The sequence below is a fragment of the Catharus ustulatus genome, chromosome 22 (genome assembly GCF_009819885.2).
Source record: "Catharus ustulatus isolate bCatUst1 chromosome 22, bCatUst1.pri.v2, whole genome shotgun sequence".
NCBI lineage: Eukaryota > Metazoa > Chordata > Aves > Passeriformes > Turdidae > Catharus > Catharus ustulatus.
In genome coordinates this window covers 10,438,470-10,503,058 of record NC_046242.1, presented here as the reverse complement: position 1 = coordinate 10,503,058, position 64,589 = coordinate 10,438,470, and the positions used below count along the sequence as shown (strand labels likewise).

The following is a 64,589-nucleotide window of genomic DNA, read 5'->3' as shown; positions in this document are numbered from 1 at the left end:
TCCCTCTGGCAGCTGCCTGCAATATGTCTCCAGGCTGCCCTATAATGAGCACAGTACCTTGGATGCTGGGAGCTACCAGCTCCCTGAGGAACACTCAGTGGTATGAGTCAGCCACAGGCACCAGAAAGGACGTGACCAATTCTTCAGGCCAAAGCAGGCCTGTTCATTCAGATCTTCTAATCATGTATTGTCTCAAAATCCTGCAGAGGTTTCCCTGCAGCCCCTGCTCCTCCCTACATCCATCAAATCTCAGCCTGAGGCAGCTCCACTAATTACCCCTTCCTGCACCAAAACTCATCCCTCACCTTCAGCAAGCAGCAAAGCTCCTCTCCAACACGGTTCTTTGTGCTCCCAACCAGCTGTGGGACACAAACAAAGGATCTGCTGTTCCAGGGCGATAATCCCCAGTATCACCACATCACACAGAAACAGCAAGCATCCCTGTAGAACGTTTATGGCAGAGATGAACTGTGCCCAGGTCACCCCTCTGAAAGATGCTTCCCCCAAACACCCCTCTGTGTTCTCACCAGGCATAGCAAACACCCACTCCAAGGACCCCAAGTGCCAGGAGAAGCAGAAATGGAACTGCCACAAAGCAAAGCTGCTGCAGCAACAGCTTTGCTGAAGGGACCATTTCCCCCACAGGAGGATCCGTTGACACAGCTCTGAGGGATGGTGCAATCCAGCAAAGCTGCAAGGAACGTCTGGGACGTGCTCTTGGGTCCCCTCAGGGATTTCTGCACTCGCTCCACTGCCTGGGAATCTCCCACCACAGCCCCTTCACTCACCACAGCAGTTCTAAAGAAAAGATCCTCTACTCTTGCCATTATGTGCCCTTTAGGATGTACCACAGGTTCAACATCCCCCAGAAAACAGGGACTTCACAGCACAAACAAGCTGTTCTCCTTGGAAATCATGAGACTTTCTCTTCCCACAGGCAGCTATATCCAAATATGAAAGCTCAGGGCACAGCAATAACATTCAGAGGCCAATACAATTTCATCTGAGGCAGCAAGGCCCTGAGCAGGGCAGCAGTATGGGAGCTGGAGTGGGAACAGGAAGGATATGGTTATCCTGGGTATGATAAAATTCCCTCAATGGAGTAACAAAATTACTTTATAAAGGCATTGTACCCTGTGAGCTGGCAACCAAGAGCTGGCATCAGTACCAAAAGTCCCAATCAGCTGCTTACCAATCAGATGCTCAGCTAGGCTACAACTTCTTTAGGAAGTGCACTGCTGACCTCAGCTCTTGTCCCTCTCTCTGGACATGGTGTTACTCCCTCTTTCTGCAGAATGGAAAGGGGCAGCAGGCAGAGCCCCTGGCACTTCACAGAAACCAGTTCTAGAAGAGATATTTCCTTGCTGCAAGCAAGATGAGAATTCTCATTGCCCAGACTCCCTGTCACTGTATCCACTTCTCCTGGCTGGGTTTGCACACCCATCCATGGCCTCAAGATATCACCTGGTTGTCAAAGGAGGTGTGCAGACACAACAAACCTTCTTTTCCTAGAGAAGTTACCTCTTGTGAATGGGTGGATATGAAAAGCACAAGCCAGGACTTCCTGACAGCGAAATAGTAAGCACTGGCACTTTCCAGGAGCAGCAGTTCTCCCCTCCACAGGAAGCAGGTGATGAAGAGCCCAGTGCAGGTGAGACAGACATCTGCAGAGGACTGAGAAGAACCAGGCATATTGTTTAGGAGCACAAAGGATCCAAACACACAGAAGGAAAACCTGATACCCCAGAAAGAGGAGTCAGAGTTAATCCCTCTGCAAGGCTCCCAGCTATCCCACTGTCCACTGAGATTGGAGGGAAATGGCTGTCCTGGAGCACAGAGACAGACACTCATCACACCAGAAGTCAGCAGCAGCTCCTCAAGTCACAAGGGCCACAGCTTTTAAAAAATAAAGCAGCACTGAACTATAGCATCAAAGGAAATAAATCCCACATACAGAGGACGTAAGACTCAGGCTGTAAGAAACCCTGAAGCAGCACTGGAGAGGGAATGTATGGCTGACAAGAGTCCAGACCTACTCAAGGGCACAGGAAAGTTGACAAGAGGACACAAACCATGAACTGTACTTCAGCACAGCCAGAGGAAAGTTTAACACCCCAGGTCACTGGGAATGTACTGCAGACACAGCATCCTCAGTGTTAGATAAAGCAGCTTGAAAAACATCTCTGGTGTTTCCAGAGGAGCTCACCAATTCCCACTTTGCTGTGTTTCTTCCCACCAAACCCCCCAATACCTCACAGCTGTTCTTACCCCATCCAAACACAGACTCTGTCCTGGCACATACAGGCTACTCCATCCCACATCCAACTTCAGCCTCCCTGGGCCTTGTGCCTGAAGAGACTCATTTCCACTGCCCCAAGCCTGAACTCCAGGGCAGCACAGGCTTTTGGGCCTTTGTCCAGATGCCATGGGCTTGCTCCAAAGTTTTCAGCAAGAATAGAACATTTTAGCCTTTGGGAAGTTCAGTCAGCCATTTGGGAAGGAAAGCAGAAGGCAGCTGCAACCCTGACCTGGGGGAGGCAGAAAGGGGGTGCTGTCTGGCTGGAAAGTAGAAGTGAGTATAAGCCCAAATGATGCTGACTGGGGTGAGAAGCAACAATTTCAGGGCTCCTCACATCCTCCTAAAGCTCCTGAGCACCCCAGGTCACGAGGCATCTGCAGGGTGATGAAGCTGCCAGGTGGTGCTGGCAGCCAAGCTGAGCTGCAGGAAGCACAGGCACAACCCAGGCTGCAGGCTGGCAGCCAGCCACGCTCTCCCAGGGTACCCTCGGTGAGAGGTTCTCCAAACTGGGTGTAGGTGCTTCACAAACGAGAGTCTAAACAGGACAACGGCTGCTCTCGTTCCCATTGAAACAGTGAAACAGATCCCACCTGGCTGTCACACACTGGCCCTGAGCGCTACATGCTAGTCATGCTCCTGCAATAAGGAGACTTCTGCTGAGTCCTCTGAAAGATTTTTTAAAAAATAAATTATTGTGAATCCTGGCAGCACAGTTGAAACAACAGAGACAACTGAATAGATTCATGCTGGATTGCCACAAGGCACTCTTCCACTCAGGGGAAGCTGTCTACTTCAACAAGTTTCTAGTATAAAACAAACCAACAAAACCCTTTGAAACTTCCAGAAGGAACAAGGCAAACTGCAGCCCTCAATGGCTCAGAGTGGTACTCAGCTTCAGCAGGGACCATCAGGGAAAGGCTGGCAGAGCCCAAGCAATTGAACTGACTGTACAGTAGAAATGCTTTGAGGGTCCTTACCATAAAGCTGTCACTCACAGGCAATGCCATGTCCAAGCACGTTCTGACAACAATTCCACAATTTCATTTTGCAGTGAAGAACTGGTCGGGTTGGAAAAGGAACAAAGACTCCACTTCCCAGCCAGTGCTGTTCTGACAGCATGAAACGGCAGAAAGCTGAGCTCCAGAGAATACCCCACTGCAATTCTGGGCTTAAGTTCAGCTACAAGACTTTGCCCCTGAGCAGATAAGTTGTGAGCCGTGTCTACCTCTGTCCCAAGCTCCTCTGAAGTGGGGAGGAGCTGACAGTGGTCAGCAGCCTCAGCAAGAGTCACCAGATTTGGCTCTTGCACCATCTCAGGCAGATGTACCCAATATGTCGCCTATATTTTGCTAGCAGAATATTCCCACCTATCTTATTTCTAGCAAATCCCATTCCCAAAGCTTAGGAAAACCTCAATTCTAAATGCCATCCTTGCTGTGAACACTGTGCCTATCTCTGCACAGATAGTCTGATGGTGGGATCAGACCTGCACTCTTACAAGAGGCAGCACAGTCTGTCCCCCAGGAAAATAAATGTTGGCAAAAGCAGAACGACCTCCCATCATGCGTGGCCGGGCCAGCCAACCTTCCCGGGTGTGCAGTGCCTGAGATCAGCTGTATCACACACACTGCTGAGCAAACACTCCACCTAGAAGTGAAGCAATAGGATCTATGAGGGAAGGCAGATCAGGAATGCTTTCCATCAGACACTAAAAGCGAATAAAGCGCCTACAAATGCTCACAACATAAAAGGAAACCTCAGAGGCCAGAAATTTGATACATGTTGAAACAGAATATACTGACACATAACTCTCCTTTCTTGGGATAAGCCCTGGGCAGGCTTCTCCCACTCGAAGAAATTTGAGGGTATCTCTCAACTGAGAAAGAATAACACAAATTAGTAAGTAACAACAAAGGCCTTACCGCTGTTAAGAGTGGGAACTGCCAGTTTAGTCTGTCCCGCTGGTTACCTCTGTCTGGAAAGGCCAAGGCTGCTCCCAGACCCCCCCACACAGAGATCACTGCAAAATGACATTGCAAAACGCACTCCATGAAAAAACTATCCCCACAATTTGATTCCCACCCCTCTGGGAAGGGGTTCCTCCAGCTCTAAGGCAAATCCAGGTGTGTCAGAGTGACCAGAGGTTGCACATCAAATCTCAGCAGCCCAGGAATGACCAAACTAGGGAGAAATTAAGTAAAGTTGGAAGGAAATAGGTTATGGGGAATGTGTGTAACTCAAAGAGGATTCCAAGAGTCCAGACTTTGAGACAAGGGTGCCCCATTACCAGCACAGGTTTCCTGGCAGGAACACAGGGTCATTTCAAACACAATTCAGTCACTGAACAAGTTTCAGTATCATTTCAGCTCACATTCCCAGAAACGAGCTGGTTTCCCAGTGCTGCACCGACATATCCAGCAGCACAGTACACAGCTGCTGACAGAGCCTCCCAGTCAATCCCCTCTGAGGCTCTGGCTGCAAAGCCAAAGCATCTCACATCAGGGCAGTTTCCTTCCGGGCAGAAATTCACCATCTCAAAGGAAAGCATCCCCTTTTGCTTGGATTCGGCTGCCGGCCACGAGGTGTGGATGCAGTTGTACTCATTGCTTTGAACAGGACAGGGACCAAATCACCCTGGAAAGTAGGCCCGAGCAGGCGTTTGCTATTTATAAGCTAATCATCTGATCCCTCCGGAGGGAAATCCTATCCTTTGGGGCTGTTGGGAATGCGTGGAACTGCAGGAGCATCAGGGAGGAACAGAAGGGAAGTGATTACATCGAACAGGAGCGTGCTCCAAGTGATCAGACAAAATTCCTCCCTGCTCTGTTGCAGCCCCAGCATCCTCCTGAAGAACAGGCCAGGGATTACAAGCAGGGATTAATCTGTTATGCTAATTTGCTAAGAGCAAAGTAATTTTTTTAATAGCTCTCATCTCCATTCATCATTATCTAAAAAGGGCCCTGATCTAGTTCTGCAAAGAGCGACAAGTCTCACAATAAGAGCCCACTTGAAATCCAAAAACACACGGGAAACTGGTTGGCTGGAGCTGCCTCAGAAAGGGAAAGGCATGAGCTTTCATAACTCTTTGATAATTATTGATTCCTTGGGGGAGCATGCCTGTCTTGGGAAGTTGAGTGTGATGTGCAAGTATGCAATACTGATTTCTTTCCTTCTGTTCACATTTCTCTCTGATAAAAATAACCTGGGTTAGATGACACTGCAGGATTTTCCTGTGAAACAACGCTCAGTCATTTCCAACACCACTGCACACAGTGCACACACTCAGTGCAACCACACATACCCAAAAACAATCTCAGTTCTCTCTACCCTCCTTTTTCCTCACCCACCAAAGTACTACTGAAAACAACCTCTCCCTCCACTGACAGCAGCCTCTGAAACAAACTGGAGACAGCAAGGAGGAATGGAAATAGCTCTGTCTCAAACAGCACAGACTAAAACCATATCTCTTGGAGAAGAACGCCCAATTCCCAGAGGAATGCTCACATATAGGGCAGACTAGAGTCATCCAGGCCTGACACCTCCCTCCAGGTGAGCAAAGCTCAGCGAGACACATTCACCAAGCCAAGGAAAGGCGTCTCACATCATCCCTGCGCTCCCCCAGCACTGGCACAAGGAAGACTTTGAGAAGCCCCATGTAAACAAAAAACAAAAGCAGGCCAGTGCATATTTGGCAGATTGAGATCACAATAAAAGCTGGCACAGCAGCATTCTCCAAGTCTCTGTGGCAAAATCTGCCCATAAAGCTTCCATTGATTTGGGTTTTGAGTTTGGGTTTTTTTCCTTTTAGCTTGTTATAGCCAAACCTGACAGGTAAGTTACACTGTTGTTGAGACAGGTGGGCTGGAAGGACCCTGCCACAAAACTCACAGCAGCGACACCTCTGAGGAAATGTCCCAGTCAAGGCTCTCTCAGAAAAATTAAATCACTCTCACAGATTCCTGAGAATGTAGCAAAGAAAAAGGGGAGCCCAGATGTTCCTAGAAATTCATAAGTGAATTTTTTGCATTTATTTCCCAGTTTACTTAGATGTCCATCTTCCAGCAAACTCCCTGAAAGATACCACAACCACCTCACAGACCCCCAAGCAGATCAGACCCCAAACTCCTGGGCCTGTGAGCTCAGCTGCTTTTATTTAAAACAAAGAAAAATATGGAACCTCCATGTAAAAGTTGGCAGTCAATACACTGACTTTGGGAAGTTTGTTCTCATGCTTGCAATTCTCTGTCATCTAAAGATATAGATTTTGGATTCCATGTACACATACCCTGACCAGCCACACTGAATTCCCAGTGTCCAGCCTCTGCTCTCCACAAGCAGAGTTCTCTCAGCACCACATGGCAGCTTTTTTCACCTTTAATCCCACCTCACACATCTCCAAACTCTGCCCAGCTTTCCACCAGCTTTGAATCACACCCAAGCACCAAATCTGGACACAGCAGCTTTTGCACCAGTATGGGAGCTGAGTTAACATTCCTCCTCCTCAGTGAGGTACCAAAGACCACTTCCAGCGCAGCTTCCTGTGTTCGATACATTCATGAACCCAGGCAAAAATTCCTGCTTCCCAGGACAGATCCCACTTCTCCCTCCCTTGTTTCTCTTTTCCCGTTTCGGACTCTTCCTGAAGCTTGCTTTCTCTGGTAAAACAGGCATGGTCTTCCCAAAGTCCTGTGCCAAACTAACCAGGCCACAATGTTGGATTCTCATTTCCCATTTTCTACTCAGCACTCTGAGTTGCTCATGCAGTTCCTCAGCTTTTAGCTGTCAGCTTCCCTCAAGTGATTGCCAAAATCACTGTCAGGATCCTTATGAGACAGTTAACATAACATGCCCAATAACGTTCTAGGAACCCTCAGTTTAACATGGATTATTTTGAGTTCATCCCATTTCAGTTAATTCAGCAGGAAACCCCCAAGGCATCGCATCAGCTGCTTTTGGGAAGCCAGTGTTCACACAGTTAGCTGGGGGGGGTGTATCACCATCTCCACACCAAACTTCAGCCACCCGCAGTTCCAAACCAGCACAGAACCAGCTCCTACCCAACACGGAGGAGAGGCACCTGCTCCAAACACAGCCGTGTGTGGCCTCTAAGGGGGCACCTGCCAAACTCCAACGCATGCGACCATGAACCAGGTTCGTGCCGCTACTCCGGATCTCTGCGGCACAAGAATCTCCAACCCACCAGGCACTTCCAGGAGGGATCTGCACGGCATCAGCGCGGCTGGACGGGAGAGGGAGGCGAGCCGCGCCCGCAGCCTCGACCCGGGGAAGGGCTCAGGCCCCGCGGCAGGGCCGGAGCAGCTCTGCGCCGCTGCTCGGCCTGACTGCGACCCCGCCTCTGCCCGCCGATGACACCACGGAACCTCCGGAGCAGCCCGGCCCGGGACCGGCCCACAGGGCCGCCGCCGCCTCAGCGCTGCTGCCACCGGGCGGTGCCGCCCCTCACGGACAGGCCCCGGGGAGGCCGCGCTCACGGGGCGGCGGGGAGAAGGAGCGGGGCCGCGGCGGGCGGTAGCCCGAGGAGCAGCACTGGCTGCCGGAGCGGCGGGGGAGAGCGGGGAGAGGAGAGTCCCGGGCAGCCCCAGCCTCACCTGTCCCGGCGGGTCCCGCCCGGCTCCGGCCGCGCCGCTCCCGCCTCTGCCGCGTGCAGCTCCCGCCTGGCCCGCGCGTCCCGACCAATCAATGCCCGGCACGGCCGGCCCCACCGACCAATCAGCGGAGAGAACGCGTCCCCGCCCAGCGCCACCGGCCGCCAGGCCACGCCCACCCAGCCTCCCGCCAGGCCTATCCCGTGACACGAGGGGGGGTGGTGCCTGGCGCCCAACGGCCAATGAGAAATCACAGCGCGTCCTGCCTCAGCCAATGGGCGGCCGCACAGCGCCGCCCCTCAGAAAGGGCGGGCGGGCGGCGGGAACGGGGAGTGGCTGGGCTGTCTCGTCACGTGACCTCCCGGTGACAGTGCCCCCTCCCCGCCTCCGGCCCGCGGGCCGCCGGAGCCTGCCGAGCCTCGGTCCCCGGCAGTGCCCAGGTCAACAACCCCTGGGCATCGGCCGGGGCAGGGTGGCGCGGCGTCGCTGCCTCTGTCATTGTCTACGGAAGCCACCTGAATGGTCAGGAGATCCTGAGGCCTGCCCGTTCTATCGCCCCGCTCAGCTTCGGGCAGGAGCTGCTGCTTCTCTCTGCCTGCATGTGCCTTCCCCGGGGCTGGATGGCCTCTGCCCCTCGCCTCCTCCCCGCGTTTCCCGATCCTTGGCTTTACTTCTGCCTTTCACATCCTCCTTTCTGCCCTGCGGAACAGCCCTGCTAGTGTAGTTAGGGGCAATCTCAGGCTTTCCCATAGCCCGGGTTTTACGTTCCAGGATCCTGCGGGCTGCATCACAAAATAGTTGAAACTGGAAGGGACATGTGAAGATGGCCTAGTCCAACCCCCCTGCGAAGGCAGGGTCACCCAGAGCGAGTGACAGGAACGCGTCCGAGTGTGTTTGGAATGCCTCCAGAGAAGGAGACCCCGCGCCCTCCCCGGGCAGCTGTTTCAGCGCTCCCAGCATGAGGTGCTGCTGCCCGAGGCGGTGTCTCTCTGCAGCCCCTGGAAAGGATGAGCTGAGCCCAGCTCCAGACAGGTCTGAAAGGTTTGAGGGTGTACACAAAGGGATGTTGGTCCTCGACAGAGGACAACCATTCCTGCCTGATGCCAGCTGTGAGTGGAGCTGTCACGGGCCTGGCTCTGAGCAGTGCAGGAGGGAGCTTTGTCCTGCAGATGCTGAATCTTGGCAGATGCATTGCTTCGGGTGATTTCCCTGGGAAAAATGTCTGAGAAAAGGGGGAAGTGGGTGATAGCAGGAAAAGCCTCTGGGCTGGAAAATGAAGGTGGGAGCAGCACCCTGGGTTGGCAGTAGGGCAGAGGGAGCAGGTAGAGAGGTGATGGGGACAGGGCAGCACCTGGAGGGAGTGGTGGGGCAGATGGTGCCATCCTGGAAAGCAGCTGCTCCAGAATGTGCAGAAAGAGTTTGTGGAGCATGTGAGCAATCCACTGATCTCTGGGATGCTGGACAACTTGCTGATCCCAAGAGTTCTGAGCCTTGGTTAGGTGGAAGAGATGCAGGATCAATGCAGGATGCACATGGATAAGGCTTGGCTCCTCAAACGTGCTCCAGAAAGGGCATCAAGGCCAGACAGATCTTCACTGACAGCCTCAGGATGATGAAGCAGCTGGGTATGATGAGAGATGAAGGGATGTGGTCTGCTCCTGGCCAGAACCTCCAGTGGAGCAGGGTCCAGCCCTGGAGAGTGTCCGAGGCTCAAAGGCAAGGGGCAGCTGGGTATCACTGCACTGAGACCCCCTTGCTACCCTGTGATGACAGAGCTCTCAGGGGTGGTTGCCCCCCGTGGGGGGCCCTGCCCTGCAACAGCCCCTCTTGCTGCCGGCACTTCCCAGTGTAACTGAGGGGCTTTCTGCTTGCAGGGCCCTCTGCTGTGCCACTGGCCTTTCCTGACATTGACGTGCCCCCTTAGTCCCTGTTGGCATTCAGGGCGTGCAGTGGATCCAGCAGTGCTCCCTGAGTGATTACTGAGACATCAGGGACAGAGAAGGAGTCCATGTGCTGTGGGCAGAGGAGATCAGAGGAGGGCTGGAGCATAGCTCAGTCATCCTGATGAAGCAGGCAAGGGGTGAAGGGAGCCAGGGGCCTGTCGACCAAGGAGCAGGGCAGCAGATCATGGAATCATAGAATCAGTTTGATTGGAAAAGACCTTTGAGGTCACTGAGTCCAGCCTTTACTGCAGGGAACCCCAGTGCTGGGGTACATGGCTGCTCAGGATACCTGCAGGTCTCCCTTAGCAGCAGCAGGGCCATAGCTTTCTGACTGCCTTCCCTGGCACCTCCCTGCAGACGGGGCTCCCACACCACCCCTCGCCCCCACCACAGCTCTGCCTTCACTCCTCCTGCCGATTTTATCTCTCCCGCCAACCACTGCGGTGGAAATTGGCTTCTCCTGCTGGATCTCACATGGCTCCAAGCCATGCCAGCATGGCATCTGGGAGAACAGGAGAGCAGAGGCTTGAGAAAATATTTACAACACTTGTGTCTTCCCTAGGCTGCCTTGTCCTTTTTCTATGCTGTTGGTCAGATGTGCCAAACAGAATGATCTTAGAGAAGGTACCCCAGGCTCCTGATCTGGCACCAGCATTAATCACTATCGCAGTGAGGGATACTTGACATCTTCTGTCATCCCAGATACCATGTCCTGCAGGTCATCAACAGGCTCTATTCCTACCCAGTGCCTCATAGAGCAGTTTTTAAACCATGCCTGCAACAACCACATAGAGGTCTAGGTTCCTAAAGGTGGGCTTTGTGGTTAACTGCGGTTAACTGTGGTTAACTGCAGCTGTGCCAAGGATCAGACATCCTGCTTGGAGCAGGCCAGCTCAGGTAATTTCTTGACAGGCCCCTTGGGAGCAGGCTGTCAAAAAGGATCTGGTTTTGCCTAGGGAGTCAGCTGGATCTCTGGAAGCATCAGCACCCTGACATTTGATGGGCATAGGGCCCAGTGAGTTGATGCCAGCACATGGCATCACTCGTGCCACCAGACACATCCCTGGACATGCCTCTGGGATGTCTCTTGATTCCCTGTACCCTTCCCATGCAGGAAACAGAGTTGTTCTCATTTCTCACTGCTGTCTCGCTCACCTGAGGTCTGACAATGCTTCCCTACGCTCCCTCAGCAGATGCCATCACAAGAATGGACTACAATGTTCTGGAAGCTTTACCTCTTCTCAGGCCACTGATTTCCTGCCATGGTGAGACTCTTCACCTCACACCTTGTAGCTGCCTTTTGTCTGTGCTCCAAACCTGGTACCTGGAAGGAATGGGAAGAAATCCCCCACTGATCCTGGGCTCCAGAGGTCATGGCTCAGTCCAAAGGTCTTGTGTGCTGATAGCTGGGGCCAGACCCCACCCCCAGCTGGCTGGTGGCACCCAAGGAACTCATTTCAGTAGCTTGTTACTCTGGAGCTTATTGGTCTGATGTTCTTCATGGGAAAAAAAGAACACACAGACAGCAAAAATGTTTGAATTTGAGGGTGATATAGTGGAAAACTCAAGGCCAATGCAGCCCAGCTCCTGAGAGGAGGAAAGATGGAAGGGAAGGGAAGGGAAGGGAAGGGAAGGGAAGGGAAGGGAAGGGAAGGGAAGGGAAGGGAAGGGAAGGGAAGGGAAGGGAAGGGAAGGGAAGGGAAGGGAAGGGAAGGGAAGGGAAGGGAAGGGAAGGGAAGGGAAGGGAAGGGAAGGGAAGGGAAGGGAAGGGAAGGGAAGGGAAGGGAAGGGAAGGGAAGGGAAGGGAAGGGAAGGGAAGGGAAGGGAAGGGAAGGGAAGGGAAGGGAAGGGAAGGGAAGGGAAGGGAAGGGAAGGGAAGGGAAGGGAAGGGAAGGGAGGGGAAGGGAAGGGAAGGGAAGGGAAGGGAAGGGAAGGGAAGGGAAGGGAAGGGAAGGGAAGGGAAGGGAAAAGAGGAAAGGAGAAAGAGGAAAGAGGAAAATAGAAAATAATAGAAAATAATAGAAAATAGAAAAGAACAGCTCTGCAGAAACACAGCAAATCTCCAAAGCAGTCCCTGGTGCCCGCTCTGCTAGGCAACTACAGCCAGACCTTGAATAAAACATCCTCAGTCTTCTTCTCTACCTCCCTTTTGGGGCCTCCAAACAACCCCAAATTAAGCAAATTCATCCCAAGGAGCAGCAGACACCTGGCTCTGGAGCAGCAAAGGCAGAGATGGTTAGTGTCTCCTCTATTGTCCACACACAGAGTGTGTCCGGGTTGTGACAGAGATGATCTGTCAGCCCCATAGTCACTCTTGCCCTGTCCCCAGCTTTACCAGTTGTCCAATAAAGGGATTTTTGCAGCAGACCTCTGCTCCTCTGCCTCCAGCCCACGGTGGGTGGGCATTATGCTGCATTGGGAGGATGCAGAGCAGGTAGGAGGGAAGAAATTGTCAAGAGCTCAGGGACGAAGTGACACCTGCCTTTGGGACAGTCTGGGCAGACACGCTCCTGGCTCAGGAGGCAGATTCCCCTGCTCTCCAATTCTTACACTGCCCCAGGCATAGAGCAAAGATGCAAATTCCCCTGGGAGCCAAGAAAGATCCTCAGACCTGTCTCACATGCACTGCTCCCACAGCTTGTCACATTAGGGCCCAGTCCAGCTGCCACTTCCCACCAGCATCCCTGCTGCCAACCAAGAATCCCCTCCTATGCTCCCTACACATGCCCTGCCCTCCATGGCCACATCCAACCCCAGTTCTGCCTTGACACAGGTTCAGTTTATTGTACGTTCTGCAAAGTCACAGCCAGATCTGTGGAAGGGTCTGGCAACAGGAAAACAAGAGGGCTCTCCTGCCCCTGCATGACACCCCAGTGCAGGCAGGACAGTGTCCTGAGTCAGTGCCATGCCACGACCCTGCGAGGTGGCAGGAGATCTCAGGAGGATGCAGGGGTCTCTCTGCTCTAGCTGCAAGAGAATCAGGATGGGAGAAGGTCTTGCAGGAAAGATCAGACTGCAGTGAGGACAGCCAGTCCCAGCTGACACCATCCTCAGAGCGTCACTGCCCAGAGCTCCTCAGGACCCACATGCTCCTTGCAGAAACCCTGGTCCCCAGTGCTCTGGCTATGGCAGGAAATTGAGGACAGCAGTGATGAATTCTTCAAATTTATCCTGATGGACTATGTGGCCTGCACCTTTAATGTACTGGATCTCTGCCTTGGGGAAGAGGCGTTGGATCTCTGGGTGGTCTCTGGAGCTGCAGGACAAGAGAACATGCCATGATCAAAGTTCTCTCCTGGTGTCTTCCCTCACCCTTCCCAAGCAGAGGATGATCCAAGGTATGACTTCTTCCCTGTTGGGAAAGCCCAAGGGGCCCCTAAATTCCCCCTCGCTCCAGCGTGTCGGTGTCACTGGCTGCTGGAGGAACAGCCCTTGCTCAGGATCTTCTCCATCCCGGGGGCTCCTCCCACCCTCAGCAGCTGCAAAGAGCACAAAAGGTCAAATCACAGACCTGGAACTGCTTCTCTCCTGTCTCACCTGATATAGGGTGAGTCGGACCCTCCCAAAAAGAGTGCAGGACCGGGATATGGCTTGTGGAAGAGAGGGAAGTTCATGATATCTGCCAGGTGCCGGGAAATAGCCTCCAGGTTCACCCGCCACACGTAGCGGCCTTCCACCTCCACCAGGTTGGTCAGGAGGAACTGTCTCAGCTGTGGGAGCTGCCGTGGAAGGGCATCATGCTCTTCAGTAAGAGCAACAAAGGAAGATGTCCTGGTACTCTCCATCCTCCCCCATCTCCTTTGGGATTTCCTACCTTGACCACGGGCTGCAGCTGGTCATCTGCCAGCTGGCGTGCTGCGGAGCGGGACAGCCCCATCGGGACCTTCACCTCCTTCATGGCCGAGATGTAGGCAGAGAATTCGGACACAGGGGCGGTTGAGCCAGGACCAATGTCTACAGAGATGAGGCGCTCCACCAGGTCTGGCTGGAGACACAAGCAGAACAGATCATATCAGATGCCAGGATCTCCCAACATCTCCCCAGTGGAGTGGGCAAAGGGCTCCACTCCCAGTCAGATTCCCTGGAGGGTCTTAGCTCCCTCCTGTTTCAGCAGAGACCTCCATGTGCCCTTCCCAGAGTCCTTGTGCTTGGCACAGATCTCCAAGCTCCCTCACAGTCGGTGCTGGAGGAGCAGAGCATGGGCTGGTGGACATAGATTTGCTCCTGCTCCCATAGCCTGGCTTACAATTCTGTGTGGCACAGCACCCACCCTGATACAGACAAGTCTCTGTGAAGCTGGGGGCAAGGCTGGCATCGGTGAACCATCTCAGAAGGTGCCATCCCCTTCCTACAGCCCCCACTGGAACTTCCTCAGCCTGTGAGCCCACTCCCAACCCCGTGCCTGCTGACCTGCTGCAAGGCCAGTGTCATGGCTGTCTTGCCCCCCATGCTGTGTCCCACAACGATGCACTTGGTGATGCCCAGGCGGCTCAGGAGGTGCTGCACGTCCAGGCTCATCACTTCATATGTCATCACAGGGCTGTGGGGGCTGCTGCCATGGTTCCGGGCATCCACTGTCAGCACCTGCCTGGGCAGGGGTAGTATGTCACCCCAGGCACTGCCCACCATGACCCCGGACCCCTCCCTGTGTGCTGCACCTCCCTCTAGCCCCTGGGTCTCACCTTGCCACTGCCACGGCGCACCAGCGTCTTGGCCACCGTCTTGAAGTTGCCCTGGCTGCCAAAGAGCCCGTGGAGCAAGACGAGGGGTGTCCGATCCCTGCGACCCTCCACCTCCTCATAGGCCACGGGCACTGCACTGCAGGGAGACAGGCATGGGGTATGGCCAGAGGTGCAGGGAAGAAGTGAGTCCTGCCTTGTGCCCAGCCCTGGGGGCACCTCTGGAGTGCTGTGTCCAGCTCTGGATCCTCAGCACAGCAGGGACAGGGAGCTTCTGGAGCGGGGCCAGCACAGGCTGTGAGGATGAGGAGGGCCTGGAGCATCTCCGTGCCCAGGAAAGGCTGAGGGAGCTGGGGCTGTCCAGCCTGGAGAGGAGCCCCAGCTGAGAGGGACCCTCAGCCCTGGGTGTCCCTGTGTGCAGGGAGGGGCAGAGCAGGGCCCAGGCTCTGCTCCAGGGCCCAGCAGTGGCACCAGAGGAACGGGCAGGGACTGAGCCCAGCAATTGCCCCTGCACAGGAGGCAGAACTTCTGCCCTGGGCAGTGCCCAGCCCTGAACAGGCTGCCCAGGGAGGGGCTGGAGTGTCCCTCAGCAGGGATATTCCAGAGCCACATGGACACATCCCGTGCCTCTGTGGTCCCTTCCAGCCGGACCCAGCCTGCGATTCCCTGAGAGCGCGGCCAGGGCTGGGCCAAGGGCAGGCGGGGGAGAGGGCGTGGCTGAGGCTCGGTCAAACCCGCTCACCGCCCGTGGGGAAACATCCCGCGCAAGGGGCGTGGCTTGACGGAGGTGTGGCCAGTTCCCTCGTGACAGTCCCGCCCCTGCTCGCGGGATTTCCCCCCTGGGTCCTTCCCGGGACCGCTCCCATCGCCCCCTCCCCGTGCGCGGCCGGGCCCTTACGTGGCCACGGAGCGGGCGGCGGCGGCAGCGGGCTGCGGGAGGGAGCGCGGGAGGAGCGGCGGGGCCGGGGTGCGGGGCAGCCGGCGGAGCACCATGGCGGCGGCGGCCGGCGGGCCGTGACGCGACGTTCGTGGGCGGCTCCGCCGTTGCCCCGCCCCAACGGCGGCGGGCGCCTCCGTGCGGCTGGACGGCGGCAGCGCACGCACGGAAGGGTCACGGCGGGGCCCGTCCCGCTGCTGCTCCCGCGGGCACCGGAGCGAGCAGCGGGGTTGCGGCCTGGGAGGAGTGAGCCGGGCGGGGCGGCTCCCTGCGGGTGGGGGTTGTTCCGCAGCGCCCTTCCTCCCGCTGCCGCCTGCAGGCACAGCGGAACCGGCCGGCTCAGCCCCGCACTCGCCGCCCCCGGCTGTGCTTCCCCCAGGATCGGCTCCGCGCTCCTGCGGCGGCTCTTGCCCCTTTGTCCCTGCCCGCTGGAGCGTGGCGGCGGGCGGGAGGGTGCGGCCGAGCAGGGTGGCCTCACCCCTGAGCGGCTCCGGGGCGGGGGAAGCGCCTCGCGGCCCCCCCGGCGGCCCTAGACTTTGGACTGCGGGCAGGGAGTGTCCCTGCGGCATCCAGCGGCTCCTCCGCTGCTTCCCGCCCCGACCGTTCCCGGAAAGCTGTCCCTGGAATGCAGGGGGACAACGGGTCCCCACCCCGAGCAAGGACGCCCGGCGCGGGAGGGAGAAGGGCTGCGGCTGAGCCTGTGTCCCCGGCCCGGTGCCACTCGGGTGCTGCCGTATCAGGGTGTGCAGGGTGCCATGGGGGGCTGGGCCGCAGTGTCTCCCCTCCTTGTGACCACCTCGATTGTGCGCACATCGCAAGGACACGCGGGTACCAAAACAGGACACGTTTATTGACAAATGTAACCGGTACAGACCACGCGTAACAGGGACAGACGGTGCCGGGCCAGCAGCGATGGGGGGGACACAGCAGGGGGGCACCGTCCCCATCCCGTCCTCATCCTGCCCCATCGGCGTGGCAGGACCTCCCCGGGCGCCGCTTCTCCCGCCGACCCGAAACTGCCTCGTGTTTAACCGAAACTGTCTCTATTTACACAGCCCGGCCCTGACCCCGCGGCCGTCCCCGTCCCCTCCTTCGCGCCCTCCCCCGCCCCGGCGCTGCCGCCCCCAGGCCCCACGGAGGGCAATGAGGGGTCCCAGGGTGGGTGGGTGGGGTGGGGGATATCGAGGGGTGCCGGGGGACCCTGGGGAGCTCAGACATAGTTCCTCTTGTCGTAGCTGGTGACGGCGGAGCGTGGCGCGGAGTAGGCCACCTTGCCCGTGGGGTACCTGTCGTCTTTGGGGGGGCAGGAGCAGCAGAGCAGGCCCCCCCCCAGCATCAGGAGTGCGGAGGCCGCCCAGCCCACGTAGAGCGAGGTGCCTAGCTCCCGCTTCTGTGCTTCGATCACCAGCGGATTGTAGAAATCCCGGATGATGGTGTTGGCCGACCAGCAGACAGGGATGAGGGTCATGACACCAGAGAGGAGGAAGATGACGCCGGAGACAATGGTGATCTTGGCTTTGGTGGTCTCGTCCTCCACGCAGCGAGTGCACTGAGCGCCCACAATGGCCACCATTAAGCCCAGGACGGCCAAGATGATGGATACCACCAGCAGGGCGCGGGCAGCTTGCAGGTCCTGCGGCAGCGCCAACATGGAGTCGTAGACCTTGCACTGCATCTGCCCAGTGCTCTGCACCACGCAGTTCATCCACAGCCCTTCCCAGAGGATCTGGGCCGTCACGATGTTGTTACCGATGAAGGCCGACACCTTCCACATGGGCAACGCACAGCAGATGATGCTGCACAACCAACCCAGCACGGACAAGGCCACGCCGCCAATCTCCAGCCCCATCGACATGGTGGACGGTTCAGTGACGCGCTCCAGGCGATGGCGGAGAAGAACCCACGGACCGAGACCGTCGCTGCCACCCGCCGCCGCTTGCAGCCGGGGGATCAGCTTACACCTGTGCGCAGTGCTATTTATATGGGCTGGCCCCGGGGTGGGGTTTCAGTGCTGGCTGCTGGACGCTCCTCTCTGCTCCTCCGTCACCATCACCTGCGTCCCACACCCTCCCCTTTGTTTGCAGAGATGGCGCCGGGTAACCAGAGAAGGGCGGGAGGAGGAGAAATGCCACCTGCCACAGCCATCCCCTGGTTTCGGCTGATGGGTATCAGGAAGCACTACCAGCATACTCATTCCAACCAAACCCCTTCTGTGGACCTGGAAGTCCCAAGGGTTCACCTTTCCCCCATGGAGCTGCTGGCAGGTCAGGGTTTGTTGGTTTCTGTAGTGTTGTCAGTGCTCACGTTTAACTGGGGTTCGGTGACCGTTGGGCACCTTTGCATCACCGTGCAAAGTGCAACCCCTTCGCCATGCTGTGAGGTTTGTGTCACTATTCCTGGGTACCTGCAGGTGCTCCCGGTGCAGCAGGAACCCCTCCAGCCTGGCCCCTCCTGCTCCCACCGTGCTGGGCCGAGAGCACTGTCAGAGATCCTCTGACTGACTGATAAATATCTTTACTCATCCTGCACAAGTCTTGTGACCTTGAAGGAAGCAGATAATGCACGTAACCACCCCGACAGCATTACCCTGACAAACTGAGCTGGCACCCGGCAAAGGGAAAAATATCCCAAGGCATGAGCAATCCCTTGAAACCTGGCAGCAACAGCCCCCTGGCTGTGGGGTGCATGTTTCCCTCCCCAGCCTTGCATGGCAGGGATAGTGCCAGTGTTTTCAGTCCCCCTCCCCCAGGAATGCGGTTGCTGGACACAGGCTTGCTCCTACCTGTTCCCTGCCTGCTCCAAAAATCTCCTCTACAACTTATTAACTACTCAAGAGCGCATTGGGATGCTGGCAGCTGGCGTTGTGCAGCTGGGATGGGGGTGGAGCCTGCAATTGCCTGGCTGTACCCCACAGTACCCTGACACCCCACAGCCAGAGGGGTTGGAGCTGGGTGCTCTCACAGTATTTCAACAGCCAATAAACAGTGGAGTTGGATTTGGGTGCCCCGCAGTATCCCAACACTCCATAGCCAGGGGGACTGTATTTGGGTGCCCCATACTGCCCTGATACTCTGTATCTGATGGGTCACCTTCTGTTGCTTTGCAGCACCCTGAACCCCCATAGCCAGTGGGGTCAGTCCACAGCACCCTGATACCCCGTATGTGGCTGGATCAGCTGTTGTCACCCCCATGTCACCCAGCACCTCATATCCACCCAGCTTGACCTCCTGCCCCCTGCAGCACCCCGTGTCTGACCACCACGCTATGACACCCCAATACCCCCATATCCAGCCTCTGCCAACCAACAGCATCCCCAGAATACCCTGTACTTGATTAGGTGAGCTCCTGCCACCCCACTGTAGCATGATCATCCAGCTGAGGGCACCCAAAATCCCCACAGAGAGGGGGTACCCGGGGGTGACACCATGCAAGCAGTCTCCAGGGTTCTGTGTCCTTGTTGCTGGAAGCTCTGGGGGTCCCAGCCCTCAGGGGCACCTCGGGGTGGGTGTCCACAGTCCAGTGCTGTCACAGTGACAGTGGGCACAGGGCCAGGCCCGCTCTCAGCAAACAGAGGGGAGGCCAGGCTGCCAAGGGTCCCCATGTGTGCAGGCAGGGGAGTGCCTGTGGCCTGGGGGTGCGGGACTGCACAGGCGCACAGATGAACACACACACACAAGCCACAAACAGACAGGTACAGGTACACACACAGAAACAGACACCACAGACACACAGACAGGTACAGGTACAGGCACAGGGACACACACAGACACCACAGACACACAGAGAGGTGCAGGCACACACACATCACAGACACAGAGACACCACAAACACATGGACAGGTACAGGCACACACACACACACATCCCTGCCAGCAGCAACGCACTGGCATGCAGCCACACAGACAAACACATGGACACATAGACACACGGACAGACACACAGACACGGAGTGCCAGACTCAGACACACAGACTCACAGAGACAGACACAGAAACAGACAGACATATGGACATAAAGACTGACAGACACACACAGAGACTCACAGACAGATTCACAGACACACAGAGACTCACAGACAGATTCACAGACACAGAGGCACACACAGACTCACGGATACATAGATTCAGACAGACACACACACTCACAGGCTCAGAGACGCTCAGACTCACAGGTACACACAGAGACTCAGACCCACACATACAGATACTTACACAGAGGCAGAGGTGAACAAGCACATTCTGGTGGTAGAGGTGCACACATACACACCCTCCCCCAGTGCGCATGTTGCTGTGAGGCTGTGGGCAGGGGCTCCCCTGGCAGGGCTGTGGGGCAGAAGGAGACCCCAGGTAGGGCTGTAGGGTGTGGGACAGGGCTTTGGGGCAGGGTTATACCCCAGACAGGGCTCTGGGGAAGGGGGTTTACACCCCAGACAGCACTGTGGGGCACAGGAGTAGGGGTCTGTGGAAGAATGAAAATACTCAATACCAGGGCATGGTGCAGGGGAAATAACCCACGTAGGAGTGGGAGGTAGGAGGGAGGGATACCTCTGGGTAGGGATATGGGACAGGGAGGATACTCCAAGTAGGGCTGTGGGGCAGGGGAAGAGTGGGATACTTGAGGCAGGTATATGGGATAGGAGCTGTTGGGGCAGGGCTGGGGTGGGACAGGGCAGCGAAACACCGCAGACCCCGACCCTGCAATCAGAGCCCCACACACGGCGTCCTCACTTTGTCATCCCAAATTGCCCAAAGTACAGGCTGTGTCCAGTGTCGTGCCGGCCTGGGGCAGCTGCTGCCGCCTGACTCACGATGGAGGAAGGGGCAAATCACTGGGGTTTCAGGGTGCCAGCCACCCCCGGCAGGACACATTCTTGTGGTGAGCAAACCAGCTCACTGGTGTTTACTGAGGAGCTGAGCAGGGCCAGCGTCCCTGGGAGATTCCTGGGAGCATCCCCATCCCAACTGCTGCATGTCCCTCCCCGGTGCAGTCCCTCTGCACTGCCGCACAGCTGGGGGGGGGGATGAGGAGTACCCACATCTCTCGGGATGGGGACAAAGTGTGGTGGCTGCAAGAACTCCGTGGTGACACAGGGACAGGTTTGCTCCACTGTGATGCTGAGACCCCAAACGAATGTCAGACCCAAAGGTCACAGTAGCATCACCAGTTTGGTGGCCCCAAATGAAGGACACCTGCGCTGACCGGGGTGACACCCAATGTCACCACAGTGATGGGCAGCATCCCCCATCCATGCACCTGGCACCCGGCAGCACCCCGGGGTGCGCAGGAGGTGACGGCAGATACCGCCCCGGGCGCCGCAGGGCCGCGTCCCACTCACGTGCGCGCCGGGGCTGGGGTGTTCCCCGCCGCTGCGGTCGGGAGTGCCGGCGCTTTTTCCCTCGGGGAAGCGGGGCCAGGGCGGTAAATGCCTCCTCGGCTGCTTATATTTCAGGCGCGGGGCTGCTGGCTCTGCCCCGGCCAGGGCACACAGGCAGCCCATTGTTGGAGCCCCTTCGGCGCAGCGGGAGCAGGTGAGGCAGCTCCGAGCATCAATGGCAGCTCTGTCTACCAGCGGGGCGGGGATGGGGCTGCGGCACATAGGGACTGGGGACGGCAGGGGACCTGTGGGATGTGACAGGGGGCTAGTGGCTCGCTAGGGGATAGTGGACCATGCCTGGGGTGTTCCCACCCCGAGAGTTCTGATCGCCTTCCCCAGGGCTTTGCCTTGGCATCTCGCGTCCTCCGAGCATCGCTGGTGGGGACACCCCCATTGCACCGCCCGTAACCCCCTTCCTGATCCATCATCTCCCCCATCTCTTCGCCAACCACCTTGGCAGCGCTTAGGGGTGTTTCCCGCTTTGGGAGCCATTTGTTACTCAGAAACTGCACAGAGTTTTGACTTTCAGAGCGACTTCAGGCCGAAGGTCCCTTCTCTTCCCGCAGGGACCCCGCAGGTCCCGGTGCGCGGCTTTCCTCCCGATAAGACTTTGCCTTCCTATAGCGAGAAACAACCTGACTGTGCATATTTGAGTCAGTTCCGAGGGGTTTATGTTGGGCAAGGATGTTTTTTGGGAACATTCAGTCTCTGGGCTGTCGGTAACTAATCCTCGGCCTCCGGCAGGGAGAGGCTACCCCACTCCACAGGCTGAGCGGGAGGGCTGCTGGCAGTGCCTCGCCCGGCAGATGTGAAGTCAGTGATACCAGTGGATCATCGTTTGCTGGCAAGTCTCACCTGCCTTTTCGGGACCTTGAGGCAGCCGGGTAGCTGGGTCCATGTGTGGGTCCTGGGGGATGAGGGGCTCTTGGCTCAGTGATGTGGGGTATGTGAGGTGGAACTGTCACCCATGTCCTGGGTGGGGATACCCCCGAGCCCTTTTTGGCAGGAGATTCATGCCACAAGCCTTCTCTCTGTGGGGTGTCCTCCACCCTAAACAAGGTCAGAGTGACACAACCTGTGCTGTGCACCCAGCAGCACCTAGCATTGTGGTGATACTGCATGTAATATCACCTCCCTGCCTGGAATGGCCTCACTGCCCAGCTGAGGGGCTGCAGTGTGTTCCCATGCTGGTGAACACAGGAAAAGTGTCAGAAAGTGTTTCCTGATGGATGTGCCAGGACGGGAACTCTGCCCTCACCAACCCTCTTAGTACAGAGTAACAGGGATGGGAACCCAGGCTCCTGCATGTCCTTCAAATCCACTGGATTTGGGGCAGGGCATCCATGCCTGTCTGGGTGCTGGGGCAGGTGCTGGGTGGTGAAGGCTCAGGTGGAGGAGCTTCCTGCTGAGCAAGTGGGCTGTGGTCCCACCAGGACCTGTGCCTGTGCCATGGCTCCTTGCAGGTGACACTTGGGGAAAATCTTCAAGATGCACTGGGAATGAGCACTGCGACAGGGCTGTGGGGATGTTGTCCATGTGGGGCTGGTGTCCATGGAGTGGTTGTCCTGGATGGCCTGTCTTGAGGTGCTTGGTGGTCCCACCTTTGCTACACCACCATCCTCGGGCTCCAAGGGTTCTGGAGTTGGCTGCCGCTCCTCCATGCTGAACCAGTGTCTGTCAGTCCTGCTGTCCAGCAGTGCTGGGGACACGGGGCTGGCGGTGCTGTCCTGGTGGATGTGTCACTGGGGAATGTGGGGAAGGGCACAGGGGCTACCCCTGGCAGCTGCCAGGTGGGATATAAGTCACATTCCAGCATTAATTACACTAATTGGCTGTCAGGGGCCACGCTGGCACCTACTCTGCCTCCGCGGGGGAGTATGAGCATCTCAAGCTTTGATGCTCCGCGTGCAGGGGTGTCCCTGTTCCCCACCTTGCCATTTGTCGCATGCGCATGTGCATGTGGGGACACAGCCCCTACTAGCCACACACACACGTGGGCGTGTGCCTCTCTCCAACCCCAAATAATGTGATGGGTACAGCAGCTGGATGGGAGGTGAAAGCCTCAGGCAGAGTCTGGCCCCAGCGGGGATGCTCTGGAGATTAAAGATTGTAGATTAAAGGGAGCCCTTGACCACAAGGCTCTGGCCGCAGGGTGGACACACTGGTATGTGAGCAATGTGGGCGTTCCAGGTCAATAGCCTGGGCGGTTCCAGCACAAGTCAGGCAGGCAGGACCCTGACCATCCCCTTAGGCTGGGGATCTGCTGTGAGACATGGGGGTCCCCAGCCATCCTCCTGGCACCGCAGTGCATGGACCACCAGGCTTGTCCCACCACAGTGGGACATGATGCCCAGGGACATCCTGGCATGAGCAGTAGCAGCTCCAGAGTCACACCAAGCAATAACCATAAATGGTTGGATTGTGATGGTAACCCCAGAGCTCAGGAAAACTAAGATTATCTCAGTGCCTCTTATCTTTTCCAGAGGCCCAGGATTAAGCTGGGTGATGAAACAGCGCAATGTCTGTCTGTCTGTCTGTCTGTCTGTCTGTGCTGTCGGTCTGGTGTTGTGCTGCACCTGTGCAGGGGCTTGGAGGGAGCAGGGAGGGGGCCTGTGTGAGAGTCATGGATTAAAGGAGGACAGGTCAGCCTCAGTATGGCATCAGTATGACACTGGTATTGGCATCAGCACTGGAATCAGTGGGTATGGTAGTGGGACAGCTTGAGGCCACATCTGCCCCTCCGAGCCTCAACCCACCCAACCCCAAGCCCACCGAGGGTGGCTGTGTGAACCCTGGCTTGGCATAGGAGCTGGGTTTGGGGTCTGCCCCCCTGTTGCCCCAGGCAGTGCTGTCTCTCCTTCGTGGGGAACTGGCAGCCGCTCCAACCGGTTTGTGGGTCTGGGCGGTGACACCTCCTGCCCGAGGCCTAATGGAGGGCTGGGAAGTGCTGGTACTGACGCCAAGGAGCAAACAAGAGCCGCTTGTGTCCTGCTGGGCATGGAGCCCAGCAGCCAGAGGGGACAATGTGCTGCTCCCCTGGCATGGGGCCATAGGGGGCCAGAGGGTGGGCTGATGAACTGGAGGGAAATTGGGGTATGAAGGTGTGAGGGCACCCCATCCAAGTGGTGGAGCAGAGGGTTCTGGCAGTGGTGGCAGAGATATCCTCGTGCCTGGACACCTGCTCTTCCCCATTAGCATCCCGGGCTGAGCCCCAGAGCCGCCCTGGGCATGTCCTGCCTGCCCACAGCAATGGGATGCAGTCCTACACCCGGGTGGCCTGATCCTGTCCCCTGCGTGGATCTCCTGCGTCCTCCTCCGTGGGAGCAACCGGGGTATTAAGTGTCATCGCTTCAGGGAGAAATACAAGGGGAAGAATCCCGGGAAACAGGTTCTACCCCTCCGTCCGGTGCCGGCGGCAGGCCGGCGGCTGCGGCGGTGCTCCTCCCTCGGCAAAGGCATATAATGCCTGCCATGGTCCCGGCAGCCGGCACTGCACGGCGGGAGACGGGCAGGGGAGCAGGCAGCGAGCGATGGCCTCCATGGGGATGCAGGTACTGGGCATCGCCCTCTCCGTCATCGGCTGGCTGGCCTCCATTCTCTGCTGCGCGCTGCCCATGTGGCGGGAGACAGCCTTCGTCGGGAACAACATCGTGGTGGCACAGATCATCTGGGAAGGGCTGTGGATGAGCTGCGTGGTGCAGAGCACGGGGCAGATGCAGTGCAAGGTGTACGACTCGCTGCTGGCCCTGCCGCAGGACCTGCAAGCCGCCCGTGCCATGGTGGTGGTGGCCATCGTCCTGGCCATCCTGGGCACCCTGCTGGCCGTCGCTGGCGGCAAGTGCACCAATTGTGTGGAGGACGACACCGCCAAAGCCAAGGTCATGATCCTCTCCGGCATCATCTTCATCGTCGCCGGTATCCTCATCCTCGTCCCCATCTCTTGGTCAGCCAACAGCATCATCCAGGACTTCTACAACCCTCTCGTCTCCGACTCGCAGAAGCGGGACTTGGGCTCGTCCCTCTACGTGGGCTGGGCGGCCTCGGCGCTCCTGCTGCTGGGGGGAGGGATCCTGTGCTGCACCTGTCCCTCCCGCGGAGAGAAGCCCTACTCCGCCAAGTTCACGGCTGCTCGCTCGCTGCCAGCCAGCAACTACGTGTAGGAGCCGCCAAGCTTGCCTGGAACCCCGGTCCCTTGCGGGACACGCAACCTCCCCGGCTGGGCTGGGGCTGGCCGGGCGCCGGGGCGGTGCGAGGGAGGGCAGACAGAGCCGCCTTTGTTCCACCGGAGCTGAAGCCGGTTCTTTAATCTCGGTTGAGACAGGGGACAAGGAGATCCTCTCCTGGCTGCCCGCGGTGGAGGTCCTACTCCCTCCGGAGCATCTAGCTGAGGCATCCTCTCCGAGACATCACCTGATCTCCTCCTCGAGCATTTCCTGGCTCCCGGTATCGGGGTGTGCCATGTGGTGACACAGCTCCCAAGAGCCCGTCCCACGGGTGGCACAGGGCTCTCTCTCCCCGCGTGAAGCTCCCCGGGACGTGTCTGTCCCTCGGGGTGGGTGGCGGTTTCGGTGCTTGTAGGGACAGCGAACCTGTCCCACGTGGTCACAGGGACTAGGTAGCTCTGCAAACCCCGGCAGGATCTTGAGGAGTGACAGGGGCTCTCACCTGCCTGTTCCGTAGATGTTGACTTTGACCTACTTTCGGGGCTCGGAGCGGTACAGAGTGTGATTTCTCGCGGCAGCTCCCCAGGGCGGGGGCATCATTATCCTGGGAGTGGGAAGGCAGCGGCCGGGCTGGGAAAACCAGTCGGGGAGGTGGGACCGGAGCGGGGCTGTGCCCCCGCATGGTGGGGGGCGACTCTTGGATCCGACCTCATCCATCGCCTGAGAGCGGGGTGCCAGGGGCCGGGAGTGGGGTCACACGGTACCCCTGGCTGTCCTGCCGTCCCTCCCTGTGTCCAGCCTTCCCGCATTAAACGGCAGCTGCTCAGACCCCGCTGTGCCTCGTGCTCTTTACCCTCTTCAACCCCCGCCTCGGTGGTGGGACAGCCCGGTGCTCCTGCACCCCGGACTCCCGTCCACCTGAGAGATTACCAAAATCTGTTCTTCGTAGCCTCTCGAGATCCCCGCCGCCTGTTCCAACCCTGGCATCTCTAGCCGTTCCCCTCCCGGGCCGCCTCGGGGGTGACAGCGGCTGCTTCCACGGCACAAAGCCTTGGCGGCGCCGGACGCGGCGTCGGGGCTGTTCCACGCCTGTCCCACGCCCGACCTGCCGCGATCTTCCCACCCGAGCAGGAGCAAGAAGGCGGGCGCAGGCCGAAGCGGGTCGGGGCGTGCCGGCCCCGGGGCCACCCCACAGCCCCGCTGGGAGCGCCCCGGGGCCGGCGTGGGCAGCGCCGGCTGTTTTGCCTATCTTGCTTCCGGCACGGCAAGTGCTCCTCTGGCTTGGGAACATCCTTCCTTCCCACCTCGGGATTTGTGGGGACGAGGAGCCACTCAGCCTTGCTCTGGGTGTCTCACCTGGATCTGAGGGCTGGGGGGCTCCCCAGTCCCCTCACTGGGCGCGGGAGTGGTGGAAAATACGGCTGTAATCCCGTGGTGCCAGTGGTCAGGTGGGAATGTGAGCACTCTATCGAGCATCCCTGGGATCCATGGAGCTACCACTTGTCCCCCTGCAGGCGGTCATACACCCTGTTTTGGGCGTCTCGTGTGGCCCGGGCCCCACTGGGGGAGGATGGCAGGGATGAATCCCACCATCCCAGCCCCTGCCTGCCTGGAGCATGGAGGGAGGGACTGTCAGTTTGGCCCAAAGAGTCTTTCATGGCCCATGAGATGCAAAGTCCCAGTGGTGGGTGTCCTTCAGGCTCCCGAGGGATAAAAGGTGCTGGGTGAGGAGTAGGGATACAATGGAAGAGGGGAGGCTGGATAAACCAAAACTGAGACAGGGAAAATGACGGTGAAACCTCTTGCAAGAGCCGCAGGGTGTGCCAGGCACAACCGATACCTGCTGAGCTTGGGGTCATAAAACCCTGGCTGCTCCCAGCCGCCAAGCACGGCACATGCACCCATGGGTGAACTCTGCTCCATGAGGGGCTGAGCTGGATTTGGGCTGAGCCAGGGTCACAGCAGTCACATGTGACCATGGTGGAGCTTCTGGTGTGCCCAGAATGTGTCCCTGTACCAACGACCCCTCTCCCAGGGATGCTATTGTGGTGACCCCATAGCTCCTTACTAGGGTTTGGTCTCTTGGGCTGCTCCCAGGGCTGCTCCAGGATGGTATTGCAGAAGGTGTTAAGCCCCAGACCTGGGATCAAGGCAGAGCTGAACTCTGACCCATTTCCATTTTTTGCTGGAGGGGAGATCCTGGGTTTAAGGGCACTGTGGAATGGCTGTGAGGGTGAAGCCAAACCTGGAACAGGCAGTGCTGGGTGGTGTGGGGGGCCTGCCTTCCCTGCCCATGCCCCTGGCAGGAGGCTTGTGGCCAAAGAGACTGAGCATCCATGGTGGAGTGGGATGTGGGGTGGGCACTGGGGGATGGCCACCAGAGCAGGATGTGGGGTGAGTGTGGGGTGGGGTTTTTGCACTCAGGAGCACGGGGGGATGGGCACAGCGAGCCCCTCATCCTGCTCCCCAAAAGCCATCCCTTCCTTGACACTTGCCATGTCCTGGGAAGGGGTGATGGAAGAGGCTGCGCTGTGCTGCGGGGACAGTGTAGGGGCCAGTGTGACATGGCTTTTGCACCTTGGCCTGCTTGGGGCCTGGGTCCCCACTGCCACATGGGTCCCCATCCTGTCCTACAGCACCACCCCATGCCACTCATGTCCCCATGCTGTCCTGCAGCCATTCCCACCTTGGTGGGGAGCAGGACATACCCAGATGAAGCCTGTGCTGTCCCTGGCTGTGGGCTGTGCCTGTGACACCCATGCCTGTTCCTGCAGGAGCTGTTGATGGCAATGATGACGATGCAGATGGGAGGACTGATGATGGCTGCACTGGGCTGGCTGGGCTCCATCCTCACCTGTGCCCTGCCCATGTGGAAGGTGACGGCCTTCATCGGCTCCAACATCGTGGTGGCCCAGGTGTTCTGGGAAGGGCTGTGGATGAATTGTGTCTATGAGAGCACGGGGCAGATGCAGTGCAAGGCCTACGACTCCTTGCTGGAGCTCACCTCTGACCTGCAAGCTGCTCGTGCCCTGGTGGTCACCTCCATCTGTGTCGCCTGCCTTGCCTTCTTCATTGCCCTCTCAGGAGCTGACTGCACCCGCTGTGTAGATGACAACAGCACCAAGACCAGGATCTCTGCAGTGGCAGGTGTCATCTTCATCATGGCCAGCATCATGCTGCTCATCCCTGTCTCCTGGTCTGCCAACAGCATTGTCAGCAACTTCTACAACCCCATGGTGCCTGAGGCCCTCAAGAGAGAGCTGGGGGCTGCCCTCTACATCGGCTGGGCTTCCAGTGCCCTGCAGCTCTTTGGTGGGGGTGTCCTATGCTGCTCAGGATCCCAGTCCCAGCAGGACCCCTACCCCAAGAAGTACAGGGCAGTGAAAACCTGCGGTCCAATGGGCTATGCCATGAAGGACTATGTGTGAGCCACTGTGCCTAGGTGCCAGCCCAAGGCAGAGCACCACTGTCCCTGTCCTGCATCTCCCTGCCATACCCTGCCCCTGCACTGCCTCCTCCTGCCCATCCCCACTCTGGCTGACCCCCAGCACGGTCCCCATATGTGCCCTTCCCCAGGGCAGGGACTATAAACATCCTGGTGCCACCAAGGCTGCCTGGGCTCGTTTTGAAAAGCGCGGTGTGGATGGTGTTGCTTCCTGGGGGTGCTGTGCCCTGCTATCTGCTGTGTTCCAGCACCTAGAACATCCCCATCTTCCCATGGGGATCAGCAGTAGCCAGCCATGGTACTCCTGCCATTCCCTGCATCAGGAAACTGAAGCAGGAAGAGGACGCTGAGAGCTAAGAGAGGCACGGGGGGACAGGGGGACACCAGGTGCTCTGAGCCCCCACGGACTGGAAGGGGAGCTCAGAGAAAGGCTGAATCTCCCCTGATAGGCTCCTGGCCACCCACCCAGGTGGGTGCACATTTCCATTGTCCTGGGAACAACACACAGCAGACAGCAGAGACAGGGATTTATTGAACAGGCCAGTGCAGGACTGGGGACAGCCACAACCCCCAGCTGCCCAAGAGATAGTGCTGGAGACAAATGGGAGGGAGCAGTGGGACAGCTACTGATGGGCACAGGGACCCCAAAACATGGGGGACAAAGCAGAAGGGTGACAAGAGCCATGGGGAGGGTGAGTGTGGAAGATGTGGGATGCCCTGGGTGAGGGACAGGGACAGACACATCCAGTGCCTCACACTAAGGAACAGCTCCTGAGGGGTAGGATGCAACCTGTTCTCCAGGAACATGGGAACAGGATGAGCAGGAACAGGTCTGAGGGAAGGGAAATTGAAAACAACTCAAATATTCCAGCAAGAGATTTGGGTAAAAAACTTCCCAAGGGAGCAGTGGAGGAGGAATTGTGGAGGCAGCCCAGCAAGGGGCTAGGGGAACAGGCTGGGCAGGCAGTGCTAGGTGGTTCCTGGGTGGGGAGCAGGCACCAACTCCCCAAATCCCTTCCAAACTCATTTCCCTGCCCAGACCATTAAATATAAAGCGGTGGGAAAATGAGAGATTTAAGCAGCTGTTATGGGATGAAAGGCAGATGTGGTGCTTGGAAAGCCTCTCCAGCTGGGAACCACCTTGGCCTTGCTGCATTGGACTCTGGATGTGGAGGCTCCTGCACCTCAGGGCTGGGTCAGTCCCTAGAGAGGATGAGGTACGGGAGGCCACAGGACACAGTGGTGGGAACCCACCTCCAACAGTCCCCAGTAAAGACTCTGGGGGTGGGAGATGAAGAAGGATCCAGATTTTGATCATGAGTGCTGAGATGGGTGAGGTGGGGAGCAACATCCCAGTCTGGACATACCTCAGACCAGCCATGTGGGTCAGTGAGATGTCACGGTGAGTGTTGAGGTGTTGGGGTCAATACCTGTATGTCAGAGCTAGAGGTGGTGCCCAGGAGACCCAGGTGAATCCTGGAGACCCTTCCTGTGCTGAGGAGCAGATAAGGGCCCCAAGCTCTGACCTTGGTGAGAAGGAACCAAGGAAGAGAATGGGGAAATTCTCCCAAAATACTGTCACCTCCAGCAGCTGCCCTGCTGCAGGATGGGGTCACTGGGCTCAGTTTTATAACGGGTCAAGTGCTTATGCTCCCTCCAGAGCCATGCTAGCTCTCAGCCCTCCTCGAGGTGGGGGACAGGGCACTTCTGGTAGATGTAGACCACCCCCGAGATGTAGCCGTTGCCCTGGGTGCTCTCCTCCTCGGTGACAGCCCTCTCCCAGTACTCCACCTCCTGGGCCAGCAGCTTCTGCCAGGCTCCGCTCCTCTCCAGCTGCCCCAGCGCCACCTCCAGCTCCGCCTTGTACCGCAGATTCGAGGGGTTGCTTCTCGTCGTCAGGCACAGGAAGCCACCTGCGGGACAGGAAACAGGTAACACTGACACAGGGTGTCCCTGTCTGGGGACGGCATCCCTCGGAAAGGCTGGGGATACAGAGAGGCACCAAACCTGCCAGATGTCAGCGGGGAGGAGACAGGCACAGACAGGACATGGACAGGGAATAAACAAGACAGCAGGCAGAGATGGGCAGGACAGGGGGCCAGTAGGCAGGGAATGGGCAGGGGATGGGCGGGATGTCCCGCCTGAGCACAGGGTGTCACACACCAGCACTGTTACTGCCACCTCCTACCTTGTCCCGCTTCCCAGACCTTGCGGTGGGCAGGGTCACGGACCCCGTGCCATCGCCCGTCCCTGGCAACAGGGACAAGGCCACATCCCAGCTGTGCCACGGCTCCAGCGGGGGACCACATCCACCGGGGCTCGGTGTCCTACCCCACTATCCCGGGGGTGCCGGTAGGGAGGGGAAACGCCCACCCCCCTTACCCGGCTTGGTGACCCGCAGCAGCTCCGGCAGCACCGTGCTCGGCACCTGCCCCTCGCCCAGGGCCCCCACCAGCGTCACGGCGTCGTAGTGTTCTGCGAGAATACGGGGCGTCACCGGGGGGACCCTCCGGGGCTCCCCCCGCCCGGTGCCGTCCCGTCACCTGCGGGACACGTGGGTGTCACCAAGGGGTTCCCGGGAGTTCGCACCCTCCCGTTACCTGTGGGCAAGGGCAGTGGATCCCTGCCCAGGACGCAGAGCCGCAGCTCCTGGTAGAGCCCGGTGCTCCGTGCCCGCTCCAGCATCCCCGCGCTGCCGTCCACACCGTGCAGGCAGCGGAACCCGCGCCGGTGGAGCTGCAGGGACAGAGGCACCGTCACCCTCGCCCCGTCTCGTTATCCCCGACCCATCCCGTCCCGTTACTCCCGTCCCGCCGGTACCTCTCGCGCTACGAGCCCGGTGCCACAGGCCACGTCGAGCAGCCGCGCCTCCGCGTGCGGCGCGGGGAAGGCGAAGGCGAGCGAGGCGGCGGCGAGATGGGGTGCCCGGTACTCAAGAGCTGCCACATCCTGCGGGGACCCGGCGGTCAGCGGGAACAGCCGCGGTCTCCCGGCGCTCCCGTTCCCGCTGTGTCCCCAGTACCTGCTCATAGCGGGCAGCCCAGCCGTCATAGAACCGCAGCCGTTCGGGCAGCGCCGAGCCCCGGTGCACCGCGACCACCCGGTCCCGGACGGCCGCCGGCAACCCCATCCTGGTACGACTCGGTACCGTCCAGTATCGTCCGGGCCAATTAACCCTCACCGGACCCCACCCCCGTACCCATTGATCGGGGGCTCCGCCTGGACACGCCCCCAAAGCCCATTGGCTTCACCTCCCGCTCGCGACTCACCCCCAGCACCTCATTGGCTTCTCGGCCAGCTCAGGACACGCCCTCAACGCGCGTTCCTGCAATGCCCCGCCCAGGACAACACCATAGAACGCGCGACCCCGCCCCCCCGCCACGCCCCCGCACTCCATTGGTTGTGAGCTCCTACCCTGGCCACGCCCCCGCGCTCCATTGGTTGTGAGCTCCTACCCTGGCCACGCCCCCGCGCTCCATTGGCCGCCGGTACTGACCCTCGGGGCGTTGGGAGCGACCAAGTGCGCGGGTAGTGGGGGAAAGGGCCAGGTGTCCTGACACTTGACCAGACAGGTCTGGGTGGTGACGAAGTGCCCCAGGGGGTGTCAAGTGCCCTGGGGGGATGATCAAGTCCAGGGATGGTGACAACAAATATCCTAGGGGCATGACACCGAACCCCAGGGAGCTCCACTGTCTCCCAGCAGTGTCCACTGTTTCTGCTGCTCTGTCACCTATAGGGGTCAGTTTCCATCGCGTCACTCGTGTCCCAGGCCCTGAACAGGTCACCTCCTGCCCAGTCCCTGCCCCCAGCCCCACACGGCCCCAGTGCTGCGCTGTTACCTCCATCCTGCATCCGCATCTCCTTCCTCCACCCCGGCCGTCACCCAGGGCGGCCACCACTCGAGCCCGCTGTGTCCCCGTGTGTGTGGCAGTGACAGCCCGGGACTGCGCCCGGGGAGGAGGCCACCCACCACCGGGGCAGCTCCTCCTTGTCCTGATCTGCCCATTCCGCCCCCTCGGGGCGGGGGTCATTCTGCGCTGCCCCGTGGGGACAGAGGACAATAGCTGGGAAGGAGGAGGCACATCCTGGCTCCTGCGAGGAGCAGGGAGTTGGAATTGATGATCCTGATGCCTGGCATCAATCCCTACCGGGTCCCTTCCAGCTCGAGGTGTGCCATGAGTGTATAACCTTTGTGAAGTTCGGGTCTTGCTCAGGGCAAGAAAGAGAACTAGCGCGATGCACAGAGAGGGCAGGTGTCACCTCCAGATCACAGTTTTCTGGAATGCCTGATCCAGGTGCCCAACATTTGTGACGTTCCGCATCCAGCTTCGTTATGTCTCGAAGATAACGGTGTCTCGAAGATATATTCCTGGGAGGTCACTGCGGGTGTCCCTCGTTAAATCAACTTTCGGTGTCGCAGCGAGGACGATGGACACGCTCCGGGACAAGCCGCAGCTGTGCTCATCGCCTCTGTCTGTTTCCAGCAGCGAAACAGCCGCTAATTAGTGACTGATTCAGCTGCTAATTAATGACGGGAAGAAAATGCGGTGCCCTGACTGAGCTGGTGGCTGCCCCGAGGCCGCGTTGGTGGCCTCGTCACCTGCTCTGTGGTCCCCGTGTCCTCCTGCTTGTCTGCCCTTCCTTCCCTGGGCACCTGCCCGCGGTCACACGCGGGGACAGCTCAGCCCCGCGGCGGGGCAGTGCTGGCCCGGACCCTCGAGAGGGAGCCCTCCACCCGCGGGAAGGACCCCGTGCCCCGCCGGGCTCCGGAGCCGCGCCCGGTGACGCGCTCCGAGAATTGCTGCTGGAGTAGCCGAGGACAGTGAGGGGCTGGGGGGGTGGCCAGGGCTCGGCCCTGTGACAGCCGGGACCGTCCCACCCACCTGAGAACACAGGGATGGCTTCCGGGAGGCGTCTGCACGGGTTATAGTCCTGTGACAGCTCCTGCCACTGTTCATGGGCATTTTGTCCCCTTTGCTGCCACCAATGTGGGCCCAATCCTGTCCCTCGTGCTTGGCATCCCCTAGAGCGCTGTGGCTTCCAGCAAGAGTTCTCACAGTCTCGTCATGATTCCCATCACTAATTGAACCTTCCTTTACAAACCAGTGCCAGGATGCACCAGCAGCACCCCCTGTCCCTGCTGTGCTGGCCCCAGGGGCCACTGGGCCTTGCCTTCTGCAGCTGTGACTCACATGGATCCAGTCCCAAATTTGCCATTGCTTTTCCAAACACCCCATTCCCGTGGCTGGCTGGCTCTGTACAGCACAGCTGTGCAAACATCTGCACCCCGTGCCACCACCACAGCTCTGACCAGCATGACCCAGCCGGGCTCTGCACCAGACCTGCTGCCAGCGTTGGATGCCCTCGGCTGGCCCCGCTGAGGGAGGGGAACAGAGGTGGCAACAAGTTGTGGCAGGTTGGAGTGTCCCATGGCCGGTGCCGGTATGAGGCTGGACTTTGTTCTGACACGTGGCCTGGTGCTGGCGGGCTCCCACTGGGTCACAGGACATTCCTCTCCAATGGTGCAGTTCCTCAGGGCGCTGTTGTTGTCCCCTGCCTAGGGACAGGGGTCTGTCTGTGCCCTGATGGGAGGCTGGGACCCTGAAGCTCAGCTCAGCTGCCCTGCTGGAGTGTCCCCATCACTCCTCAAAGGGACTTGGGGGAACACGTGCCCCCACGGCAGGGGCTGAGTCCCCCGAGCCCACAGATCTCTGCTGGACCTCGCCTGCCCTGCCTTCCCAGGGAGCTGCTGCAGGGGTGGAAGGGTAGCTTAGGTGTGTCCCTTGCCTTCAAATCTGCCACTGAGCTGGGGCAGGAGCTGGGAAAGCCAGATCTGTGCTGGGTTTGGGCCGGACATCTCCAGGGTGAGCAATGTCACCTGGCACCAAACCTGCCTGCAGTTCCCCCCGCTCTGAGCCTTCCTGGAACCCAAGGTGAAGTATGTGGTGGCACTGTTACCCTGGGCAGGTGGGCTTGCACAGCCCAGGGGCAGCCCTGGCACATGCTTGGTCCTTGCGGTGGGACTAATGCTGTCCCCTTGGACATCCCAATAATGTTGGAATGTCCCTGAGTTTCTTCATCAGGCTGGAGTGACAGAATGCTCAGTCCCATGGCCTTGTGTGCCTCAGAGACTTTCTGGTGGCCCACACAGACCCTGGGTCCAGCTGTGGTGTGGATGTCCCTCAGGTAATGGGACAGATGCTTAGAGGGGGAGAACCATGGACTTGGCAGCTTCTGGCTCAGAGGACTTTGGGGACAGTCATGGTAACTGTCACTAGAGGCTGTCAGGGCTGCATCTCTGTGCATCTGTCCTGACTGCAGTTTCAGGTGGTACAGGAGCCTACTAGTACCAGGAAATGTCCTCAGGGCTGAGGACATTCCCAGCTCTGAGAAGGGCCCTTCATGGTCCCTTGAGCTCTCTGCTGCACTCTCTGAGCTGGGAAAGCATGGACAACCATCCTGTGGGGCACTTGAGCCACACAGGGTGGCGGTGGAATGTTCTACTGGGTGCAGAACTGCGCAGAGCAGGGAAGGAAAACCCTGTGGGAAGACAGCCATGTGGGATCTGGAGAGACAGAGACAGGAGGGAGGTTCTGGTTGGATATTAGGACACATTTCTTTGCAGAAAGGATGGTCAGGCCCTGGCAGAGGCTGCCCAGGGCAGTGGAGGAGTCCCAACCCCTCAACGGGTTAAACAGACATGTGGATGGGGCACTTGGAGACATGGTTTAGTGGTTTAGTGGTGGCCTTGGCAGTGCTGGGGGATTGGTTGGGCTCGATGACGTTGTAGGGCTTTTCCAACCTTAACGATTCTGTGATCTTTCCAAGGCTGAGGAGGTGACAGACAGTAGGATGGTTATAGGACAGGGGTGGCTGCTGGGGTTTCACATACCCTGGGTGGCATTGCTCTGCACTCACATCCTTAGAGGACAGAGCATTTTGCTTTCCCAGCATCCAAACGTGACTGGAATCTGTCCACTTCTCCCCTAACCCCCATCCCTCTGGTGTTCAAGGACCGTGGATTTTGCCTCCTGGACCCCACTCGGCCACATGAGCTCGCCTGGGTCGCTGGGCTCCTGCTTGATTTCTGGCTCTGTAAATCTCAGCGTTGCTGTGATCGATGGTGCCTGGGGCTGCTGTCACCAACCCTCCTGCCCTGGTCCCACCGCCCGCACGGCTTCGGGCCAGGTAACAGGAGGGGCTAAGCTGTAAATCAGCGCTGCCGGTGCGGAGCTGGGCGGAGATCAGAGCGGCGGAGTAGCCCATGGAGCTGATCCAGGAGCCTCACAGGGCTGGGAAGGGCTGTGCTGCCTCCCGCGGCACCTGGAGTATTCCCTGATGGTGGCTGTCACCCGCAGGGCGCTGGCTGTGGTTGGTGCCCTGGGCCAGCAGCAGCAAGGTGTCGGTGCCATGCTGAGAACATTCCCTGGCCGCTGTGCTGCTGCTCCATTCCCAGACTCTGCATCCCATCGTCCCTGCAGCCCCCATGTGCGGTGCTCCCTCCCTCCCGCACCCCCAGTGTGTAGTGCTTCCATCCCTCTTGCATCCCCAATCCTTTGTGCTCCTTTTTCCTGAATTCCCTGTGTATGGACTCCACCCTCCCTTTGTGCTCCTGGTGCACAGAGCTCCACACCCCCTCTGTCCCCCAGCTCAACACCATCACAGGGGCATGGTGCTCCCCCACCGGTGACATTCCCATTTCTCCTTATCCCCATCCCAAATGCCAGTGGCTCCATTCACAGGATATGCTCTGGCTGCAGTTCTCATCTGAGCTCATCCTATCCCTCACCTCTAAGCAGCCCCACAAACCACATCCACACCCCCATCTCATGGACTCCAATCCGTCCCCCTTGTTCCCTCTTGTCCCCATTGTCACCTGCTTCTTTCCCCTGACTGGGGACTACCCACCCTGATCATATCCAACACACCCGGAGACCTCAGGTCCCACCCATCACACATCCCCTGTTGCTCTGTCACACCCTCACAGCCCTTCCCACAGCCAGGTAAGTTCCCCCGGTGCTGCCTCCCTGTTCCCAATCCCACAGGCGGTGCTGTGACATCACTGACACCTTGGCACACCTCAGGCCGGTGACTCAGTGTCCCTCCTGGGACAGCACCTCTGGAACTCATCATCCTTCGTGGAGCAGCACCCTCGCGACTCAGAGTCCCTTGTGGAACAACACCCTCGTGACTCAGTTTCCTCAGGTCCACCGCAGGAGCTCCCTGCTCCCACCCTGGGACACAACGTGACTCACTGGTCACACCCCTGCCACTCCTGGGATTCCAAATGTGGCTGCATCACAACCCCCTGGCTCGGTGCAAGTCCACCCGACCATGTCCCCAAATCCCCCCCACCAGCTGCCCTGCCACCAGCCTGGCTAGCCAGAGCACTCTTGCGAGACTCAGCCCCGCTCCAGATCTCCCTGGACTCCCCTGTTTTGCCCCTGCATCTTGGGAAGTGACTGCCACCTCCTGGGAAGAGCAAGGGACAGACTGGGTGAGATCCAGGAGGTGAAAGCTGAAGTCAGTAAAGCCCAGCTCAGTAATAAGGTGCAAACTTTCACTGGAGCAGGAATTAATGAGTGGATTAGTGGCTATAAATAAACAAAGGATTTCTTGTGAATTGTAAAAGATGACTCAGTGCTTTCGGTAGGGCTGGCTGATCTGTAAGTGATCTCAGTGATCCCAGGGCAGACTGGACCTTACCTGTTGAGGTTCATCCTGATGATCCTAAAGCACTTCTGGACCTTTGGTGAGGTCAAGCCACCTCAACTCTGTCTGCTGAGGTGGTGTTTGGGAATCTGAATCCTAAAAAGCAGTTTGTAACTTCCTCCACCAGCTCCCAATACTCTGGATATTCAGGAAAGAGGATGGACTCCTGTGTCCAATTGTTATTTATTTTATCCCCAGGTTCTTGCAGTGTTTCTTGGAGTCCAATCCTTCCTTTTTTGGGGGGCATCCCTGCATCCCAGCTCTATAGTGGGTCCAACAGATTGACATTGGCAGGAGGGATGAAGAATCCCTATGCTGCTTCATCCCCTGCCCGTCCTGCCCAAATGAGGATTTCAGGGGGTTCCCTGTGGAATGGAGGCAAAGAGGTCAAACCATTACCACTTCCTTGAGCTGAGCTGAACCTGAGCTGAGCTTTGCCAATTCCAACTGGAACCAAATCACCAGACTTGGACCATGTCATACATTCAGGGAATGGGAGGCGAGAAGTTATACAAGTGATTTGGAGTGAGAGCAATGGAGTGGGAAGATGTCAGTGGGTTGAGCAACGATGACCATGGACTGGGAGTTCCTGGAATCCTAGGAAGGTTTAATTGGAAGAGACCTTAAAGACCAACTCATCCCCCACCACTGAGTTCTTCCATCTTAGAGCTCAATGACATCTGTGCTTGTTTTTGAATTGATGTCAACCAATCGTTCCTGGCTGTTGTGTCTTGCCCTTCTTGTGCTGAATATTTCAGCTCTGGAGGACTTTGCTGGAGCATTGCATCTTTGGGTTTTGTGGCTGGAGCTGCTCCTCTGAATGCTCTCCAGCCTACGTTGATCCAAATGACCCGGTTAGGCAGGCTAGTGATGAGTCTCTCTGAACTGACAATGCAGCTGAAGAAGGGTGTGCAATGACCCCTGGAAAAGGAGGGAGGCAAAGCAGCAAAGTGAAGGCTGTGGGCTGGAGCTGCTGTGTCACAGCTCCTGGGAAGCATGAGTGAGGGAGGGTCCTGTGGGAGCGCCTGCTCCTGCAGAAACACAGTTAAGGGAGTAAGTTCAGGGAGAGGCCAGGAATCTGACGAAATGGAAATATTGGGAATTATCTCTAGAACAAGGAGGAGGAGCCCAGACAGCGGAAACAACTTTAAATAATTCGAGACAGGGTAACAGGAGTGCGTGGGCAGAGGCAGCATGGCCTGCTGGGGGTGGCTGAAGGATTTCCCAGGTCCAAAGGGAAGGTGAAGGTGAGCCCTGGTGGTCCTGCTGACCCACGGTGGTCCCTGTGGTTCTGGGAAGGTGTGACCATGGCTGGTTCTGGGGAGGGGTGACCGTGGCTGGTTCTGGGATTGCTGCTTGGTAACCTTCTTTTTCTTGAGTGGGGAGTGCAGGTAAAGTACTCCCACAGGGTCGAGCTCAGCCTAGGCTGGGCTGGAGGCCCAGGGAGCTTGGATAAACCCTGTATTTCCAAAAGCCTGATGATGGGCTTTTGCCTTATGGCACTTTGAACACTGGCCGAAGAAATCTCATCTGTGGATTATCTCAAGTAACAATTAAACTGGGAGCTCACGTGTGTTCAGAGTGGGTTCAGCTCGAGTTCATGGAAGAAAAATCCTCCAGGGATTATCACAGCCAAAGGCTCAGCTCTGGCTCAGGAGGTCCATGAAAACTGTTGTAAGCTGGGAAAGTATTTGAGGCTGTGTCACCCTGTGTGGGTGCTGTGTTTCTGTTGTTGGGGGTGAAGTACAGGGGAGCTTTGAGCATTGCCCCCCCACCCCCTCAGAACAGGGCAAGGTGGGGAACCTCCTCCTCCAGCACTTGGAAAAGCAGCTGGGAAGGACGTATGTCTGACCCTTGACTGCATGAAAGGGTTTGGTGCTGTTTGACAGGACCACGACTTTCCTGGGAGTGTTATAATGTGTGTGCAGGTGTGGTTCCCACAATCTTCAACACCCTTGAATCCACAGCCATGTGAAAAGCCTTGAAGGACCAACTCAAAGTGAGCCTGACTTGTTGAAGAAATGATCTTTTTAAAAAAGACACCCCACAGCCCACCTCGTTAAGGGAGATGCCATAAGAGGAAACTCTCAGGCGGACCCTGGTGGAGAGCAGGAGCAGGAGGACCCCATGGAGGCTGGAGACCAGGACCGGGACCAGGACCAGGACCAGGAGGAAACTGGTCTGATCAGCCTCAGGAAGGGAAGGACAATTGCTCTGCTGGTAGGACAATGATTTGGGGATCGAGATGGCACAAAGTACCAGTGTCAGAGAAGATCTCTATGCCAGGACACAGGAAATTGCTTCCCACTGCCAGAGGCAGGGATGGATGGGATATTGGGAAGGAATTGTTCCCTATGAGGGTGAGGAGGCCCTGGCACAGGGTGCCCAGAGAAGCTGTAGCTGCCCCTGGATCCCTGGGAGTGTCCAAGGACAGGCTAGATGGGGTTTGGAGCAGCCTGGGACAATGGAAGGTGTCACTGGATGGGCTCTGAGGTGTCTTCCAACCCAAACCATTCCATGATTCTGTGCTTCTAAGCCACCCAGGTCATGCTGGTCACTCTCCACCAGTTCCTGAAGCCTTGGCCAGTGTGGGGGTCCTTGCTGTGACCTCCCATTCCCTGGTCAGCTGTGCAGACCCCCCAGCCCCAGGTGCCTGCAGGCTCTGTGTGCAGCACAGATGCTCTGGGCCATGCCAGATCCTCTGTGTTTCTTGGCCCCCAATTCCTTGGCCATCTCGCCAGGTATGTAAGTATCCCAGCTATTTCCTGCTGTACTGCAAGGAAAAATGAAAAAATTAAATCATCCAACCTTTGGCCCTGCTTGATATAAATCCAGGCTGCAGCATTGCAGACGGATTGCGTGTAGTGGCAGCGCCGCCAGCACCCTGTGCCCTGCCTGTTCCCTTTGGCAAGGGGAGCACGAGGGTCTGCCATGGACGTGGCCTGGAGCCAGCTTCCATCACAGCTCCAGTGATTTATGGCCTGCATTCCTGCTCCTGACAGGCACATCCTGGGATGCTGTGCTCCTGCACTGCCTGGAGAGAGGGACTGGGTTTGTCTGGGGCCACTGGTGTCCCCTGCAGCTGGCCTGACTTTGGCAGAGAGGGGCAGCTCCCACCAATGCTGCTGGCGGAGTCCAGGGTGAGGAGGGACCCTCTCATTTCTCAGGGATTCTTTGCATTTTCTATCTCATGATGAGAGTGCCAGGGGTCTGACATTCCAGGATTACGCTCCATAGTCCCAAACTGGCAGCCCCTGCTGCCCTGTTCCCAGGCCAGTGTGGTGGGTCCTGCCCTGTAGATGGGATGCCAGGTGGTGCCAAGCTGGCCATTGCTCAGCATCTTTGCTGCCTGGGGCTCAACTGGGGCTGCTAGACTTGGCTGCAGGGCCCAGAGTGTGTCCTGAGAGGCTGAGCCTGTGGGATGTGCAGCTCAGGGCAGAACAGCCCAGCAACTGCTCTGCTCCTCCTCAGGTACCACAGTCGCTGAGGAGGTTTGCCATCCTTTGGCTTGTCCTCAGGTGCTTTCAGCGAGTATGGCTGATATTGGTGGGGAATGGACACAGCAGTGGAGGCAAGGTGAGCACTGGAGACATGATGACCACTGGGTTTGCTGGTATTTTGAGCTGGTGGAAGCAGTGGTTTCCTCATGCCCAGACATCCCATGGGAAGGCCAAGCCAGGCTGGAGGCAAGGCTGTGTCTCTGGGTGCTTTGAGGGTGGGATGTGGGACAGGGTGTTTCTCCATGTGCCTCCAGATCCCATCCTGCCAGTTCCTGGTGACAGAGGCTTGGTGTCCTGCTCCCTCTTGGTTGGGCCTTCAGCCTCTTGCTCATGCAGGGATCTCTGCACTTATGGGATGCAACCCAAGAGAGGGAATTGCCTCAGGTTGTGGCCAGAGCTGGGAAGCACCAGGGATACATCTTGCCGGGGGTCCATGGCTGCAGTAAAATCTCATCCCATCCCAAGGTATTCTGGGACATGCTGGGGTGTGTGGCATCCCAACCCCCTGTCTCCCCAGTGTGTGGGATCCACGCCAGGCTGGCAGTGCTCTGCAGAGCTCTGGTGCCATAAGGACCCCACAAAAGCACCCTGAGTGCCACCAACCCCATCCAATGGTAGGCACAACCCTGTGCCATGGACCAGCTCTGCAGGGTTGTGTCCAGCAGGCAGGAGCTGGTGCCTGTGGTAAGTATTTTGTTATTTTTTCATCCTTTTTTTCCCCCAGCAGAGCAGGCAAGCCACGGTCTGGATTCCAGTGTGGCTGTAACTGTGCTGTTATCTCTCCTCCAGGGTCTGGTTTCACTCATGATTGGGCTCTCGGTGAGTGAATGGATGTCTCCATTAGGGCTCTTCCAAAGCTTTCCCTGCCTCTGCCCTCTCTCACTTTCCATGCTGCCCTTGCTGACCTCTGCACCTCTCTTGGTCTCGAGCCCCAAGCCCTGCAGAGCAAAAGGTTCCTGGGAAGCACCTGCAGTGCTGACCCTGGGGGCCCCAGCAGCCACTGTCTCCTGAGCCAGGCATGGGACACTGGCTGGGATGGTGAGCAGGACATGGGGTGAGGAGGAGCTGGGACCCAGCAGGGAAGAGCCCCTGGAGGCTGCTCTGTTTCACCTGGGCTCACTGGGGTGCAGTGCGACCAGAGGTGACAGCTGTGGCTTGCAACACAGGGAACGCCTGAATTTGTCATGATGGAATTTTTTTCTCTGTGACAGTCACAAAAGGTGGGAATGGAGAAGTGGGTATGTTCAGAACTTGGCTGGCCCCAGGCAACATCACAGCCCTGGACCTGCTGCGCTGGGGGCTGTGGGGCTGGGCCAGACACCTCCACAGGACCTTGCCCACCTCAGGCACTCTGCAATTTTCTGGTTGTGAATAGCAATGCTTGTGACAGTCCCTGAGGGGCTGAAGTGAGATATGTCACCAAGCAGGGCTGTAAAAGAAGGTCTAAACCATGAAGGAGGTCTGCAGAAGAGGAAGGGACAATATGCAGAATGGTCTGCCCTGGGATCTTGACCTCCCTACTGAGCTCTGAGCTGTTCACTACAGGCTCTGGTTAAGGCTGGGACATCTCCCTGGGATGGTCCCACTGCCCCATCGTGGTGAGGACTTCTCTTCCCTCACTGGCCTCTCCTTATGTCAGGGTCAATCCTCTCAGTCTGATTTCTGAGACCCTTCAGAGGATGTTTCCCATGGACCAGCCTTGGGATCCCAGGACTCAAAGATTTCACTCCACTGCTCTTGCATCTCCCTGTTCAATAGCAGCCCAGCCCCTCTGGTCCCAGTGTCTCCAGGATTTGGGAATGGACCCTGACCCCCTCCTAGGATGGCTGGTGGTCACACAAACCAGGACACACCTCTGTGTCCCTGGAAGTTCCCAGGCATTGCTCCACATGCTGGGCCAGAGCTGGTGTGACACTGCTCGGGACACTGAGATGCGTGTGGGTGCTAATCTTTGGGGCCATCAGGCCATGCACCGAGCTGAAATCCAGCTCTAATTGGCCTTTTCCAGTAATTCTTCCTGACAAAACAATTAAGTTTCTCAGGCAAGAGATGTTCTTTGCAAATGGTCTGTGCCAGATGCTTTTTTTATCTGTGGTATTTAAGGGTCTTTTCCTAATACTCACTCATTATTTTATGAGGCACAGACTGGTTTTTCCTGCACTTTTAAAACTCAGTATCACACTCATGTTTGTTTGTTGTCTCAGGGCTTCCCTAACTATATGAGAACCGGGTTTTGTTTCATTTTTTTAAAACATATTTTAAGTAAACATTCTTGATTTGTAAAGGGCTGGGCCCTGTGAGACAGGGCAGGGAATGGGATGGGCTCCAGCACTCCCAAGCCTGCAGAGGCTGTGTGTTCTGCAGTGGGACTGAGGTCAAAGCTGGAAAATCTTTGCAAGGCAGGATCAAAGAGCAGGGCCCCTGCCAGACATGTGGAAAACATGACCTGGGGGTGGCTGCAGTGGGGGCATGGGCTGGCACTGCCCACAGTGCCACCTTCATCCCTGCCCACCCCTGGAAATTCTAAGGCTGCTGGGGGGCTCACAGAACTTTGTCCCCTCACCTGAGAACTTTGTGACTCCACCTTTGTGACTCCTGCCATCCACTTTTAGTGGCTCCAATTCCTCCTTCAAGGGAGCCTATCCCTCTCCCAGCCTGGGGCCACTGAGGCTGCATAAGATGTGCTGGAATTCTGAGGAGCTGCTCATCTGAGATGTGCTGGAATTCTGAGGAGTTGCTCATCTGCCTGCTGCCCACTCCTGCCCTTCCCCTGGCCTTGCTCCCAGCAGTGTTTCCTCCACACCCCTCCCACCTGCACCAGTCTCAGGGCTGGTGTTCCTGCTCCCAGGAAAGGGAGCAGCCCTGGGGAATAGTTCAGCTGTGGTTCTGTTGGGAGCAGCACCCCAGGGAGGCTGCAGCTCTTGGAGGTGGAGTACTGGAGGAACATGAGAACATGCAGCTGGGTTTTGGGGTGCCTCTGTGCTGTCTGTGGAGTGACTGGGCACAGTGCTGGGTATGATCTAGTCCTCATGGTCTCTGACATCTCAACCAGTGATGTCATGCACTGCTGGCTGCTCTTACAGAGGATCTAAGCTGGCCTGGGTGTTGTTTGATCAAGGAGATCCCAAGTGTTACCTTGCCTGGCCTCTCTGGAGCCAGGAGGATGTTTGGGGACGCTGGGGAGGACAAGGTGGAGCTCTGGGCGAGAACGTCAAGGCAGAGCATAGCTGTTGTGCAAGGTGTGGACCCAACACGAGTGGCCCCACAGCAGGTCGCAGCCCTCCTCTGCCACCAGTGCCTCCCCACGGGGAAGGTACAAACAGCTCTGGGGAGGGGGTGGCGGCTCCCTCCTCGTGTGTGTCAGTCCCTGGTAGCCGGGGGCTGTGCTGGACGGAAGGAAAGCCCAGGTGTCCCCGGCTGTGGCAGGTGCTCCCGCAGCTCGCTGTGACCTCTCTCAGTGGGCTCCGGCCCAGGGATTCGGTCACTCCATAAATCTGCCTTGTCTGCCGCGCACACCACGGTGAGGCAGCCCTGACTCAGGCTGGGAGTGTCCGGCTGCGGCCGCTATCTCCGCGGAGGAGCCGTGTGTGGGGCTGCCAGCATTTTCAGAGACAATCGCGCTTTATTTCCCTGCCACATAGGAAAAAGAATAAACATTCCTCGGGCTTGTTTTCAGGCTGCTTTGTGGAATAAATCTCAGACTATTGTTGCCTCCCCGGGCTCCCCGGTCCCGCAGAACTCCTTGTTCTCATTCCATGAGTCACCGGCACCTGGCGGCACCTCCGAAATCCCGTGCGGTGCCCGGGGGCTGCTCCATGCTGGATGTGCTGTGGACATCTCGAGCAGAGCTGCTCCACATGCACGGGGAGCTCAGCTTGGCACTGGTGTCTGTTGGAATCCCTGAGCCCCCCAGACACCTCGCAGCCTGGACAGCCCTGGTCACCTTGTCCTCTGGACCTGGGTCTTCATCCAGAGGCCCAAGTCCAGCTGCATCTTCAAGGGGCAGGTGTGTCCCTTGGAGAAGGGACAGGAGGAGAAGGAGAAGGGCTCTCCAGGAGACCAGCTGGAGCCAGTGGCCATTCCCATCCCCTCTGCCTCGGGGGAAGGAGATCCAGGGGATGCTATGGCCTCTGCCCTTCCACCTGTGGGAACATCTGCCAGCAACACCCATTTGGAGTGGTGGGATCTGGCCCCCTTCCACATGGCACTTGGCCTGATGTTGACTCTCATTCTGGAGTTGTGGATCCACGGGGAGGAGGTGCCCACACCCCTGCCCTGGCTGATCCCCACAGAGGCATCCCATTGCTCTGGGAGGTGTGTTGAGAGGGAATGGCCTGTGGAATGTGCTTGGAACCAGGTTCACATCACTGCTGTGCAGTTGGCTCACCTGGGGATGGGACACAGCCAGTGCTGGACCGGAACCTCCTGGAACAGCAGATCTTGATGTGGCCAACAAGCAGGGATGACCCACATCACCTCCAAAGTGTGCCCAGTGCCAGTGTGGCACCCAAACCTTGCCAATGGTGCTCTCACAAATGATCCCCCGTGGATGACCATGGAGGCCCCAGAGCATGGTGTGGGCAGAGGGCTGACCCTGGGCTGAGCGGTGCCTGCTGTGAGTGACCTGTGCTGATGAGCTGAACCCCTTGGCACAGGTTTGGGGCACCTGAGTGTCAGAGCAGGGCACGAGGAGGGATGGAGCAGGGGAGTGTCCAGTGTGTGCATGAGGTGGGATGGTGACCTCAGCCACAGCAGTGCCATACACGAGTCCCAAAAATAGCTGGGTTTAGAAACGTGAAGTCTGCTTGTGCTGTTGCTGAACACTTGTTGCAAATGTAGTGGCAGTTCAGTCTAGTGAAACTATGGCCAGCGTGAGTTTCTGCAAACAAACCAGCTCCAGGAATGAAGGTGGATGGGAGGGACTGGGGGCCCAAGGGTGCCAAAAATGCTGGGATTCCGAGGTGAATAATGAATAAAAAGCCCCAGCCTCAAAGGTAAAATTTTTAAGTGCCTCACAAGGAGGGAAAATGGGATGAGGAATGAATGAAATGCTGTTGCCAGGAGGGGCTGTTGAAGCCTTGGAACAGCTGAAAGAGAGGCTGGATGAACACTGTGACCCCGGGCAGCAGTGGCTTAGTGAGATGCTGGCTCAGCCCAGGGGCAGGACGGGAGCTGACACATCTCTGATGGCCCTGGATTCCAACGGCAGCCCTGCAGGCAGCCCTTCTCTCAGACAGGGTCGTAGAGGCGTAACTGGTCTGTTCACACAGCTCTGGGCACTGTCAGGGTAAGGAGTGAGTGGGCTCTGCTGGTGGCAGGTGAATTCCTGGGCTTGGAACGGGGGATCTGTAGGCACCAGAGAGCATCATGGCTGTGCTCGCCTTGGCCATCAATGAACAGAATGTTTATTTGGACATCTGAAAGGTCAATTTGCTAAAATTCAAAACAATTGCTGGCACGACTGACTGGGACTGTAAATTTAGTGGGAGGTGTTAGCAAAAACTGGGACTCGTTCAAGGACATCTCAACAGTGCCCCAAAAGCCATGATTTCATAGCCCAAAATAATTCTCTCAGGGAAGAAGCTGTCAGAGGCGGTTTGGATGTGTAAGTGTGGTGGCCTGCAGCTGCATGGGGAGGACCATGCTGCCCAAGTGCTGCAGCAGGTGGGAACCAGGCGGGGGCCTGGACAGCATGTGGGACAGAGGCAAGGAACTGAACAAAGGCCAAAGTGTTGACTTTGTTTTGCTGCCTTGGAGAGGGTAGTGTGCCTTCCCCTCTTCCTTCTGCCTCTGCCATGATTTCTGGAGGGGTGACTCATGCTGACAGGCAGTGTCACATGGTGGGTAGGATGGTGTTGTGGAGCTGAGTGGCCATTGGATGGGAAAAGAGATGTTGGTGGCATATCCTGTGACAGCAGGATGATGGTAGCTGGTGAAGACCTCAGGAAGGATCTGCTTTAGACCCAGCAGAGCACCCAGTGTCCTGGCTGAGTTGGTCCATCCACCTGGGAGTGGCTCCACCAGATTGGCTGTGGACAGAGGCAGAAAAGGCTGCAGGAGTGGTGGTGGAATGTCCACGGTTGGCAATTCAAGCATAGTCCATCTGGCCCATGGGACACTCCTGTCTGTCCTGTTGGAGACAACTCCAACACAGAGAAGGTTTCTGCTGAGAGCCTGGTTTGTGTCAAAACCCAGGATCTAACGCATAGGCTGGAGAAGGAGGAGCATCCCAGAGAGATGAGGAACTGGGAGGCCTCCAGCGATGCACAGAACTGCTGGTGGTAGGAGGGGAAGCCAAAGAAATCAGTGAGCTGTCACTGGCTAATGGCAGTGAGAAGCCTTTGAGAGCGTGCATTTAGGACAACCAAGTGAAGCCAGCCCCAAATCCCAGCCCTACGTAAAACAAATGGGGCCTAATCCTAACAAGCAAACCCCTCAGTGTTCAACAAACTCCACCCTGTGCTGGGTCAAAGCAGAGACATGTTTGATCCTGGCAGGGTAAAGTAATTAAATCTGTAATGAGGGAGACCAGGGTAAAGCAATTACATCTATACAAGGGAGGCTGTGCAACTGCAGACCAACAGGCCTGGTTCCCTGGTACCCCAGAGCTGGGAATGAGCTGCCAGAGGAGCCCTGGAATGCTGACAGTGACATTGAACGAGTCTTGGAAAGACCGGACAATGCTGAGGGCTTGGGTACCTGTCATGAGCCAGGACTTGATGGCCCAGGGAGGGGTAGCTGGACATGGTTGTCCCCTTGTCACAGACCCTGGCCCCACGGGCTGGGAATGAACTGCAGGATGCAGGGCGTGGTTTGTTCCACTTGCTCGGAGGAGCCTGGGCAGTGATGTCACCATTTTTATAGGTACTTGCACATAAAGATATTTCCTGGTGGGGGATGCTTTGGGGAGTGTTGACAAATGCACACCATGGCCCACTGGTTTAGACAAACTCAGCCTTGAAACAAATAGCAGTTTCTCACTCTTTGAGGGCCACCAGGCACTGGAGGAGATTCTGGATCCTGGGAGGATTCACCACTGCCTGGGGTTCTCCTGCACAAGGTTTTCCTGTGAGTCAGGCTCTGGGGCCAGGTGGTAGGAGAGATTCTCCAGGTAAGCTTTGCTGGCAAGGACCAAATGAAGGCTTTCATCCCATTTCTTTGTGGCCCTTGTGGAGAACCAGTGGAGTGTGTATGGCTGCTTAGAATCTCAGAATCACTGAATCACTGAGGTTGGAAAAGCTCTCTGAGATAATCGAGTCCAACCATTCTCCAAGCACTGCCAAGGCCACTGTAACCCATATCCCCAAGTGCCACACTGACACATCTGTTAAACCCCTTCAGGGGCAGTAACTCCATCACTGCCCTGGGCAGTTCCAATCACCGTTTCTGTAAAGAGGTTTCCCCCAGAACCCACCCTGAGCCTCCCCTGGCACAGCCTGAGGCTGTTTCCTCTTGTCCTGTCCCTGTTCCCTGGGAGCAGAACCCAAACCCCCCTGCTGCCCCCCTCCTGTCAGGGCTTTACCCTTTGGTAGGGGCACCAAGCTAAGAAAGGAGCAGAGTGCTGACAGGAAAGTGGGTCCAATTCCATGCCCAGCAGCAAAGAGCTGCTCAGACCACAGGCCACCCACAGAGGACTATGAAACAGGACTATGAAACCAGGATGGGGGTGGACACTGGATATGATACAGGAGACGGACAAGGCGGTGCAGAGGAGTTGAAGTTATTATGGGGTAGAGATCTCAGTCACCAAGGGTGATGGACAGGTGGCAGACGATGCTGGGGACAAGGGTAGAGCTGGTGGCACTGACACCACCTGTGTGTCTGCAGAAGGAGCTCTGAGTGTGAGAAATGTTCTCCCACCTGCCCAGAATCACTCAGAGGATGGCATGGGCAGGACGAGGATCTTTTCCCAGGACACCCAGGATAAAGTTGGATGCTTGCTGCCCTTCTGCCTGGGGGGCACCCTTGTGATCCCACCACTGTCCATTCCCTACTCCCCAAACCCGAGGGAGAATGTGCTGATTTTGTACACCCTGTGGCTGGGGCATGTTCCATCTCCACCTTGTGGGTGCCTCTTCCTGCAGGAGCTCTGGGGAAGGGGAGGGCTCTGAAAAGGCCATTTCCATGCTGTAATAATGCTGGGCATTTTGCCTGGTGCCATTTGCACAGCTCATGCTTTGGCTGGTCCCCAGAGCCATCCAGAGCTTTGTTTCCGTGGCACTTGTTCAATGGGCAGAATGAAAATAGACTCTGAGAGGAGAGCACATGAGAAACCACAACCTGGAGGGGAAGGGAGGGGATGTGTCAGAGCAGTGCACCTGAGCCCCAGGACACACTTTATGAGAAGCATTGGATAACGAGCATTGGACCCACAGCACTGGATCCCAGGCTGGCACTGAATCACCCCAGCAGTGGGGTCATGGACCTATTCCCCATTCCCCATTCCCTATTCCCCATTACCCATCCCCTATTCCCTATTCCCCTTTCCCCATTCCCAATATCCCTTGGGGATGGGACCAGACAAGCCTCAGCTGCCAGGACATGGTCCTAACTGCTTTAAAGCTCTTCCCAGTTTGTAGGAAGATCTCCTGGCAGCATGGGAAGGGACTGTGTCTCTGAAGAGTTCCAAACTAGGTGGTTGCCCCAGGGGACAAGTGCTGGGGAAGATTCCTTTTCTCCCAGCACTTCCCAGGTTTGTGAAGGGTTCCTGGGGTGCTGGGCTGGTGGTGGCATCCATGCTGGCTCACCCATGTGGAGGCAGCTTCCTACCTGCATCCTTGTCCCTGGCTGAGGGAGCTGCGCTTGGAATGGGACCTAGGGTGGTCTCGGTGACACCCACTGAGGTTGGGCTCCCCAGGGTTCAGGCTGCAGCACTGGGCTCTCAGCTCCATCCCCTACACCTCCCAAGGGAGCTGCTCCACAGCTCCCATCCATCCCCTTCCAGCCTCGGGAGAGATGTCCACTCTACCTCACTGTCTGGGAATTTCTCCTGAGACTTTGTCTGCATTTTGCTGTCCTTATTTGCACCTCTTTGGGTTCATTTACACCCTTACATCTTCTCCTCTTCCCCTTAGTGCATCCCCTTCTCTCTGCCAGTGCTCAAGGTGCCTCCCAGACCTCTCTTGGTGGCCATGGGGCCATTGTCCAGCACAGGTCAGAAGGACCATTCACCCTGCTGACTCCCATCCCCCAGAGCTGATCTCTGCCCTTCTCCACACTAACCACCAGGTCCCCCACCCTATGGATTTGGCCCTGACCTGTCCTCAACTGCAGCCCCTGGTTCTGAGCCTGTTTTTGGCTTTTCATCTGTTCCTGACTAAGGCCAGGGCCAGCACTCCCAAAGTAGGTGCAGCTCGATGTGTTTGCCTGTTTCTCACCCCTCCTTGCAGCTTTAGGGTAAAGCAGCACATCTGGATCTCTTGCATCCAGCCCCCATCTGATGTGCCACATCTGGATTCCTTGCATACAATCGCTGTCTAACAGGCTATGTCTGGCTTCCCAGCATGTGATTCCTAGATAACAAGTCACTCCTGGATTTCCTACATGTGATTCTTGGATAACATGGCATATCTGGATTCCTTACATTCAATTCCTGGACAATATGGCATATACACTTTCTGGCCAAGGTTGGGACTGGAACAAGACTTTCTCTTTACAGTTTAAAGGAATTTTTTTTTTTTTCTGGAGAAGCTTTGACCTGAATTTCTGGCTGCCTCACAAAATCTCTCTTCTACCTCGGCTTTGGCTGCTCTTGGCTGGGAGCCTGGCTGGAAAACAAAGATCCTATCTCTCCCCACCCCCTGGGCTTTGGGACTGCTGGCGGTGGACACGCTGCCCCTCGCCAATCAGTGCTTACAATAATATTTTTCTCTAGGATTGAGCTTGGAATAACTTTGTTTTGACATAATCTGAACTAATGTCTCCCCGGCAATGACAGTAAACACTCGACAATAAGTGTCAGTGCAGCCCTGGAGCAATTGCTCCAGCAGCTGGACATGAGGGAGAGGGGACATGGCACAGCCTCAGGGAAGGGCCTGATGATGGCAGGGTGGACCAAAGCCCCAGAGGTCCACTTCTCACCCTTCTTTGCCCCAGCCAAATCCCTTGCTCACTCTGCAGAGAGTGATGGAAAATGCAGCCTGGGGCCGTTGCTAATCAGTTCTTCAGGCACCAGGATTATTGTTTCTGCAATTGGTGGCAGCTCCAATTTAAACACTGTCACTGCACTATTAATGGTCCTGGCACTCACTGACTCCAGAGCTCAGCCTGGGACTCAGCAGCAAGAATGTGGAGACCAGCAAGAGCCACTGAACTTCAGTCCATGTCCTGTGCCAGCCATGCCCTGTTTCCAGCCAGGCCTGGTGTGCTTGGGGTGCCCTATGCTGGCCCATCAAGGCAGGATTCCTCCCCATGCCTTCCCTACCAGGAGAGGGCCTTGCTGGTCTCACCTTCATGAGGTCAAAGTAGCTGGACATGGGCATGAACCTGGACATGGGGAGCTGGGCATGCACCTGGGCATAGATCTGGACCTGGGCGTGGATCTGGACACAGGGAACTGGGTGTGGGGAACTTTGCATGGACATGATCCTGGATCTGGACCAGGACCTGGCATTAGCCCTGGGGTGGTACATGAGCTCTCCACATGTCCAGAGCCTCTGGTGCTGCTCCTTTCCTGTTTTAATTCCTGTATTATGCTGGCCCTGTAATCCCACCTGCCATAGATTCCCTCATCCCAAACAGACCCTTCTCAGGCCTGTTGTGATTTTTCTGTCCAAAGGCAGAAGCCATGGAAAGATCTCTCTCCCTTCCCTACTGGTTCCCATCCATCCCAACTGAACCTCCTTGTCTCATCACACCCAGTGTGGAAACCAGTCCTGAGAGCTTCCTGTTGGTTCAGTCTTGGGGACCAAAGAGATCATCCTTCCTCATCCCTCTCTCCTGTGACCCTCTCTGCTGGCCTGATCCTCACAGCAGCAAACAGCAGTGACTTCAAACCCAGGGATAAGGACACCTGAGGGCCAGTGACACCCCTCAACACATCCCTCCCTCTGCAGGGTTTGTGCTCCCTGGAAAAGCAGAGCTGCAGTGGGAGGTTCACTAGGGCAAGCAGGACTTCAGGCTGCCAAACACAGCTTTCCTGGAGACCAGCAGGCCCATCCCTGCTTCTTCCTGGGGACCATGGGTGTTCCCACAGCTCAGGAACTGGGTGTCATCCCTGCCTGGCCACTCAGCACTACAGCATGAAGTGTGTACACCAGTTCTGAACATCTCCCGAGGGATCTGAGCTGGTCTCAGCATCGTCTCTTTCGGCAGAATGAAAGCTGAAGCTCTTCTGGTTATTCTGGAAGATCACAGGTTGCCCACTTTTTTTTTTTTTTTAATGGATGAAAGCATGTGCTTGATATCAAGGCAGAGAAAAGAAGCTGAGGAGCAATATGTAGAAGACTTTTGAATGTCAGTGGAGTGAGCTGTGGAGGACTAGAAGATGGATGGATGTGCCCAATGTGATTGGTGCCAAGGACAGCAGGAAAAGCCTGCCTGGGCTGTGTTTCATGCAAAGAAAACAAAGGGGAGATGCTCAGAGTGGATATAAAAGGGGCACATTTTAGAACTGCAGATTGATGAGCTGCTCCAAGTGATCAGAGCAGAGGTTGGGAGTTAAGGAGCCATGTCCGTGGTTTGCAGAAAGAAGCTCTTCACTAGTGATACCCCATCGTTGGAAGTGTCCAAGGTCAGGCTGGATGGGGCTTGGAGCCACCTGGGATAGTGGAAGGTGTCCCTGCCTGTGGTAGGGGGTAAAATGGGATGACCTTTATGGTCCTTCCAGCCAAAAACATTCCATGATTCTGTGAAGTTGCAAATAGGCACTATGTGTCCTGTCTGAGTGCACGTTCCCAGCAGGAGGAACAAGGGGATCAGTCAGGCAGGGACAGTTTGAGCTGTGGTCCCTCTCACTGAGGCAGTGGTGGGTTCCCTGAAAATCCTGGGACCTGTCTGGGTGGCCTTATTCATCCCTGTCTCCTTTTCTTTCCTCTTTGTCATGTCCTAGGAATCCTTTTATCCGTGTGTTTGTTTTTCTTTCCCTCTCCTTGCAGATGCTCAGTAATTCTTTGAACATATCAGATGGGTTTGTGTATCCCTGTTCTGTGGATTCCCCACAGAGGAAAACAGGCACCTCTGGAGCAAGTTGCACATTGTCCTGAGGTCATGTCTACGGCAGCCTGGCAAAGTCCCTCTGGAATTCTTGCTCTGAGCGTGGAGCAGGCGAGGGAGGGTGATGATGGGAGCATGGGAGCAGTTTCCAAAGCCAGGAGGGATGGTGGGTGCTGACAGGAATAAACACTGCACCACAGAAAGGATAAGGCAGCAGTGGCTTGGGAGTGCAAAGGCCCAGGGCCATGGTGGAGCCACAGACAAATCTGGCAGCTCCTTTGGAAAAGTGTACTTGGAGGCCTTCTTCCTCTGGATGCCTCGTGGAGCATCAGATGGTGACTGTGGGGTGTGGATTTTCCTGCAGGCCCATCTCCTCTTGGAGGCCAGCCTGGACCATGAGTGTCTGAGCATTCTCTGCCAGGATGTCAGACACCAAGTCCTGAGGGTGCCTCTCATTTGGTGTCTTGCTCATTAAAAGGTCCCCTTAAACGTCTGAAGGACAATGTGCTCCAAAGCCAGACTAATTCCCCCCAGAATGCCACAGGCACACAGACTCTCCAAACATTGGGCCCTTTGCCCAAAACCAGCCAGTCCACATTTGTTGGTGCTATGCCATGTCCCAAACCTGAGGACAAGTTTGTGATGGATCAGGCAAGAATTCTTTCCAAGTGCCCAATCCTGGGCTGCAGAGGGGCAGAGGGAACCTTCTTTGGGACATGGGAAGCCTTGCTGTACTGCTCTGCAACCTCACACCCTGACCCTCCTTCTCAACTCCTCCTTCAACACTCAATTTACCTCCCTTCCAGGGACTCCCTTCCAGGCTTGTCCTGCATTGCTCAGGGCAGGGACCACCTGCCCTGTGTGGATGGGGGACATGGTGGTCACTGTTACATGGGGGAGGAACTTTGAGGTCCCTCCAAGGAGTTTTTGGTGAAGCAGGGAGGAGGTAGGGCTGTGCTGGGGCTGGGGGTGATGTCAGAGGAGTGGGAGCATCACTGTGTGTGGAGAGCCAGGAAGGAGAGTGTGGTCCCAGCGGACAACAGCAGGTCACAGGACTCCTGAGGTGACTTCAGGAGGGAGCCATGGATGGACCTGGAGAGACCAGTCTAGAGCTACAGTGGGGAAGCAAAGGGAACCTCATTGCAATCCTAGCAAATGCTGGTGCAAGAGATGCTTTTGGGGATAAATATTTACTCTGAAGATTTCTGTCTCCAAGGACTTTCATATTTTTGGTGGCAAAATATAGAGGTTCTCCTGCCTGCCATGCTGAGCAGACTTCACTGTCCCAAACAGGTGACCAAGAGGAGGAAAAGGACAGAGCTTCCATCCTTGCCACCCCACCATCAATCCCGGGGTGGGACAGGCTTGGGGGTGGCCAGAGGCTTCCAGGACCAGCTCTGTGGCCCCCTCCTTCCCACAACCACGTGCCAGCACAGGCAGATCAGAACCCACTGCAGCAGCCAGGGTCCCCCCACACCCTGGTGGCCCTTCTGCAGGGCCCTTCTCTCCTTCCTTCCCGAGGGAACAACGTGAGCACATCCAGCAGCTGCCTCTGCCCAAGTGCAAAGGAGGCCTGAGGACATGGATGGAGAGGGGGGAGAGAGGGAGGCAGCACAGAGGAACAATTGAAAAGAGGAAAAAGGAAATCCTCCTGGAGCTGTGAAAGTGTTTTCCCAGACTGTCTGGCCGCTCCAATGACCTCATTCTCCAAGGTGCTGTTAATTGGATTGGAGAACAGCACATCCAGCCCTGCCAACCCCTCTGCCCAGTCACCTGCACAGCCCCTGTGCCCAGCAGCCCTCCCCAACCCCACTCTGGCCCTGAGTGGTTCCCAGTGCCCAGGCTTGGGCCAGGGGTCGTTAACCAGGGTTAACAATCCCCGATTTCCATGAGTTCATCTCAACTGTTTATCCTGGAAACCCCCTCTGCAAAAGCAGTGATGCATGCACAGATCTGGAGTGGGGACTGGCACCAGAGTCCCGGGAAGGCAGAGAGCCTGGCCTTGAGTTCTGTGACCATCCCTGGGGTACAAGTGGCTCCTGTGACAGAAAAGGCACAAGGGACCATGCACAGAGGAGCAGGAGGCAGTAGCTGGATCTTGGGTGGCTGGGCTGGGTGGGAGAAGAAGGATGGTGCATCAGAGGTGATAGGGAACTCACAGAGCTGTCCTATGTGTTCTGTGCACAAAGTTCCAAGGGGATGTCTCCTGCTGGGTCAATATTTTAACAGATAATGGATGTCTGAGTAATGGATCCCCTCCATGATCATCTCTTCTATAAAGCTGTAGGCGGCACTGAAAGCTTTTTTCACATCCTTCCATGAAGAAAGTTTATGGGTAGGAAGAGAAACCAGTAGAGCTTTTTTCCTGACATCTATTTGCCCAATTAAAAAAAAAAAAAGTAAAAAAATTACAGAATCACAGAATGATTTGAGTTCGAAGGAACTTTAAAGATGTGCTGCATATAGATAAAACTTTACAAAGGGAAGGACTTACAAAATCATGGCTCAGACCTGTTACTTCTAAATAACAGATTAAGTAGAAAAGGACTATGGGAAGGAGACAGCTGAATTAGGGGTAGAAAAACAAGTTATCTAACCATTATGTGTTCACATAGTGGCATATGGTGGTTGGTTGAATTATATTTGTTATTATTTAAAACTGTGTAACTGATAATGGGCTAACCACTGAAAAAGGCCTGATTTTTGCAATAAAGCATCTCTCCTTTGCACTTGCCTGGGGACTCTGCATCACCACTGACCCTCACCCAGCTGGAGCCTGAACAAAAATGAACTTTTTACAACCCCCTGCCATGGGCAGGGACACCTTCCCCCTAGCCCAGGTTGCTCCAAGCCCTTTCTGACCTGGCCCAAACCCTTAAAACTCCCTCATAGAGCCACTAGCTGTTGTTCAAATTCACCTGCTTCACACATCAGGAAGGGATGAGGGACAGACATGAGATTGCATCAGCCTCGCAAAATCCAAACACCAAGTAAGTACTCGGGAGCTCTTTTATTTAGCAGAGGAATTAAATAACGAGACCCAAAGGCTGGGAGTTAAAGCAAGGCCTGCTCAAGTGTGGATTAGCACATATTTCAACACTGACCATGACTGGAACTAATTGCAGAGAGCAAAGGTTGGATTCTGCTCTGTAGGAAGCCTGGCTGCCTTTCCAGCAGAGGGGCTTACACCAAGAGATCATTCCTGGCTCGATGGTCATAGGACAACACTCTCAGGTCCCTGATGTCCAAGTCATGCTCAGGTCTCATGGCCTTGAATTTGGTGCATCTGAAAGATGGCAAGGATAGATCAACGCTCTGCAGCTGCCTGGTGTTTCCACAGTGGTGACCTCCCCTCCTCTGGGCTCTCCTTCCCTCCCAAACTGGGGGTATTTTTAAGGTGGGAAAAGGTTTCTGTGGGTTTTATGTTCTATTAAAGAGGGCATTGTCAGAGCCAGGCCCCTGCGACAGGGGCTGGAGTGGGAGAGCTGAGCATGTAAAACATGACTGGAAGTACAGTGTCCAAATCAGGGTTATTTTAACTTTTGTCTTTCAATAGTTGAAGGAGCTTCTGTCTGCCATCAGCATTGCTGATAAACACTCTCCAAAATGCCAAATGCCATGTACTTGTAACTTTCTTTAAAGATAAGAGAGGGTTTCCCATGGCATGGGATACTCTGTTCCCACTCCCTCTGGGAACCCTTATCATTGTTTTAGTGCCTTATTTGTCAAAGACCAAAAGGTCTTGGTATCTTGGTATGTGGCTTGTTGCTCTGGGATCTCATATGCCAGGAACTGATAATGGCATTTTTTTTGTGGTGGAATCTCATCAACTTTTCCTCCAGGACAGACAGCAGCACACAAAGCCAAGGAGCTCTCCTGGGAGATGTTCTGTCAGCCATGAGCTGTGTCCTGACTGCAGTTTCGGGTTGGAATTGCTGTTTTGGGTTAAAGCAAGCTGCAGCACGGCTGACAGCACTTGCAGGCTGCTCACAGCCGTTGGGATAATCATGGAGTTGTCCACGTTACATCCATGCAGAGCCACTGCTCTCCATGACACAGAAGGTCATTCCCCTGTCTCCATTTTTATTCCTGGGTATCACTTTGCAACCCCCTTGTGTGACTTCCTGGAATGTTTTGCAATTAAATGCAAAACACTTGGGGATTGCACACAAACGAGGGCAATGAGGACAAGATTTTCAGAGAAGTAACAGATGCCAGCTGGTCCCAGTGCCCCCATAATTGTTTTTTTGTTTTTTTGTTTTTTTGGGGTTTTTTTAGGATTTCTTAACCTTTTCTGCGACAGCCTTTGTGCTTTATTTTTTGAGTACCTTCTTTTAATCATAAAATCACAGAGTTGCTAAGGTTGGAAAAGCCCTCTGAGATCACTGACTCCAACCTTTCCCTGAGCACTGCCAAGGCCACTACTAACTGTGTCCCCAGTGCCACAACCACACGTGTTTTGGAACATTTCCAGGGAAGGTAACTGTACCACTTCCCAGGTTTCGTTGGTTGCTGTCGTCATGTTGTCATGCCCACATTATTCTCTGGAGCTGGGTAATCTCTTCCAAACCTAGAAAGTTGAGCTCTGCTCCTGCTGACCTTTAGAATATCTTTTCTTTGGTGGGTAGCAAGAGTCTTTTCTCCACAGGACTTGATTTTGCTGCAAGAGTTTTATTTTTTGACATTTGTCTTATTTCTACCTACTTTATTTCCTACTAGTTTTGCTATTATTTCCCTTGGAAATGGCTTTAGGTTGAGACTTCAAGCCCCCTTTTTTCACTATACTGATGGTTTTTCTTATGGGATGGCTTTAGCTGATGAGTTATGACTTCATCTCTGTTTTCCAAACTACCTGGGAAACAGCTGATGTTAATTGTTGAATCTTTGTGATGTCATGGGATTGTATTTGGGACAGAGCTTCCATTATGCTCTGTCTCAACTTGAACTGCAGATTCTAAGAGTGAAATCTTCTTGTTTTGCTCCCCAAATTTGTTTTAAAAGTCTCTTGCAAGGCCGATGAGTCCATCTCTTCCTTAAGGATGTCACTGAAAGCATTGTTATTAGGCAGGAGAGTACTGACCTCTGCATCTGGTTTTGTGTTGTTTTGAGACATAACTTGAGATCCAGATTCTTTGCTAATAAAATCATCATCTCAGGCAGAATTTAGAGCTGGCATATTTTGTCCTAGTACTTATGTTTTAATTTTCTCTATTTCTGAATAAACAAACCAGACCTGAATATGGTATTTCTTTTCTTCTTTTTTTTTTTTCCCCTGTTCCCTGTTTATTTTCTAGTTTAGTTAAGCCAACAACTTTACATGGGTCCAGTCCATGCTGTTACTCACCTCTCTTGCCCAATCTAGATCTGAACTAATTGGGAACAGTCTTGCTTTTCCCTGATGAGCTACTGATGCTTCATTAGCGATATTTTTGACTCCAGCCTTGGGACACCACTCCCTCTCTCCACTTCCCTCACCAGAGTGTTGGTGGGCAGTGGTGGTTGCCCCTGGCTGGGGAGGGGCTGGTGCTCAGCAGATGCTTTGGAGATGCTCCAGGTGTGAGCAGCACAAACTCCAACATGTGCACAGGCAGGAACCTCCCTGGGTTGGAGCTGGGTGGAAGTTGCCCAGAGTAGCTTGGGGAAAGCACCTGGAAAGAAAACCTTTGCTTTAAAGCAGACAGAGACATTCCTTGAAGAGAAAAATGCAGCAGCAGGGGAGGGGCTGTTTCACCTTGAGGTCTGTGCCCTGTTTCAGTGTAACTTTGCCTTGTCTAACACAGAAGTGCTGCATGTGCCACTAACAGCTGCTGATGAACCCTCCTGGCTCCAGGAGAGCATCCAGGTGCCCCCTGCTCCGTCCCCTGATGGAGGCTGGTGTGGGAAGACCCTATCTGGCCAGGGGTCTTGGCAAGGGGAAAGGGCAGGGTACCTAAAGAGGGGTGGTGGAGAGAAGGGCTGTGCTGGGACTCTCTAATGGGATGCTGGTGGATTTGTTGGGTGGGAGTGGGGCTGGTGGCCCCACTCATCCAATGTGCCTCTCATCCTGTGGTCACCATCTCCAGGAGATGTTCCAAAGCCTGCCTTGGACCTTCCTGGTTTCTTGCTTGGGACTACGCAGGAATCTCATGAAAAGTGTATTGGCTGCAGGAGAGGAGGATCATGAGGTCCAGAGGGATGGCTGAAACAAAGAGCTGGGCTGCTCAGGCTGACCCTTCCCAGCCAGCTGTGCCCATCATTTGCTTCCTCTCTACTCAGTCTGTTTGTGTCCCTTGTTCCTGCCCACCCTGTCCCTCCAGGAGACACCTGTGGGCACCTGAGGGGGTGCTGGCAGCCTGTTCCCCCTGTCCTGGGTGGCTGCTGTGACATCCCTATGGCAGGAACCCTGCCCTGCTCTGCTGGTCAGCCAGGCTCTGCGGCCTTGGGGAAAAGCGATGAGATCCTGTGGGTCTGGAGCAAGAGTCATAGAACCAAAGATTCAGAGAATCACAGAACATCCCGAATGGGAAGGGACCCCAAAGGATCATCCAGTCCAACCCCTGGCCCTTGCACAGACACCCCAACAATGCCACCCTTTTCATCCCTGGCAGCGCTGTCCAAACACTCCTGGAGCTCTGGCAGCCTTAGGGCCGTGCCCATTCCCTGGGGAGCCTGGGCAGTGCCCAGGGGAAGAACCCTCTGGGGGAAGAATTGTTCCTGATATCCAGCCCTGACACAGCTCCAGCCGTTCCCCGGGTCCTGTCAGTGCTCACAGGGAGCAGAGATTCGAGCTGCACTTTGGGAGGAAGCTGCAGCACCCGGTGAGGTCTGACCTCAACCTCCTCTTCTCCAGCTGAACATTCCAAGTGACCTCAGCCACTCCTCGTGTGGCTTCTCTCTGGGAGAGTGCGTGGGCACAGCAGCATGTCCTAGGGTGGCTCTAGTGGGGTGCAGTGACACCCTCACTGCCCCCAGCCTGCACTGCCCTGCCCCGCCAGAGTGACAGCCCTGCCTCTGCTGCCCCGCCCTCCGTGGGCAGCTCCCGGACCTGCCTGAGCAGTTCCAGATGTGCCGGTGGCCGTGACCATGTGTGCGCTGCTGCCGGGAGTCCTTGGAGCAGCTGTGTCCGAGGGAGCTGCCAGCACGGCTCGGCGTGGGGCTGTGTACCGCCCTGGCACCCCTGACCCCCAGGCGCTGCCTGTCCGTGGGGAGCCCCGAGGGTGTGGAACGGGCTGCGCCTCCCTCCAGATGTTGCTGTGGCCCCTGACCCCCTGTTCCCTCGCAGCAGGGCCTGTCTGGGTCACAGAAGGAGCCGAGCAGGCTCTGAAGCTGCGGCTGCTGCGGCTGTCCGAGCGGGTGAGAGCTGGTGCCGTGCAGCCACGGCCGCAGCCAGCGGGCAGCGGGGTCCCAGGTGTGCTGTCCGGTACCGGGGCATCCCTCCGGGCTGTGCTGTGGGGGCACGGCAGCGGGAACACACCAGCCATGGTCTGAGCAGGGATGGAGCATGGAGAGCACAACAGACGGAGAGGGACTTTAACACAGGCAGAGAGAAAAACAGGACAAGGGGGAACAAAGAGGAGAGGCTGGGATTGGATGGCAAGAAGAAATCCTTCCCGCAGGGTGGGGAGGCCCTGGCACAGGTTGCCCAGAGCAGCTGTGGCTGTCCTTGGATCCCTGGCAGTGTCCAAGGCCAGGTTGGACAGGGCTTGGAGCAACCTGGGACAGTGGAAGTTGTCCCTGCCTATGACAGGGCATAGAACTGGATGAATTTAAGTTCTGTTCTAACAAAAACCATACCATGATTCCATGATTCTCTGGCATCAGTCCATCCCTTCACCCACGAAGGGCTAAGCACTCCCAGCTGCTGCTGGGCTGCTCGGCCATCTATTGTCCATGGGCAGTGTGACACCAGGGTGGGGTTAATATTTGGAGGCATATTCTGAGGGGTTTGGGAAGAAGCTCTGGTGTCTGAGACAGCTCAGGGACCAGCAGGGTCCAGTGAAAGTCCCTTGTAACTTCAAACCTACAGGGTCCTGTGAGTAGGACACAGAAACATGCAGGTGGTGTCTGGGCAGAGCACAACCCCTCTGCTCTGGCTCTTTGACATCTCTTATGCACAGGCTGCTGGCTGGGCACTGGTGCAAGTGCCCTTTCTCTGCTTGGCGAGGACACCATGGTCTCTCCCTACCAGAGCCAGGCTTGTGCCTATTCCCAACCTTCACCCCCCAGCCCTTCACCCCTCAGCTGCCAGCCCAGGGACCCCGATGTGACCAGGGCTGTCCTCGGGCAGCCTGGAGCCAGCCCTGTGTCCCCACCCTCCACACTGTTATCAAGTTCCTGCAGCCTTCCCCCACTGCTCGCCCGGGCCCTCTGCCAGCTGGGGCTGGGGTGGAGGCACTGGCAGGTTTCTGGGGGCTGATCCCACACTGGGGACACCATTCCACCAGGGCTGTTCCTGCAGACCTCTGACAAGCAGGATCAGGACCTCAACCCTCCCAACAAGCACCTGGTGCTTTTGGGACAGCAGGATTGGGACACAGGATGAGAAAGCCACTACCTGCATGAGGGGACCTTGGGGTCCAGCAGCCTTAGAAACACAACTGCCTGGAAGAGGAGAGGTCTTTCCAGACTTTCCACCTTCCCACAGCCCATGGCTGGCTCTGCAGGAAGCTCTCCCTGCCCAGGAGTCACCCTGACTATCAGGAGTTGTTTGTGGATGAAAAACTGTCCAGCAGTGGATGGGACAGGATGGACAGTGTTCAGGGGAAGTGGAGATGGATGGGATGGGATGGGATGGGATGGGATGGGATGGGATGGGATGGGATGGGATGGGATGGGATGGGATGCCCAAATTGTGCCAGAAGGACCAAGCACTGCTGAGCCATCTCCAGCCCCCTAAGAAGCTTCTAGCAGCATGGAGAGGTTGGACTGAGACAAGAGCAGGTGCTAAAGGACATATTCCTGATGCTGAACAGCAATGTGGGAAAGGAGTAGATGGGAATGACAGAAAATACTTGGGGAAGGCACTGTGGGATGTGTCTGGTCCCAGCTCTCTGGGGATGGGGCAGCACAGGGTTTGGATCTCAGGGTTTGGATCCCAGAGTCTGGATCCCTGGCCACTGCCAGATTTGTTTTGTGGGGCAGCAGAATCACAAAATAATTTAGTTTGGAAAAACCCTCTAAGATCATTGAGTCCAACCACCACTGATCCCTGTGCACAAGGGCCACATCCACAGGGCTGTTAATCCCCCTCCGGACTAGGGACTCCACTCCACTGCCCTGGGATGCTGTGCCATGGCTGGAGAGCCCTTTGGGAAGCTGTAGAGCTGCTGCCGCCCTTGGGCTTCTGCTCAAGGTCACAGAAAATCCCAGTGGGAGACCCAGAGTGATTTCGACTGAGATCTTGTCACATGGGCTGAGGACTCAGGTGCTCAATAACGAGTCGTGTAAAATAAGCAGTTTTCAATGAAATGGTTTTTAGCAACATTTTTTTCCCAATTGTTGATCAAAATCCAAAGTAACCTCAGAAAATTCACACGACGTGATGAGAAAACAAACCTGGAGCCCACAGGTCACTTTTTCCATGAGTGGTGCCTCTAAACACAGGGCATGTAGTCTCTGCTCGATGGACTCCCTGTACCTGGGTTGTGCCTATGGCTCCTGTCCCCCATGGCTGAGGGTAATCAGCCCATCCAGTGCTTTCTCCCACCTCCAAACCCCCTTCATGCTGGGGGCTGCCCTACAGCCTTGCACCCAGTGTTCTCGCTCCCCCTGGGATGGGGTGGTGACTCCTGCCAGGGACTGAAGCCCAGGCAGCCTCATGGCACAGGATGCTCCCATCCAGCTGCTCAAATGTCACACTACTCCAGGTCACCTCTACAAGGAGCTGGGAGAGGTGGCCAAGACCCGGGAAGACCCCCGTGCCACAAGCTGGGAAGCAGAGACCAGCAGGACCAGAGCAGTGACTGTCCCTCTGTGCTGGCACTGCTGAGGCACCTCCAATCCTGGGGGCAGTTTTGTCCTCACTGCAGAGAGGACATTGAGGGGCTGGAGCATGTCCAGGGAAGGGAACACAGCTGGGAAAGGGCTGGAGCTCCAGGAGCAGCTGAGGGAGCTGGGAAAGGGGCTCAGCCTGGAGAAAAGGAGGCTCAGGAGGGACCCTGTGACTCTGCACAAATCCCTGACAGGAGAGGGCAGCTGAGGGCTTGGGCTCTGCTCCCAGGGAACAAGAAGTCAGAGGAAAAACCTCAGTTTGTGCCAGGAGAGTTTTAGGTTGGATATTACAATTCCTTCATGAAAGGGTGGTCAGGCCCTGGCAAAGCTGCCCAGGGCAGTGGTGCAGTCACCATCCCTGGAGTGATTCAACAGCCATGTGGATGTGGCACTTGGTGACTTGGCGTAGTGGTGGCCTTGGCAGTACTGGGGAATGGTTGGATTTCATGATCCTAAAGGGCATTTCCAACCTCAGTGATTCTGTGATTCCATGAATGGCTTCCCCCTGCTTCTCAGCTCCCCACCATCTTGTGTCACCCTAACTCTGCTGTGCAGCCCTACAGCACCAGCAGGACCTGGGGCCACTGTCCCTTTGTCTTCAACAGCACCAGAGCATAGCAAAGATCTCCTCTGTCCCTGACCTCCCTGTAAGGACAAGGTGTCCCTTTGGAAGGTGCATGTCTTGAACACTCACGTGTGCCTTGGCAGCCTTAGCTTTGCTGTTTTGTGTCTGGGCCCCTTATCTCTCTGCCCCACCTCGCTCGGTGCTGGCTCTGGTGTCCCCAGTGCCAAGGCTACCCTGTGCCCAGCCCAGTGGCTCAGGAACAATTGGAGGAAGCCATGTCCCACAGCAAACCCTGGGATTTCTGCTGGACGTGACAACTGCCAGGAGGGCTGGCAGGGGATGAGGCCACACGTGGGGACTGGCAGGGTCTCAGGCAGTGCCCTCCCTGCCCCAAACCCAGCCACTGCTGGAGGGCTCAGCATGGTGGGAAGCTGAGCTAGCTGGGCACACTGCAAGGTGCAGGTGACCCTGGCCAGCATCCCACAGGAGTGTGACCAGCTTCCTGTGGCTATGGCAGAGCTCCACGAGGGAGGGGAGCAGCATGTCCCTGCTCACACTCACCTGCCCAGCATTGGCAACCATGCAGCACACACACACACAAAGGCACAAGGACCTGTGTTAGTGCAAGTACGAGTACTGCTCTGCCTCAAGACACAGACACATCCAGACTGGGCATGGCAGCACCCAGACATGCACCAGAGGGACCATGTCCACCCACGTGTGTAGAGGAGAAAGTGGTCACACACACCTACGGGTGCCCTCCTGCTCTGAGCCTCAACCCAGCAGCCCTGCAGCTCCATGGTGCTCCAAGTGTCACCTCAACTCCTTCTCCATGTGCTCAGGATTGGAGCCTTCAAATCCCTGCCCAAATCTTCCCCTCTGCTCCCTCTGATGCCCAGGTACCACAGGCTCACACTGCCTGTGCCAGCCCTGCCAGCAGAGCAGGCAGCCTGTGCCCCAGTTGTGCTGGAATACTGCTGGTTGTGCCCACGCCATCCAGGGTGCCTGGGGAGGGCAGAGGGAGTTCAGCTGGGGAGGACAAACTCCTTAAAAGGCTGGACATGCAGGCAGCCGAGGCTTTCCCAGGCAGCCAGGAGTTCCTGGAAGTTGGCTCCTGGTGCCAGAGAACAAGTCTTGGAGAGCTGCACGGGTGAACCTTCCTGAAAGGAGCTGCCCTGTGCCAGTTCTTGCCCCAACATGGGCTGTCCTGGGGTGATTGCTGTCCCTGCACGTCCCCTGCTTGCTC

The 64,589-nt window shown here is 56.5% G+C and overlaps 5 protein-coding genes across 5 annotated transcripts; 2 read left to right on the top strand and 3 right to left on the bottom strand.

Annotated features, from left to right (window-relative positions):
• Window positions 1-12,608: 12,608 nt before the first annotated feature.
• On the bottom strand, window positions 12,609-15,461 carry ABHD11 (abhydrolase domain containing 11). The gene is made up of 6 exons (XM_033078168.2): window positions 15,426-15,461; window positions 14,531-14,666; window positions 14,259-14,436; window positions 13,663-13,833; window positions 13,386-13,567; window positions 12,609-13,104 (listed from the first exon to the last, which is right to left on the bottom strand). The coding sequence occupies exons 2-6, from the start codon at window positions 14,647-14,649 to the stop codon at window positions 12,972-12,974; spliced, it is 783 nt and encodes a 260-aa protein (XP_032934059.1). The 5' UTR covers window positions 14,650-14,666; window positions 15,426-15,461; the 3' UTR covers window positions 12,609-12,971.
• A 1,213-nt stretch (window positions 15,462-16,674) lies between these two features.
• LOC117006038 (claudin-3-like) lies at window positions 16,675-17,319 on the bottom strand. The gene has a single exon (XM_033078265.2). The coding sequence runs from the start codon at window positions 17,317-17,319 to the stop codon at window positions 16,675-16,677; it is 645 nt and encodes a 214-aa protein (XP_032934156.1).
• Window positions 17,320-17,349: 30 nt separating this feature from the next.
• Window positions 17,350-24,996, top strand: LOC117006036 (claudin-4-like). The gene is given in 6 exon segments (XM_033078263.2): window positions 17,350-17,461; window positions 17,549-17,728; window positions 24,161-24,220; window positions 24,223-24,260; window positions 24,263-24,358; window positions 24,361-24,996. Coding segments are annotated over 6 exon segments (1,122 nt in total).
• Window positions 20,928-28,475, top strand: LOC117006035 (claudin-4-like). The gene is made up of 2 exons (XM_033078262.1): window positions 20,928-20,990; window positions 27,774-28,475. The coding sequence occupies exon 2, from the start codon at window positions 27,783-27,785 to the stop codon at window positions 28,425-28,427; it is 645 nt and encodes a 214-aa protein (XP_032934153.1). The 5' UTR covers window positions 20,928-20,990; window positions 27,774-27,782; the 3' UTR covers window positions 28,428-28,475.
• Window positions 28,476-28,954: 479 nt separating this feature from the next.
• METTL27 (methyltransferase like 27) lies at window positions 28,955-31,677 on the bottom strand. Its single transcript, XM_033078166.1, has 5 exons — window positions 31,467-31,677; window positions 31,265-31,393; window positions 31,045-31,180; window positions 30,827-30,919; window positions 28,955-30,357 (listed from the first exon to the last, which is right to left on the bottom strand). The coding sequence occupies exons 1-5, from the start codon at window positions 31,572-31,574 to the stop codon at window positions 30,119-30,121; spliced, it is 705 nt and encodes a 234-aa protein (XP_032934057.1). The 5' UTR covers window positions 31,575-31,677; the 3' UTR covers window positions 28,955-30,118.
• Between the last annotated feature and the right edge of the window lie 32,912 nt (window positions 31,678-64,589).

Excerpts from the sequence above, each read along its gene's own strand:
- ABHD11 (XM_033078168.2), bottom strand. The coding sequence starts at position 14,649 with ATGAGGAGGTGGAGGGTCGCAGGGATCGGACACCCCTCGTCTTGCTCC. Across the intron at positions 14,437-14,530 it reads TGCGCCGTGGCAGTGGCAAG|GCAGGTGCTGACAGTGGATG; the intron begins GTGAGACCCAGG and ends ACCCCTGCCCAG. Across the intron at positions 13,568-13,662 it reads AGCTGCAGCCCGTGGTCAAG|CTCCCACAGCTGAGACAGTT; the intron begins GTAGGAAATCCC and ends CTTCCACGGCAG.
- LOC117006038 (XM_033078265.2), bottom strand. The coding sequence starts at position 17,319 with ATGTCGATGGGGCTGGAGATTGGCGGCGTGGCCTTGTCCGTGCTGGGT.
- LOC117006035 (XM_033078262.1), top strand. The coding sequence starts at position 27,783 with ATGGCAATGATGACGATGCAGATGGGAGGACTGATGATGGCTGCACTG.
- METTL27 (XM_033078166.1), bottom strand. The coding sequence starts at position 31,574 with ATGGGGTTGCCGGCGGCCGTCCGGGACCGGGTGGTCGCGGTGCACCGG. Across the intron at positions 31,181-31,264 it reads CCGGGCTCGTAGCGCGAGAG|CTCCACCGGCGCGGGTTCCG; the intron begins GTACCGGCGGGA and ends CTGTCCCTGCAG. Across the intron at positions 30,920-31,044 it reads TCCACTGCCCTTGCCCACAG|AACACTACGACGCCGTGACG; the intron begins GTAACGGGAGGG and ends GTATTCTCGCAG.